Source organism: Lagenorhynchus albirostris, chromosome 21 (genome assembly GCF_949774975.1).
Source record: "Lagenorhynchus albirostris chromosome 21, mLagAlb1.1, whole genome shotgun sequence".
Lineage (NCBI taxonomy): Eukaryota > Metazoa > Chordata > Mammalia > Artiodactyla > Delphinidae > Lagenorhynchus > Lagenorhynchus albirostris.
This window is the reverse complement of record NC_083115.1, coordinates 20,192,279-20,264,367: the sequence shown is the minus strand read 5'-3', so window position 1 is coordinate 20,264,367 and position 72,089 is coordinate 20,192,279.

Here is a 72,089-nt window from a genome sequence, read left to right as displayed (position 1 = left end):
TGTACTCTTCAACAAATGCAATCAATTTTGAAACTCCTTGAGTATTAGATAATAAAAAAATATGCTTTTTCAACAATCATAAAATACTAGGCTTTGGCTATGCTTTTTGAAAATAATGATACTAATAATAGAAAAAGGGAAAAACTGCAGCTCATATGACTATCAATACTATATATAAATATTTTATTCCATTGTTTTCCCTATATGTTAACATTTTCTTTCTCTATTCACATTTAAAACTGCAAGTACTCAGGAAATATGTTTCTATTATTTTTACAAAGTTTGATTTTCCCCTGTCTTCAGAACTTAAAAGATTTTCTATAGTTTCTAATGATCTTCATTCTTCTAATTAAAATTTGCCCTAATATGACTACAACATATCGGTTGTATTTATTTATACAAGTGGTTTAAAGATTCACATCTAAATGGTCAAATTAATGAATATTTAGACATAGTTTGCATGACATATTTAGCCATAACACTAGTAAGAGATACGACAAAATATGGAGGAATTATAGCTCCATATGATACAATTTCCGTCATCTTCCTTGTTTGAAACAATCTAAACTTGAAAGTACATGGCTTTACCAAAAAGAGTGCATTAGATCAGTAATTTGGCTTTAGCTTGAGAAGAATAGCTAAACAAATGAATTCTCTTTAATTCAATGAAATTAATTTGTGTATGCAGACATAGAGAATGCATGTTTCTAGCAAGTTACTAATCTTTGCGCACAAAGAGCTACTAATATTTCTCTGATGATTGATCAGTGGATTATAGATGTTTTGGGGCCATTTCCTTCCAATTCTCTTGCCCCTTTTCTTCTTGGTTCCTTTCAGTTCAGTTCCCATCCATCCTCCAGACTCTAATGAAGTGGAATTGTAACCCTAGACCAAAATAGCTTTCTGAGAACTGGATTCTGTTGACTGAAATAAAGGCACACAACGTGAGAGCTGTGAGTTTCAGTTTTATTGGGGGGTCTAACTGAGGACTATAGACTGGGAGACAGCCTCTCAGGTAGCCCTGAGGAACTCTTCCAAAGAGGTGGGGGAGGTCAGTATATATGTGATTTTGGAGAAGGGCTATGTGCAATCAAACCTACATCTTGGTAGAAGGCTGCTGTCAGTCAAGAGGAATAGATATCTTAGTTAATGACTTTAGTGCTTTTCTAAATATGGGAAGATGCGAGAAATCGGGTTCATAAAAATTTCCCCTGATTATATCTAACCATCTGATGTCCTGATCTGCCAGAGCACAGTGCCTCATTCCTGATCTCCACCCTGAACTCCTTTCAAGGTCAGCTCAGCAACGGCAGTGGCTAATGACTCAATCCTTGCAGAGCTGGATGGACAGCAACATTCTTTTGTTGGCAAGGCCCAACCAAAGTTCATTTTCTGACACTGTGCCAAAAACCATTTTCTTCAGCTACTGAAATTAACACTCCAAGAGTAACAGAAATTGCTAAATATTTTATCAACATTCCTAGAACTGTGTTTGCAGTCCTTTGAAGCTATGCATGAGCACTAGCTCCTCCAAGGAAATGAAATTGCTTGCCCCCACTATCAATTGCCACTTTCAATCAGCTTTGCCTCCCATTTCCACAACTAATCTTCTCATTAATACCTAGACTGCCTTGCAACTCAAAGGATGGTAGCCTTGGCACCACCTGGGAGTTTGTGAGAAATTCAGAACCACTGAATCAGAATCTGCATTTTCTTTTTTCTTTCTTTCTTTCTTATAAATTTATTTATTTATTTAATTTTGGCTGCGTTGGGTCTTCGTTGCTGCGCGCGGGCTTTCTCTAGTTGCCGTGAGCAGAGGCTACTCTTTGTTGTGGTGCACAGGCTTCTCATTGAGGTGGCTTCTCTTGTTGCAGAGCACGGGCTCTAGGCACGCGGGCCTCAGTAGTTGTGCCATGTGGGCTCAGTAGTTGTGGCACGTGGGCTCTAGAGCACAGGCTCAGTACTTGTGGCGCATGGGCTTAGTTGCTCCACGGCATGTGGGATCTTCCCGGACCAGGGCTTGAACCCGTGTCCCCTGCATTGGCAGGCAGATTCTTAACCACTGCGCCACCAGGCAAGTCTAGAATCTGCATTTTAGTAAGGTCCATAAATTCATGCACAAATGGAAGATTGGGAAGCACGGATCTAGATGCAGCCACCATCCTAAATAGTAAAGAGATGCTGTTTCCAATCCTTAGCTCTTTTTCTAGTGCTCATAAAGGTCTTGTCTAGACTTGTGTGAATAATTTCCTGTTCAAATGACCTCTTTTCACATCTTAATTCCTGTCAAACCCCTCCCTTATCTGGGCAGGGCAAAGAAGTACAGTTACACACCCCCATAACCACAGAGAGACCCCTCAGTACCAAGTGCCTACTGCAAGGGTAGCACCCTCACAAGATTAAAAGATTTTTCAGAATTTCTTTAAAGATCAAAAAAAAAAAAGATTTTATCTGTCTCCCCATTTTGACCCTCATAATTTTTCACTTAAATAGATGAAATTCACTGTTAAACATTTTGATATGAAGTTTTTCTGCAAATATTACAACAGTTTAACCATTTGTGAGAGAGATCATTAGCTTTATACTAGCTTACAGGTCTGGAGTGGACTATAAATGGATTTGATGGTATCATAAATTAGCTTTCCCAACCTAGAATTATTTTTCTGTCCTAAAGTCTGCAGGAATTATAAAGCTTGAGGAAAAGAATCGTTGGTAGTTTCAGAAGCTCTGACAAACAATTAAGTAGAGAATAAATTTAGCACAAAGTTTAGTTCCTGGACAGACTCACCACTGACTCTGATTTTAAAAAAAGAAAAGTGTTGCCAAGACAAAAATGCTACTTCTATTCTATATGAGTGCCTTTCATTTGAACTTAAACATAAAAACTAGTAATATTCAGAATGATGAATCGGGTTACATAATTAGTGTTAGGTGGATTCTAAACTATGGAAAATTTCTCTAACTTTCTTGGCTTTAACTAAAAATAGTTTAAATGGATGAGAATTTTCACATGTATATATTACTACTTAGTGCAGCTCTGACACTGATTGCATTCAATATTCCATCTGGTTAAAACCATTTTTCCTCATTTCTCCTCTAACTATATAACCTTCTCGAAAACTTGGCTCACTTCTCCTCTTAGGAGCCTTTAAAATGCTTTGAATTTATCACAGCTATATGCCCAGGGAGGTTCATTGCAAGAAACCTTGAAGTTCCAGGGGAGGAAAACTTGTCACTCCAAAATATCTCTTTGGCATGCGGATCGTTTTGAGCTGAAAACAGTCAATGCCCAAAAGACTCAACAAGAAACTGTGACCTACCCCTTCGTTGCCTAAAGAATGTAGCTAGAGGATTTGTCCCAGGAAGAGAACTACGATCGCAGGTAACTATAGTACGAACCAGGTGTGTAGACGGGGAGGGACCTAGCAAAGTTTGTTTGTTAAAATTCCTCTCTGGGTCCCACTGTTTCTTCCTGTCCCAGAAAACATTTATTCACCAAACATTCGCTTTTCTGTCTTCATGTCAATTGCCTTCCTCCTCCTTGAAGTCCCAAACCACTACCCCCAACATCCTCTTTTGTCTTTAGCTAAAGGTCATATTTAAGGTGAGGGTTTTCGCCGTTTTTGCAAGTTACTCAGTTGTCCTGGGTCTCTCCCATGTATACAGGTTATTGAACTTTTGTGTGATTTTTTTCTTTTTAAAGAGAGAATTGGTCACTGTACTTAGCACCAGCCGTACAACGGAAGTAGCCCATGACACCACCTTCAAGAAAAAACAAAAACCCAGTTTAAATATTCTAATTTCACAATATTGACGTTTCTCCTTTCCTAAAGCACAGTTAAGGGGTCCCAGAGAACAGCTGGTGATGGATTTTTTTCCTGCTAATCTAGTTCATGTCAATTTAATTTTTAGACCAGCCAGAAGAACCTAGAAGGGTGGAGGAAAAGAACTTCCTCCCAGACAAAGTAATCTATAAGTCTATAAATAAGGAAGTGATTAAATTTTCAAAATTGTACACTCATATAATGGAATATTTTGCAATGAAAAAAATGGGAGATAAAATATGATTGCTAATTTGAAAAGTTATCAAGGTATATTGCTTTTAAAACAAAAAGGAAAGTTGCAGAGAGAAATGTGTAATAATTTCACTTATGTTAAAACTGTATGTACCCATAGACAGAGTAACATAAAGATAGATTGATATCTATAGCGATAGATAAATTAAAAGATGGATAGACAGGTAGGAAGGTAGGTAAGTAGGATGGTCGGTAGATAGATACGGAAACAGAGATGGAGGTATCTTTGGGAAGTTTTGAAAAGGAAACGACAGACACTGATAACAAATGTTTCTAAGAAGTTCAAATGAAATGTGGGAAATGAGACTTTTACTTTCTTCTAAACACCTTTACACAGTGTTTGAATTTTTTCATGAATGTGTATTATACTTTTAAAAAATTGTATTTCTATAGTGTATAGCATTTACTTTGCATCCCAAATGTTCTGGCTATCTCATTTCTTAGATATTTGTATTTACTCAGTCATTAATTCTCTAATGCAGACATATTAACTATATATACTCATTGCCCTTTGTCTGAAACAGCTTTCTACTTTGATTCTGCCTTTCTTCTCTTTTTTGAACTTTAAAGTTTACCTCTCCCAGGAAAGAAAATGATTAAAAAGATTTAGGCAATCATTCCCATCTCTTGAGCATGGCTTAAAGCATATTCTCTCTTAAGCCAGAGACCAATTAACTGCATTTTTAACTTAGATACTTAAATTAAATGCTTCCAACATCAGACACAGAACTTGAAATAAGGATGGTTTCTCTAACAACCATAAATGCATGTTAAAGATTCAACAATTAGAAGAACTGTCCTGGAAGAATCATGTTATAGGAAAGAATAGAACTAATTAGGAATGTAAATATAATTCATAATACATGCTCTCTAGAGAATTGGTCCTCCACTTTACCAATTAACAACAGAGCATACAAGACAATGAATGAATACTTCATCTTCCTGGATGCTTCAGGACTACCATTCAACTTTTAAAATCTTACTCTTTCAATTAAATCAGTCTTTACTAATGTGCCAAGGATTGGAAGGTTCCTTACAACATACACTCCCCACTAGAAATTCCCTCTTTATGAGTCATCTTATTACCGGCATGTCACACCAATCCCAACCACTCAGCCATGATTATAGCTTTAATAGAGTCGCCTGCTTCAATGTTATCTGTCTCCTATTGTGATTGCTTCACTTAAATTCCATTTGTTTAGCATTTACCACTGTTTCACACAGAAGTGAATAAATGCCCCCAACCATGTAAAGGTAATGAGAGCAGTTAAATGAGCAGCTGAACTTCATTTATTCAACAAGCGCTTGTTGCATATTTACTGTGTACATTGTGTTATATGTTAATGGGAGGCTATAAAATAATTCCATTTACTCATCATTACAATGAGGCCATTGAACTGGATGATCTCTATGGTGAATTGCGGGTCTAATACTCTATGATTCTAAATGTAAATTTCTAAATGAGAGAACAAAGTCTCTTTCCTTGATTTAATCTTATGGATGGGGAAATAAAAAATTTGTATATAAACTATTAAAAATATGAACAAATAATTCAGAGATGGGCTAATAAAATCTAAAGTAATTTGAGAGGGATCAGTGAAGAATGCTTTTTAGACAAGGTGAATCTTTAGCTGTATCGTGAAGGGTGTGATGAGTGGAAATTAAATTTGAATGAATTCCAAGTTGAGACTGAGCGTACTGGAAGTTCACTCCCGTCCCTTCCACACTCAGAAAAGAAACCACTTACAGGTAGAAGGAGAATGTAGAATGAAAAGGTAGAATAATTTTGTCTTATAATCAATGATAGAAGAAGCAACAGCTTACACAATCTAAGGGTGGAGTTTTGATTCCATGAATGCTGAGAAATGGAATAATGCATCTGGTGCACGGGGGAAAACTGGGATTTCAAAGAAAGAACTGAGGAGAAAAAGGTGATGGTGAGGAAGAAAAGAAAGGAGGTCTGTACGAAAGCTAGAGAATGCCAAGGGCAACATCTAAGCACCTAAACTTTAAAGCGCTGTGCTTTGTAGGGTGATGCTTAGAAAGAGAAACACTCATTTTTCCACCCCACCCCCGACTCAACTTCGTATAACTGAGATTTATAAAAGATGACTAGTTAAGAGTTGCCTGAAATTCTTTGTCCCTAATGTATTTACTTGGTAAGGAGCCAGACATGGGTGTAGGGAATGGTAGGCAGGAAAATAACTGGTTCAGCATGGCTAATAAAGAGCGGTGTAGAAAGCACTCAATCTGACTTCCCCTCTAAGAGCACTTAGGGCTGCCCTACATGGGCCTAAATCCAAGAACAGAAACAGATCCAGTGATGCAGTAAGCCTCATTTTAAAAAATCTATAACATCTTTCAAAAAAACCCACTAAATTTGTTGACCCATTTTCAAGACTTTTTCTCCAACAATTGTTCATAAAGCTTTAGAAGCTGACACAAACTAATTGAAACATGCTCAATTCAATAAAATCTTTCTATATTACCACTTACTGAAACTTGAGTGAGGCAGACTCTCTCCCTTACACGATTAAACAGACATTGTTGTTTTTTCTGCCTACTGGATGAAGGCTGTCAAAAGGTACAAACTTCCACTTATAAGATAAATAAGTACTAGGGATGTAATGTACAACATGTAAATATAATTAGCTCTACAGTATGTTATATATGAAAATTTTTAAGAGAATAAATCCTAAGAGTTTTTATCACACAAAAATTTATTTTTTTCTATGTCTTTAATTTTTACCTATATGAGGTGTTGGATATTCACTAAACTTGTGATATTCATTTCATGATGTGTATAAGTGAAATCATTATGCTGTACACCTTAAACTTACACAGTGCTGTATGTCAATTATATCTCAATAAAACTGGAAGAAAAAAAATGAGACACATTTTATCAGCTTATCCAGAAGCAACTCAGAATTGAACATGCAAAAATTGGAGTTTTCAACCAAATGCAGTTTTCTTTTGTGGAGAAATGATTTTTTTTTTTTTTTTTTTTTTTTTTTTTTTTTTTTGCGGTACGCGGGCCTCTCACAGTTGTGGCCTCTCCCGTTGTGGAGCACAGGCTCCGGACGCGCAGGCTCAGCGGCCATGGCTCACAGGCCCAGCCGCTCCGCAGCATGTGGGATCTTCCCTGACCAGGACACGAACCCGTGTCCCCTGCATCGGCAGGCGGACTCTCAACCACTGCGCCACCAGGGTAGCCCTGGAGAAGTGATTTTTAAGGTGTTTTTCTGGTCAGGTTACCGAATATAGTTAGTAAACTAGGAATGTGACATAGCTGATATGATCTATTAGTTTAGTAGTTTTCGAAAGATCACGTTATAGAGCAACTAAAGTTCACGGAAAATTATGACCAGGGCTATAGTGTGGCTACAGGTAGAGGACATGGTCTGGGCCTCACAAAAACTTAAGATATTAGACAAATTGTGAATTTTGAGATTTCTTAGAATCACACCACAATAGAATTGGAAAGAAACATACAGATTTTCTAATTCAAACCCTTGTATTACTAAGACAGATGTGGACACAGTTGGATTGTTCTGTGAGTGAAAATGCCTCCCCTTTAATATTGATCTTAAAATTACATTTGATACATCTGTCTCACCAAATGAGTAGGAGTTATTATGGCAAAAATACAGAACAGAAAACCAGAATATTTCTTCTAAACAGCCACAGTGGGTATAATTTTTCCATGTCTGCTAACCTAGCAAGCATGTGACATTGTTCTGAACTAAGGTAAGGCTGGTTATTTATTTTTGGTCTAGGCAATTCCCAGGGAAACTCATATAGCAAGCATGATTTGAAAATGTTTCCTTCACCTGTGTAATTCAGTCAACCTGAACTCTTTTAAGACTCTCACGACCTTAAGAACAGGTTGATATAATTCCCTCCTAGTCAAGCTTTTAAGTTGAAGAACTCCTTGATACAGTCCATTTATACCTGTTCATTGTCCCTTAATTGTAACAGACCTAGGTGAAGTTGGTTTGGCATATTATAAAGCTACTACAAGACAGAATACTGTGATGTTTTCTGCTGAATATAACCCGAGAATATATTTCCTAAGATTCTAATATGGAGCAGTGACTCTGTGTGTATGCATATGTGTGTGTGTGTGTGTGTGTGTGTGTGTGTATATATATATATATAAAATATATGTCATTTATATGTATGCTATACAGACATATTTTCCTTTATACTATCACTAGGTGACAAAATATCAGCATTTTAAAATCTTTCCTATGATTAAATAACAATTTTGAATTGTCAAAGTAAAATACTATTGTATCTTATGATAAATGCTGTCTAAATATCTGATCTTTAAACTGCCTACAGTTTCACAAATGCTTTTAAACATGTTCAGGTTCCTACCCACACACATTATGATCTGATAAAATATGCTTATTAAAATCATAATTTATTCTTATAGTCATTCATCCAACACAATGTAGAGCCTTACTCTATGCTGAGCACTGGTCTAGGCTCTGAGCATGCAGCTGTGGAACAAAGAGACATTTTGCTCAGATAGACCTAAACATCACAAGCAACACAAATGAGTAAAAAAACACACTATCAGAAGGTGATGAGTATTATGGAGAAAAGTATAGTGAGTGGGAAAGGGGAACAGAAGATGCTGGGGCATATAATATTATTTAGGGTGGGCAACCAAGATCCCAATGAAAGGATAACATTTGGACCAAAACTGAATGTAGTGAGAGAGTAGACATGTGGGAGAAGTGGGTTCCAGGAAGGGGATCAGCAGATGCAGAAACCCAGCAGCAGAAGTGTGCCAGACGTGTGCACAGGAGCAAGGAGGATGGTGGCTGGACAGAGGAGCAGAAGGTGAGGTCAGGAAGGTGCAGACACGGAGCCAATCCCTTAAGGCCGCAGGTGTTTTTAGAGACTTTGATTTACATCCTAGCTGAGTCAGGAAGCCACTGGAAGGTCAGAGCAGAGCAGTGATATGGTCAGACTTCTGTTTTAGCAAAATTACTCTGACTACTGTGCTCTGGATAGACTGTTGGGACATAGGCTGGAAGCAGGAGAGACCAGTTAGGACACTAATGAACATCATCATGTGCACCATTTTTATGAAGAAAGGAAGGATGGGAGGGAGAGGGGGAAAAAGAAAGAACAGGAATTCAAGAAGCTTCGGATCCTTAAAAAATAAGTAAGATGTGAAAATACTGCCATGAAAACTGAGTGAATTTTGATCATTTAAATTTAGAAATTAGTACTAACACTAGACACAGAAGTTAAAGGTTAATATCTTCACAGAAAGACTAAGCAAAGCAACTGAGGTTGAGAAACCTAGAGGCTCCCCTGGCAGTGCAGTGGTGAGGACTCTGCACACTCACTGCGTGGCCCGGGTTCATCCCTGGTCGGGGACCTAAAATCCCGCAAGCCCCGTGGTGTGGCCAAATTAAAAAAAAAAAAAAGGTTGAGAACCTAATTGCTGAGAAATCCATTAAAAGGATCCCCAAACACAGATTTTTAAAAAACTGAATAAACAAATGGGACAATAGTAAACAATGGTATAATGGTTAAAAGCTTCGGCTTCGGGCTTCCCTGGTGCCGCAGTGGTTGAGTCCGCCTGCCGATGCAGGGGACACGGGTTTGTGCCCCGGTCCGGGAGGATACCACATGCCGCGGAGCGGCTGGGCCCGTGAGCCATGGCCGCTGAGCCTGCGCGTCCGGAGCCTGTGCTCTGCAACGGCAGAGGCCACAACAGTGAGAGGCCCGCGTACCGCAAAAAAAAAAAAGCTTCGGCTTCATGGTCATAGGAATGTGAATTTTAATCTGTAGCACTTGCCTATTATCTGCGAGACTCTTGATAAGTACCTTTACATTTTTGAGCTTCAGTTTCTTCATCTGCTAATGCTGATAATACTAGTATTAAATTCATACAGTTGTTAAAAAGATTAAATAAAATAGTTGATTAAAAACACTGAGCAGGGACTTCCCTGGTGGCACAGTGGTTAAGAATCCGCCTGCCAATGCAGGAGACATGGGTTCTAGCCCTGGTCTGGGAAGATCTCACATGCCGTGGAGCAACTAAGCCCGTGCGCCACAACTACTGAGCCTGCGCTCTAGAGCCTGCGAGCCACAAATGCTGAGCCCATGAGCCACAACTACTGAAGCCCACGTGCCTAGAGCCCGTGCTCCGCAACAAGAGAAGCCACCGCAATGAGAAGCCCGCGCACCCCGATGAAGAGTAGCCCCCGCTCACCGCAACTAGAGAAAGCCCGCGCACAGCAACGAAAACTCAATGCAGCCCCAAGGAAGGAAGGAAATAAATAAATAAACAAACACTGAGCAGAGTATCTGCTAAGTTTCAAGTGTCTGATAATAATTAGTAGTTCTCAGCTACAATTTGGTTTGTAATGAAATCTACCAATTATTAAAAGGTGAAAGAAACTTTATTTGGGGGAATTACACAGGGTCAAGATACCTCATATATATTATATGTTCTTGAAGTAAGCAACTACCTTAGAGATTCAAATCTTTGTCAGCAAAGATGCCCAAGGGTTGACAACTCTAGGGAGGAATACCTTATGAAATCAACCTTTACTTAACTAACTCAACAGTTAATTAACGTTCTTTATTTATTCTGTTAAACACCCCTGCCATAACGCACTGAAATCGTGTGGCTGGTCGTTATACTCCACTATCATGGTGAAATTCTTTTTTTTACGTATTTTATTTTATTTATTTCATTTTTTTGGCTGCACTGTGGGGCATGCAGGATCTTAGTTCCCCACCCAGGGATCAAACCCATGCCCCCTGCAGTGGAAGCTTGGAGTCCTAACCACTGGACCGCCAGGGGAGTCCCTCATGGTGCAATTCTGCTCCAATTAGTTAAGTTCTATGCTTAGCAAGTGCTACTCATATTTTTCCTAAATTTATTTATGCCAGGCTTACTTATTATTACAATTAGATATTTTAATTAGCTGCTTAATAAATAAGTGGTAAAATTTGAGTGCAAAAGGGAAGAGTTGCTATTTCTATAAAAACTAATAAAAATTCACTTAAAGGCTTTTGAACTTTCAAACCGCTAAAATATGCTGTTGATTGTACATGAGCGAGACAACTGAAGTAGACTGGCATGGAGGAGAAAGTTCATTAGAATTCCGCATCCATATTGCTGTGTAATTGTCATTAAGCTCTAATTCATTCTAAAGAAACCATAATTCTAAAATTACAAAGATGCATTATGAGTGTGATTTATGAAAAAAAAAGAAATTGGTTCCCCAATCTGTGAAAATTAAATAGATAATAAATTAAAAACCAAATAAATAGATAAATGGATAAAATATCAAAGTATATAAGATCATATTTTATGACTCCCATTTGCTAACTTTTTCAAATAACCAGTCTGCAAGAAGACTTAGTTGAACCAGATAAGAGGGCCTCTCCAAATGCATTTAAATGGCGGTGGAGAAGCAAAATGGGCAAGCTGCTCAACACCAGAAGCATTTACTCCTAGACAGTGAGCTGTATGAGACATTCCATAGCAACCACTCAGGTAACCTTCACATTCTTTGCCTGGGCTGTGACTCACGATAAAAAAGCAGGTAAAAATGGGATGGGAGAGGCATTTCTCTAAGAGAGGTAAGGTCTCTTTGGTTCTAAGAGAGAGTCTGGGGAACCTATCTCTCCCTCTTTCCAAGAAAGTTGGTCACATAACAAAAGATATGGAAACTACAAAGACATTTAGGCAGATTTTTAAATTGCAATATCAATCAACTATATAAGAGCTGATAATTTTGTAAGCTCTGGTTTTGCTTGCAAGTTCTCATTTACCAAGAATCCTGGGATGAGTAGAAAAAATATGCTTTACTCATGTTTAATAGTGTCAGATAAACTGCTTAAGGAGAAGAGACCTGTTAAATACAGTCCTTATATTTACCAGGCTCCTATATAGCCACCAATAAAGACTCGTGCTCAGTAGCGCTTAAATGACTCACCTCATCTAGTTTTATTTAATTTGGGCCCTCTATACACACTCCCAAAACTGAACTGAAGCAGGGGAGAAATGTTGTAAATGGACCCACCAACCTATTATACAACAAATAGATTGTGGAGGAAACTCTGAAAGATTATGTGTAAATTTTTTGAGGCTGTGTTATTATAATATTGATTGAACAGATTATCATATTTCACAGCACAAGCTTGGATGTGAAATATATTGGAGTTTTGATTGCATGGATGGAAATGAGTAAAAATAAAATATTAAACAGGTCCATTCTGCAAATAACATGGACATTTTAATGGATTAGATGGTATTTTTGGTCATGTGAACAAAAACACTCCTGTTCTTTAATCTGCTTTCTATAATGCTATTATACTTTTGTTAGGATTACCTTAATCCTTGTCAGCTCAAGTCTATTGAGTTTTATTTTGGGTCAGCAGAGCACTGTTTCATTTTTTTCTAATCTTAAAACATCATTTATTCATTCAATTAGTATATTAATGGGCTGGTAAAGGGCTAAACCAGGTCCACCAATCAAAGACACATATTAGTCCGTTCAGTGATATAGATTAAGAATTATGGGGCTTCCCTGGTGGCACAGTGGTTGAGAGTCCGCCTGCCGATGCAGGGGACACGGGTTCGTGCCCCGGTCCGGGAGGATCCCACATGCCGCAGAGCGGCTGGGCCCGTGAGCCATGGCCACTGAGACTGCGCATCCGGAGCCTGTGCTCCGCAACGGGAGAGGCCACAACAGTGAGAGGCCCGCATACCGCAAAAAAAAAAAAAAAAAAAAAAAAAGAATTATGGCAATTCCTTCCTGGCTGACCTTCCTTCAGTTCCTTTTCCCCTGCCATACCATCTGCTGTCAGATTCTTCTCCTAAAAAGATAGCTCTAATCTGGTCATCCTCTGCTTAAAACTTGCAATGGCCACCTGCTCTCCCCAGGCTACTCTCAAGTACTTACCCTGACCCCACGGACCCAGTCCCTATTATAAAGAGGTCGTGCCTCATTTTCTATTTCTCCATGCACACCCCCCTACACTCCAGCAAAGCTGTTTGGTTCATGCAGTTCATGTTCTCTAAACTTGTTCAAAATATCTCTCATCTCCTCTATGTCTGCACATTCCAATTTTAGACCCTGCTCCGACCCCGCATCTTTCAAGGTTTGAATTTCAGTAGCATTTCACTTATATGTTCAAAAGAGAAATAATTGCTTTCTACCTTATATTGAACGTCTTGTGCATATGCTTTGCCCTTCCTACTAGAATGTGACATTCTTCAGAGCTGGATTAACACTAATTTATCTCTTTAACTTTTATAATAATCGTCATAGTTTATATGCTTAGTAAGGACTCAGTAAATATTCATGAATAAGGTAGCAAGGATTCATTTAAAACGTGAAAGAAGTTTAGATCAGACAAAAAGCTAACGCTAATTGTATATAACTGAGTCAAAGATTTAAATGTGAAAGGGGGCTAAAAGATGATTTTGATCTGTTCTTTCGAATTTACAAATGACAAAAATATGACAGAATATTAAGAGATTCGTTTACAATCCTATATCACACAACCCAGGTGAGATGAAATTTTGGATAGCTTCAAAATGTAACCACTCTTATGTCATTTTAAGTCATTCTGACACTTATATCCCAGACCAAGTCATCAGCTCAAACAACCTTACTGCTGAGTCATAAACTCACCGTTGTACCATAATCAGCCCTCCTTTCCCCCTTCTCATTCACCTAACCTAACCAAGGGCCTGCTTGTTTTGCTTCTTTTATTTGGACCTATATGCAGACCTATGATATGATGATGTAGAAAAGAATAAGTGTTTGTAATCAGGTAGATCTGGTTCTTATTCACTGCCCTGTCACTTCCTGGAGCCATCATTTGAAGCATATAGCTTCTCTGACCTTTGGCTTGCTTGTTTGTAAATTTGGGATTTCAGAAAGATATTAATAGCTAATATGATTGAGGCCTTGCTAAGTATCTACTGTTCGAAATGCTTCACACATCATCTTAAGTCTCAGAACAACTCTATGAGGAAGATACTATTATTATCCCTGCACATATAGATGAGTTAGATACTATAATTATCCTCACTATCGGTGAATTAACAGAGGCACAAAGAGGTTAGCTGACGCCCAGAGTCACTCAATTACTGAGGAGTGGAGCCAGAATTGCAACTCTGCTCTGTGGTTTCAGAGCTCATACACAAAATGATTACAGTGAGAATTATTTGCAAAGGTCAAAATGTTCGTTACCAAGGGTGTTTCTCAGGACTCTAGTTGAATGCTGTTAACATAAGGACACCATGTGTTACTTTTACTCTGTTACAAAAACTCCCTTGGTTGTAGGATTTAAGGAACAAATGTCACGTTCTAGACCATGATCACTCCCCACCTGATGAGTGTAAGAGTCTTTAGCCAACTTTTCTTTTAATGTTGCAATTTCTTAAATTCTGGCAACTGTCTCAAATTTCATAAAAATCGATGGTACTTGTCCATTTTGCCAAGGGAAAGACTCTCGCTAATGACCGAATAGCCACGGGCACAATCGTCCTCAAGTTTATTGTCACAGTCCTTCCCCCACATGCCTTTCTCACTGCCTTCGAGCAGAGGGAGGATTGACCATCTGGAACCTGTCCGCAGATTGTTCAATTAATTTTGCAAAATGTATTTTCCTGAACTATTTAGTATGTTTCTACAGGTTGGATATTTTGCCTTCTCCATCGAATTTCCTTAGTCGATCTTTTATGATAAATATTGTACTTGAAAGAAATTACATTCCTTAAAATTAGCAAAAAAAGAAAGAAAAGTCTTTTATGGACCCATAAACCACGTGTAAAGGTACAGGCCATCTTTAGAAATCATCAGGGAGAAAACAAAACTACCGAAGATACCCATTTGCTGACATTTTGTGTTGTGTTTTCCCACAAACACTGGTTGAATATTTTTTAAAACAAAAGCTAGTGGGGGCGCTGACAGGTCCAAACACTCTTACTGGACTAGAGGTGCCACAGTGTTATTACGTGAGCCCTGTAACAACTGGATGTAATGTTGTTGGTTCTGGATTGTTCGTACATTATGGAAGTGTTTTTATAGAATTGAATTTTCCAGAAAGATTATAAAGGCCAAAAGATGCTGTCTCCAAGCATCCTATTTGTCCTTTTGTCTATAAATTTGCCTTTCATCCATAAAAGAGGCTTGTGTTTGGAGTCCAGCAGACCCGGTAACCATAAAACACTGTGAATCTATGACCCAGAGAGGTATATGGATGGGACAGATCAGTGAATCACCTGAACAGCAGGCAAGGCATCTCCGTATGGACTGAAATGTATCATAAATGAAAGTGATCATTCTCTTCTCTTCCCACCCCCTTCTGCCAGGTAACCTCCTAACACTCAGGCTACACACTTCTGGTTGTGCTTGTGTATTCCTAATATCAGCTGACATTTCCCAGCCCCTGGAATCTATATGAGATTGCCTCAAGCCCCATCCCAAACACTGGAGATAACCAAGGCCTCCACAAAAGTTCTGTGAATTTGAGGGTAAGAAAGGGAATTTGAACAAGGAGACAAGAAGGGCATCGTCAAGTTCACTTGATTTCTCTCAAAGCCCCCTTTCTGTCTCATTTCTTGGTTATCAGATTTGGTTACTTTGTTATTTGCTATCCTCAAAACCCCTGATTTCTTTCTCTTCTGCTTTTAATCGACAGAACCTTTCTTTTCCAAAAGTGTTCACAAACACCTCTATGTCTTAGCTGTCACAAGGCTGAGCACATTTCCTGGTGGTTGAATAAGTTCTATTCAATACGAATAAATTAAAGAGGAATAAGCAAATTGCTTTAACATTGTGAATGCTCATTAAAACTCGGAAACGCAGACTTGTTCCCTTAGAAATACAATTCCATCAACAGGTTACTGAAATTTTTCAACGCTGAGTGTCTGCTATGTGTGGAAGTGTTATACTGATGCTGTTCCATAGGGTTTCATGCTCCCACTGTTTTGATCCTTTATTCTGCATTCCATTAAGATTATTTATTTATTTATTTTTTCGCGGTACGCAGGCCTCTCACTGTTGTGGCCTCTCCCGTTGCGGAGCACAGGCTCCGGACGCGCAGGCTCAGTGGCCATGGCTCACGGGCCCAGCCGCTCCGTGGCATGTGGGATCCTCCCGGACCGGGGCACGAACTCGTGTCCCCTGCATCGGCAGGCGGACTCTCAACCACTGCGCCACCAGGGAAGCCCCCATTAAGATTATTATTCAAAAATTTTAACACAAACCTTCTCCCTCTTTCTCTGATGGGCACCAGACCAAAGCTGACTGTCTGGTTCACTGCAATAGAAATGAAATGAAATATTAATCAGAGTGCAAAGCAGGAGTGGAAAGATTCCTACTGCTTTGTAGATCAGAAACAGGAGTCAGGAAGCTACTGGAAGAGATCAGGTTATTTTGTTACTCTCTTTATAGAGAGAGCAATTTACACAACATGTTGAATCTTGTTGTCAGAGTAAAGCGGCACTGAAGTCAACGGCCTCACCTTGAAGAAGACCATGCTCTTGAACACTATAGATGTAGCACGATGGCAAAAACTATAGGCTGTGGGACCAGAAAGCTGGTTCAGCAACACTTACTACTAGTTATAAGATCTTGGTGACATTATCGACCCCTCAAAGCCCCAGTTTCCTCACCTATAAAGTGATTTTCATAAAAATAACTTTCTTCCAGATTGTTGTAAGGGCTAAAGCAAATTTATAGATAATAAATCAAAGAATTCCACACTGGATAGATCATGTGAAAAATGCTCCATAAGTAAAACACACTATTTTTTGTTAGTTCTTGATTTGCACCCATTTGAGTATCTTTTATACTCTCCTAAATATTTTGGTCAGTTTCTTGGAGCAGAGCTGAGTGCACAGTAAGCTGTTAACAGGATGTTTAATGAACTAATAGCCCAGTTCCATCAGCAACATATCCAGTACTGCAATGTCATGGAGAGCAGCATCTGGGCTGTTTTTGTTGTGATAATGTTAGTCGCTAGTAAGTGCTAGAAACAGTACAGTACAGGACACGATGGACACTGACTAATTTGAAATGATCTGACATACTTAATAATAAACTGTTTACAACAGTAGAAAATCTAAAATGCAGCTTCTGCACGCCAATATTATTTTTTCTCATATGGGAATAAAATTAATTCTTAATGAAAAATGAAAGTATCTAACTGAGAGTGACAGATATCTATATTGTTGTACAGGTGTACTGTTGTTTGCCAAGCAGGTATAAGTTAGCATTTATGAATCAGAACAATGTCTTTTTTCTCTTTGTTACTGGTGGAAAATAAATTCTGTGAGATTTCCCCAATGCCATTTATGGCATTCTATGTGTCTGACATGAATTTTTTGAATATTGCAAGTAGTGTTTAGAAATGATACTAATGGAAGAGAATTTAGAAAAAGTTCATAGGAATTAGAGATGTAGGACGATGATCCTTGTTTTTCTTGGTTTTCCCTGTAGTGTTTTTCATAACTAACTGAAATTCTTTTTATTTAAGCTGCATTGTGTAGGTTTCACTAGAAAAATTTTAGATTTATCAAAGAGGAATTGTGAGTGATCTTTAACAATTTTATAAATTTAATTTGGAAGTTTCATTAAGCTAATTAAGGTACATTATAATGTACATTTTTTTGTTCAGAAGAGATTAGTTTTATTTATATGCATCTTTAATAATCATGGGTTGATTAGCATTTTAGTATGACAGGTAGGTAAGACCTTCAACTTGCTGACCTAGCTTTTGCTTTTCCTATGTTAATTTATGAATAATTTACATTTGGCTCATGGGCATTTGACAGTACACAGTGACAGGGATATCTTGATAAGCTGCTAATTAACCATTTTATCAGCAACCTCTCCCCAGTACATCGCAGACATGCCTTAGGAACTTTGCGCTTTTAACTATGCCTAATACAGTGAGTGCTTTATGAGGGGGGTAAAGAAAAGCAAATTAAGGAATCGTTAGTTTCTATAAACTACTTGATGAATATTTTGGAAGTCAATTCAAGTACTTTTCATTGAAAACTAATACCCCCTTCTCTTCTAAAAGGCAGTTTATTCATTATTTTCTGTTCTATGTATGTGGGCTATGTAACTTAACTGCTCACGATCTCAAGTGGTCTGAAAAGTTATCAGTTAGACAATTTTCTTGCAATAGAAAAATGAATAAAAACGTACATACAAAAGAAAATGCAACTCAACTATGAACCTCTATAGAAAGTACTTGTAATAAAATAAATAGAAGTTTTTATTTAAAATAAAATATGGTTTCTATTACCCAATTAGAAAATATTTTAAAAATTGAGGAAACCCAGTCATAGGAACAGGCACTATCATACGCTTCTAATGAAGTGGGCAGTAGCACTACTCTTTAGAGAGTAATTTGGTATTATGTAGTAATCACTCCAAAATTGTGCATATTTTTTGACATAGTAGTTACACAATTAGGAAATGTGGTCTAAGAAAATAATCCTAAATTCAGAAAATGCTTCATGAAAAAAGATGTTTATCAAAGCATTATTTACAATAGAAAAGACTCAAAACAATTTTCATCAGAAAGAAAATGATTACTTATGATATTACCGTACGATGGAATGTTATGGACTCATAAAAAGTATAATAATATAGAAAATTACTTTAAATTACATTATATAAAAATATATAGTATAAAACTCTACTCAATGTTAATATTTTTCTTTTGGAAGACTGGATTATGGATCCAATCTTTCTGGATTGGCTTTTTTCTCTTTTCTCTTTTTATGTATTTATTGACTATATTTTAAATCACTATATAATAGTTTTATAATTCAAGAAAAATAAATTACAGGGCTCATTGCAATAATATATTTAGAGATTATGCTACAGACTATTTTATACCTCAGAAAATCATATTACGTTAAACCAAGATAGCAAAATACACCCTCAACTTTTCCCAGAAGTAAGGGGACCATTCAAGATTCTTCATCTAACCCAGTCAAAGGCAGAGGCACCAGCATTTCTGAAAACTTTTCACACTGGTTAGAACTCTGTATGTCTAAAGAACTGAAAGATGCCAGTAGCCTGTTTGGCTACAGCTTGAAGAGAGAAGAGTAGGTCTAGTAATAGCAGATGGGCTGAATTTATGTACAAGAGCAGATCACACTTGCCCTTGTTCATCCTCAGAACAATGGGAAACATTTTAAAGATTTTTGAAAAGAAAAATGACAAGACCCAATTTACACTCTGACTAGATCATTGACTTTAACTCTTTCAAAGCATGTTTGCATTCTCTTTTTAGTGAATTTAGTTTTTATGCTAAAGTTTTCTTTTTCTTTCTTGATACTGGTAACTTGTATTTTCTTTTTTGCCCATTGGTTTGCCTTGATAGAGTTTATCACTTTTATTAATATTTTTAATGAACCAAACTGTGGCTTTGTTAATTTTCCTCTATTGTATATTTATTTTCTTAGTAAATTCTTCTTTTTTTTTTTGGCCACACCATGCAGCTTGTGGGATCTTAGTTCCCTGACTAGGGATTGAACATGGGCCTTCCACAGTGAAAGTGCAGAGTCCTAACCACTGGACTGCCAGGGAAGTCCCTCTATTTTAGTAATTTCTGCTCTTAGCTTATTTGCATGCTTCATTCTACATTATGTAGGTTAGATTTCTTTCCCAGCTTATTGAAATCAAGTTTAGATCATTGTTTTTTTTTTTAGTATTTATTTTCTAAAATACGCACTCAAATAGTAAATTTCTTTCTAAACTCTGCATTGGCTACATCTCACAGGTTTATGGGTTATGTATTCAATGGTATTCAGTATAAATGTTGTTTAATTTCTAGTTTTACTTCTGCTTTTGACCCATGGATTTTTTAGAAACATGATTTAATATCCAAGAGTATAGAAAAATATTCAGTTGTATATTCACATTTGATTTCTATATTCTTGTGTTAAATTCATTCATAGAGTTCTCAATATCTGGTGTAAATTTTTCTATCCTAATATTTCCATTTATTCATTTTATGGAGTCCAATTATCTTGCAAATTTTCATCTTTTCATCTATTTCCCACCTTTTCCTTTTTCTTGAATATATTAATCATAGTTATCTTGCCCTTGTCTGCTGATTCTAACATTTGAGTCGTCTATAGGTCTTTTTAGGTCTGTTGATTCTTTCCCTTGGTATATATTATCTGATTCTTTATATTAGTAAACCCAGAAATATTTTTAAAACCAAAATATTGTATATTAAATATTTTTTGAGTTTGAGAGCTTTTACACATTCTTCTGCTAGACAAATAGAGAGGGGAGCTGGCCACCTTAAAACTGAGCTGAGTAAAGCTTGGGTTTCAGTTTATTAAAACTCAGTCTATTATCTGCTTCATTCCTGTTCCATGGTAGCTCCCTGCCCCTATGGCTTTCAACACAGGCCAAGGGCATATTCTCACACCATCACATCCAACATTGTAAATGCTCTCCAAAAAATATCCTTGCAGATAATCAGCTCACCTTTTCAAGGTTCTCTCCTCTCCTGAACCACAGTCCCTCTAGTACGTGGTGTTTCCACAGTTCTCTGATGCTACTAAAATTGATGCAACTCAAAACCATATGAGATAATAATTCACACCCATTAGGATGGCTATAAACACAGATACAGACAATAACAAGTGTTGACAAGGATGTAGAGAAGTTTGAATCCTCATTTACTGCGATGAGAATATGAAATGGCACAGCCACTTTGGAATTATTTTGGCAGTTCCTCAAAATGTTAAACAGAGTTACCATATAACCCAACATTTCTATCCTAGGTATATACCCAAAAGAACTAAAAATATATGTCCACACGAAAGTTTGTACATAAATGTTCATAGTGGTATCATCCAAAGTAGCAAAAAGTGGAAACAGCACAGATATTCTTTAACTAATGAATAGATACATAAATACCCGGATGTTATTTGACAACAAAAAGGAATAAAGTACCAATACATACTACAATATGAATGGACCTTGAAAACATTATGTTAAGTGAAAGAAGTCAGTTACAAAGGACCACATATTGTATGACCCCATATACATAAAATGTTCAGAGCAAACAAATCTGTAAAGAAAGAATTTTAGCCTAGTGACCAGGACTCGGGGAGTGGGGAAGGAAGGATTACAGAGTGAATACGAACAGATATGGTGTTTATCTTGAGTGGATAAAAATGCTTCAAACTTAGACTGTGGTGATGCTTGTACAACTCTGTAAATATACTAAAAACCACTGAATTGTAAATTTCAAATGGTTAATTTTATGGTATATCAATTATATAACAATAAAGGTGCTAAAAAATTTACACAAAAATGCGATGGAAATTACACTGAAGTATGAGCACATAATGGTATATTAAAATTACATCAGAATAAAACACTTGAATTATGTATCATCATATATATATTTATTTTAAGTGTATAATCATTTATGTAAATGTACAGTCATGAGCTTGGCAGTTGCTTGCCAATCCAGTTTCTGTATTTCTGCCAGTATCATTTAATTTTTAAAGGAACCTAGTAGGAGATCATGGAGTCCTTCCACATTTTTCTGCCAGAAATGATGGTAAACAGAGTTAAAGATGGTTTCTTTCACAGTTGACAGAAGATCCTGATCTACTTAGAAAAATCACTGCTGTTACAAGAACATGCTGCCTCAAGCCTAGTGATCTGTGGCTATAGAAGTGTAACCATTCATTCTCATGGCACACTTTTCTGAGAAGTACTTGATATGACTCATTCCTATTTCTGAGTCACAATTTTTCCCAATAAGTTCAAATTTTCTATTCCATCCAGTGCTAGCAGTACAGAGATAATGATATAAAGCCCGATAGTGGAAATGTATATAGTATCATTCCTCTTTTGCATTTTAGAGCTAAAAACGAAGGGTAGAAGATTTAGATAACTCCAAATCTTCAAATATCTGATAACATTTAAAGCAAAGGAATATGAAACTACATGAAGATAAATACATTACTAATTTCTTGTTTTAAGTACCTATAGGTGGCAGAAATTATATAAAATTGTGTAACCTTCCAAACAACTCTGCATAGGTACAAATGGAGAAACATGAGCTCTGAGAGGTCAGGGCTGTCGCCTATGGCTACAGTTAATAAGCAGTGCATAGACCCTAAATAAAATTAAATATCCCCAGCTCATACCATGTATGTATCTAATATATATGTATGTATATATATATATAATATACACGCATATATCGTATAACCATATATCGTAGAATATCATGATAAAAGCAATAATTAATGTTTCACATCAGTTTACAATTTTTGAAATTTATTCATCAAGGCTCAAAAATGGTGAGTGGCTTGCTCCCAGTTAACTAATTAGCTAGAGTCAAGACTAGACTCAAATTTAAGACATCTGCTGAAAAGGCATTTAAAAATGTTAAGGGATTCCTGTGGTATAATTCCTTGCCTGTGATGAATACCGAGATTTCTGTTCCAGGTCAAGGGGCTGGCATCTTTTGTTAACTTTTCTTCTTTTCCATCACTGTCCTGTTTCACTCTAGGTGTTCGAACTGTGAGTTGCATTAATAGACATCCACTTTGACTTTCTATCTCTTCCAATTTGCCCCTCTCCTATTCAGAAGCTGATCATTAAAAGCTGTGTGCATATATTCAGGTGAACTGGGAGGCTGAATAATCATGCAATGGGATTAGAACTCCAGTTCTTTGGGGAAGGTGATAATAGCCTAACCTGACCAATCAATTTTTTTCATAATATCCACTGAGCAATCCTATTCAACTCTCTGCTGCTGCACTTAAATGATACAGATTTGGAATAAGCCACAACTGCCTACTTTATCAAAATACTTCCTCTGAATTTACTACTTCCATAATCTAAAAAGAGCCACCTTTCAGAATATGTCTACAGTGATGAACTCTACCGATTTAAAAGGGAGTACAGCAGTGTGTCAATGAGTAAAGAATAATAAAATAAATTCAAAGGGGCTTCCCTGGTGGCGCAGTGGTTGAGAGTCCGCCTGCCGATGCAGGGGACACAGGTTCGTGCCCTGGTCCGGGAGGATCCCACATGCCGCGGAGTGGCCGGGCCCGTGAGCCATGGCCGCTGAGCCTGCGCGTCCGGAGCCCATGCTTGGTTGCAACGGGAGAGGCCACAACAGTGAGAGGCCCGTGTACCGCAAAAAAATAAATAAATAAAAAATAAATTCAAGGAACAGTTAGGATTTATGGATTTTAGATTCAGGGTCTTTAATATTCTTAATATGTTGCCTCACTTCTTTCTTCTTCCTGTTCCCAAACTCCCAAGTAACATAAGGATGTATTGTTACCCATACTACAGACTATGTTATATTATTATACATCTTTTCTTGAAAAAGGCAGCTTTTTTGTGTCCTGTTACTTTGGCCTGCTTTAATTTTACTCTCTTCCCTTTCTTTTTAATGTTTTTCACATTTAACTCTTTCAAGAAGTGTGGTGTTGGTAAGTATTGCCAATTTTAATACCTTGTTCTCCTGGACACAACTGGCTAGGGATGGACATGTGACCCAAGCTGGGCCAACTTAAGATTCTCTTTTGAGACTTTTCTAAATGGAGCTGGCAGAAAAGATTATTTGCTCTCTGGGACTTCCTTGGTGGCACAGTGGTTGTGACTCCGCGCTCCCAATGCAGGGGTCCCAGGTTCGAACCCTGGTCAGGGAACTAGATCCCACATGCATGCCGCAACTAAGAGTTTGCATGCCACAACTAAGGAGCTGGCGAGCTGCAACTAAGGAGCCTGCCTGCCACAACTAAGGAGCCCGCCTGCTGCAACTAAGACCCCGCGCAACCAAAAGAAAAAGATTATTTGCTCTCTGGTTCTATTGAATTTTGTCTACGCTTCCAGACACTGCTCTTCCCTCAGCCCTTCTGAGTGATGCTGTTTTTCTCCTTCAAATGTAACACGTATAGGCCTTCTGGTGGGGACACTCTTGCTCCTCCTTGCTCCTTCTAGATGATTTTCCCTCTTTCCTCCATAGAACCTCCAGGCTTGGAATCGAATGGCATCAGACCACCTACTACCACTCTGAGTTGTAGGCAGCTAGGACTGGCAGCTCACTTCTTTCATTCCTGGAAGATCTTACTTCCTGGCTTCCTGACCTTCTTTCTCATACTATAGATTCATTATTCTTAGTGATTTCAATATCCACATAGATAATCCTCCTAAAACAGGCCACTTGGCACTTTGACCTCCTTTCAAATGCTCTTGTCTGCCTCCCTCTCATTGTCATATCCTAGACCTTGTCAAACTCCTCGTAATCTTCATTGCCTGCATCACATGCTCCCTCCACTACCTCTTATTGTTCTAGAATACTTTCTCTAAAACACAATTCTTCTACCCCACAAGAACCTGCATTTCCTTAAAGGACTCACCTTTTCACTGTCTCTAACTCCTTGTTCTGATTCCCCTTTTTATCCAGATGAAATTATGTGGTCGATCTTTTATAATCACTCCCATACCCACATCTTCAACTCCCTTCCCCTTTTTTCATCTCAGTTCCCTAACAAAACCAACACTGATCATATCTACCTTTCTATTTACCCCACCCAGCACAGCTACATGTGAACAATCTACATCTGTCCCCCCAGCAAGGTCACACAGGATGACACTAAAGCACACATACATGCTGACTGCAATCATTTCAAATGTATGACCATTAACGTCCAGTTGTTATTTAAAACAGCTAGGCAATCAAATGACTTCCCCCTTATCCATTCTAACCTGCAATACTTCCCTATTACGCTCACTTTCACCTAACAACTTTGCTTCTTATTTCTCTGGGGGAAAAAAAAAAGGAGGAATGGGTATTATTCAGGGTTCTCCAGGGAGAGGGAGGGAGGGAGGGAGAGAGAGAGAGAGAGAGAGACTGATTTTAAAGAATTGGCTCATGCAATTGTGGGAGCTTGTAGAAGTTTCTAAATCTATAGGCTGGAAATTAAGATCAGAGTTGATGTTGCAGCCTTGAGTCCAAACTTTACAGGCTGGAAACTGGGGCAAGGTTTCTACATTGTAGTATTGAGGCAGTATTGTCTCTTCTTTGGGACACTTTAGTCTTAGGGCCTTCAACTGAGGATGACTTCTCCTATATCATGCAGAGGGATCTGCTTTACTCAAAGTCTGATTTTTTTTTTTTTTTTTTTTTTTTTTGCAGTACACGGGCCTCTCACTGTTGTGGCCTCTCCCATTGCGAAGCACAGGCTCCGGACGCACAGGCTCAGCGGCCATGGCTCACGGGCCCAGCCGCTCCGCGGCACGTGGGATCTTCTCGGACCCGGGGCACAAACCCGTGTTCCCTGCATCGGCAGGTGGACTCTCAACCACTGTGCCACCAGGGAAGCCCAAAGTCTGCTGATTTAAATGTTCACTACATCTAAAAAAAAAAAAAAAAAAAAACCCTTCCAGCAACATCTAGAATGGTGTTTCAACAAACAACAGGCAATCATAGCCTAGCCAAGGTGATGTAAAATTAACCACCACACAACGAGAAGGAGAATTTCTCAAGCTCCCATGGCCACATCTAGCCTCCCACAAGCATCAGTGCCCGGATACTCTGTTTCCTTCTGTCACTGTAAATCAGGACTTTTTAACCTCAGCACTACTGACATGATGGGCCAGATAATACTTACTGTGGGGAAGCTGTGTTCTGTGTTGTAAGATGTTTAGCAGCATCTCCAACCTCTACCCACTAGATTTCAGTAACACTCCTCAATAGTGACAATCAAAAAATATCTCCAGATATTGCCATATATTCCCTGGGGTGGGGATGGCGGCAACATTTCCCTGGGCTGAGAACCACTGCTATAAATAAACTGTGTGTTCCTACAATCAAGCCCTCAAGTTTGGCACTACATCTAGCCCTTCTCCTTTATTCAAGGTCATTGCTTCCATAATTCGTCCCTCTGCACTTCACTGTATCACACTGATTTCAGCAGTTTTCCCTCTTGACTGGATCATTCCTAACACTATACAAACATGCTTTTATTCTTCCCCCCAAATATCTTAGTCCCACTTTACCCTTCGTTGAATCCCCCAATTTTCTTTCTCATCTCTATAGTAAAATTACTTGAAAATGTTTCTATTCATTGTAACAAATCTCTTTTCCTATTTTTTATTAAATTCAGTCCAATCAGCATTTTGTCTCATTGTTCTCATCAATGTCACCAACAACCCCAGCGTTTCTAACTCCAGTCTTACTTGTCTTATATGCAATATCTAACATAGTCAATCACTTTTTCTCCCTCACTGTGCATTCTTCATTTGGCTTCCAGGACATGACACCCTCCGGGCTTTCATCCGACCTCGTTTGCAGCAACTTTTCAGTCTCAGTTTCGAGTTCTTCCTCCTCATCTTGACTATATAAATTTTGAGTTCCAAGATACTCAGACCTTGAACCTCTTCTCCATCACACTCACTTATTTGCTAATCTCATCCTATCTCTAAGCATTAAATACTGGTCTTCCCTGGCAGTCCAGTGGTTAAGATTCCACGCTTCCACTGCAGGGGGCGTGGATTTGATCCCTGGTCGGGGAGCTAAGATCCTGCAAGCTGCAGGGTGCGGCCAAAAAAAATACATAAATATTATTTGTACACTAATGATGTCTCAGTTCCTTTATTTTTTTTTTACATCTTTATTGGAGTATAATTGCTTTACAATGGTGTGTTAGTTTCTGCTTTATAACAAAGTGAATCAGTTATACATATACGTATGTTCCCATATCTCTTCCCTCTTGCGTCTCCCTCCCTCCCACCCCTCTAGGTGGTCACAAAGCACCGAGCTGATCTCCCTGTGCTATGCAGTTGCTTCCCACGAGCTATCTATTTTACATTTGGTAGTGTATATACGTTCATGCCACTCTCTCACTTCGTCCCAACTTACCCTTCCCCGTCCCCGTATCCTCAGGTCCATTCTCTAGTAGTTCTGTGTCTTTATTCCCATCTTGCCCTTAAGTTCTTCATGACCTTTTTTTTTTCTTAGATTCCATATATATGTGTTAGCATACGGTATTTGTTTTTCTCTTTCTGACTTAGTTCACTCTGTATGACAGTCTCTAGGTCCATCCACCTCATTACAAATAACTCAATTTTGTCTCTTTTTATGGCTGAGTAATATTCCATTGTATACATGTGCCACATTTTCTTTATCCATTCATTTGTTGATGGACACTTAGGTTGCTTCCATGTCCTGGCTATTGTAAATAGAGCTGCAATGAACATTTTGGTACATGACTCTTTTTGAATTATGGTTTTCTCAGGATATATGCCCAGTAGTGGGATTGCTGGGTCGTATGGTAGTTCTATTTTTAGTTTTTTAAGGAACCTCCATACTGTTCTCCATAGTGGCTGTATCAATTTAAATTCCCACCAACAGTGCAAGATGGTTCCCTTTTCTCCACACCATCTCCAGCATTTATTGTTTCTAGATTTTTTGATGATGGCCATTCTGACTGGTGTGAGATGATATCTCACTGTAGTTTTGATTTGCATTTCTCTAATCATTAATGATGTTGAGCATTCTTTCATGTGTTTCTTGGCAATCTATGTGTATTCTTTGGAGAAATGTCTACTTAGGTCTTCTGCCCATTTTTGGATTGGGTTGTTTGTTTTTTCAATAGTGAGTTGCATGGGCTGCTTGTAAATTTTGGAGATTAATCCTTTGTCAGTTGCTTCATTTGCAAATATTTTCTCCAATTCTGAGAGTGGTCTTTTCGTCTTCTTTATGGTTTCCTTTGCTGTGCAAAAGCTTTTAAGTTTCATTAGTCCCATTTGTTTATTTTTGTTTTTATTTCCATTTCTCTAGGAGGTGGGTCAAAAAGGATCTTGCTGTGATTTATGTCATAGAGTGTTTGCCTATGTTTTCCTCTAAGATTTTGATAGTGTCTGCCCTTACATTTAGGTCTTTAATCCATTTTGAGTTTATTTTTGTGTATGGTCTTAGGGAGTGTTCTAATTTCATACTTTTACATGTAGCTGTCCAGTTTTCCCAATACCACTTACTGAAGAGGCTGTCTTTCCTCCACTGTATATTCTTGCCTCCTTTATCAAAGATAAGGTGTCCATATATGCATGGGTTTATCTCTGGGCTTTCTCTCCTGTTCCATTGATCTATGTTTCTGTTTTTGTGCCAGTACCATACTGTCTTGATTACTGTAGCTTTGTAGCATAGTCTGAAGTCAGGGAGCCTGATTCCTCCATCTCCATTTTTCTTTCTCAAGATTGCTTTGGCTATTTGGGGTCTTCTGTGTTTCCATACAAATTGTGAAATATTTTGTTCTAGTTCTGTGAAAAATGCCAGTGGTAGTTTGATAGGGATTGCATTGAATCTGTAGATTGCTTTGGGTAGTAGAGTCATTTTCACAATGTTGATTCTTCCAATCCAAGAACATGGTATATCTCTCCATCTATTTGTATCATCTTTCATTTCTTTCATCAGTGTCTTATAATTTTCTGCATACAGGTCTTTTGTCTCCTTAGGTAGGTTTATTCCTAGATATTTTATTCTTTTTGTTGCAATGGTAAATGGGAATGTTTTCTTAATTTCACTTTCAGATTTTTCATCATTAGTGTATAGGAATACTAGATATTTCTGTGCATTAATTTTGTATCCTGAAACTTTATCAAATTCATTGATTAGCTCTAGTAGTTTTCTGGTAGCATCTTTAGGATTCTCTATGTGTAGTATCATGTCATCTGCAAACAGTGACAGCTTTACTTCTTCTTTTCTGATTTGGGTTCCTTTTATTTCCTTTTCTCCTCTGATTGCTATGGCTAAAACTTCCAAAACTATGTTGAATAATAGTGGTGAGAGTGGGCAACCTTGTCTTGTTCCTGATCTTAGTGGAAATGGTTTCTGTTTTTCACCACTGAGATGCCTCAGTTTCTGTCTGCAGCCCAGTCTGCTCCCATGAACTCCAGACTCATATCCTTGCACTTGGCCATCTAGCAACAGCCCCTTGATTTTGAGCTTGATAGGGTGACTTGCTTTGGTCAAGGGAGTGTGGTGGGAAGTGGCAATGTGCAAGTTCTGGGCCTAGGCTTTAGGAAAATTGAGTCTTCTGCCCCCTGAGAACATGCTTCAATCCTCCTGCTTGTCCAAGGAGACAGTGGAGCAACTGTGTCCTAACACATAGCCTAGAGCCACACACAGGCAAGCTTAGTTCCTACTAGCTAACACCAGCCAATTCAGTCAGGTGAGGAAGAATATATGACTTCTTTAAATCAATTCAGTTTTGGTAATGCTTTGTTACATGCCTTGGTTGTGACAATAGCAAATTAAACTCAACTCCTAATTTTCCTCTTACATCTTTTTTTTCACTGTCATCCTCACCAATGGTGATAACAATTCCATCCTTCTCACTTCTCAGGCCCCAAAATTTGAGTTATTCTTGACATCTTTCTTCTTCTCACACTCCATATTCAAACCATCAGACAGTTCTATTTGCTCTACCTTCAAAGTATGTCTGCAACACAACCATCTCTCAAGCTTGCTAGCTAACCTGGTGCAAGCTACCACCATCTCTTGCTTAGAGTGTGGCAATAGCCTGCCAATGGTCCCCCTGCTTCTATCTGCCCTAGTGCTTATAGAGTTTGTTTTCAAACTCTTTACTGATAAAGCAGTGACTCTTAAGAACCAGAGGACCAGTCAGAATCAGCATTCCTGAAACCAAATCCTGGCCCAGCTCTACATTAGACAATTTTGCTTAACTGCTCTGCACTTGGTTGAATTACCTGTAAAATGATAGAGTCCCAAAAGTCCTTTTCTCATTTGCATTTCTCTATTTATGGCTGGATATCATCAAGTCTCTTTGAGAATTATGTGGACAACCTCGGTTTTAATTTACTTACTCTACAGAGAGAACTAGTGGTTCAGATAATCTGAAAGAATATCAAGAAAATAACATAGCCTTAAAAATATCCAGAAAAATATGTATTGCCACAAAGACTAAACTCCTTTGCAAATTCCCAAAATGCTCAGCTCTGCCCTGTATTTACAGCAGACATAGAAGAGAGTTTATTAACTTAGAAGGAAAGAAAAAAACATTAACATAACAAGTCATTAAAAATAATACAGTATTATGAAGCAAAGTATAATCTCAATAAATTTTTAAATAATTGTTTTTGTGGCCGGTTCTTGAATGATCTTTGTATTCAGAGATAGCAACTGTCATACTGGTATATAAAGTGTACGTGTGTGCTTACTTTTTATGCATGGAACCAATACTATTTTGCAATATGAACATGAAGCTATCATCTCTTGATTTGTGGCTGTACCATTCATTGACGATCTTAGAGCAGTGGATTTCAACTCTTTTTTCATCTTTGGTCTAACATATTCTCATCAAATTTAAAAGCTTTTATTTTTAAAGAAATGCGTGACCTTACAGCTTGCATTTTTCTACCTTAAAAGTAATTACTGCAGAAAGAGTTGCATATCTATAAAATGGAATACTGCGCAAACATTCATTTATATTAATACGGAAGAAATCTTCAAGATATAGGCAAAAAAGGAACGTGTAGAACAATCTTTGTAGTATGCAATTTTTTGCAGGAAAGTGGAGAAATAATATATTTTCATATATAAAGAAACACTGAAGGATACAAAAGAAACACAAAATGTGGTTATTTCCCACTTATATCCTTTATGTCATTTTGATTTTTAAGCCATGGGAATTAAAAAGAAAACCTATAAAACAAAGTATTTTTATCTTATTGAATAAAAACAAAATAAAACATACACACACAAAAAGAGCTTTCTTTCACCTCCCTCTTCTGGAAGCAGATTAAGATAGAAAGGGAGAATAATAGCTTGTTACTGTGTATTTTCCAATTATTGTCTTCATTTTTATAAGAATGAGAGTAAAAAAGAATGCTGCTATTTTAGCCAGGCTACTGTGTACTGTAAAATGAATGTTTTTAGAAGAGTCCTTTTTGTATTCACTCAGAATTAAAACTTATTTCCGTCCACAGCTGCTTTTGGAAGCTTGTAGCTGTAATCGGAGAGCAGCAGATGCCTGCGTCTGCCAGGAGCCGCAGGAACACAGCAGCAGAAGCTGGTGCCCTCTGCTTGTTTGTGTTCATGCTCTGCTTGGGCTACTGTTGTCTTTGGAAGGAGTGACATTAATGCAGTGAAATCAATCCATTTTGTGTGACACTAAAAATTTTCATTTGCTGTGTAATCATGTATATTGTCCCTATTCCTGATGAATCCTGAAGTAGGCTCAGGAGGGTGTCCATGTTTATTGTAGAGAAGGAAGACATAGCAATGTCAGTCTTACAAAAGGCAAGTAAAAAGAAGCAAGTTTATGGATGTTAATTAACTCTTCATAATGATCTGTAATTTCCTTAGTTTATTTTTCATATACCTCACTTTCAGTTTGGTGCATAATTTAGCCATAATTCATACGGCTAACACATGGATCCAAACCAAAATATGTACAATCCATAATACATACATCCAAAAATATAAAAAGATACTGTTCCTTCTGTTTCCACTTAATGCTTCATGACTGGTTGACTCAATATTCCTACAGATATTAGTAATGGGGTTGTAGACTAAATATTCATGTGTAATCTTCTCTAAAATTTTTAGGAAAAAATATGAGTCTCAAGGAAAGATAAATTGTAAACACTTCCTGAACGGATTTAGTAGACAGAAAAAAAATGCTAAGAAAAAATGGTTAAGAATTAATTATCTCCGTATATGAATGACATTTAATATAAAAGAGTTCTCAAAGAATTGCTAACCCAGCAAGAATTACATGAAAACAGAAGTGCAACTCTTAATGGAAATTTATTCCAGCTATTCACTACCTTAGTGATTACTCTGAAATCTTTCCATCTACTTATTCTGTGTCAATTTAATAAAACTTTTAAAAGAATTTGATAAAAATTAACAAAATGGTCATCTCTCTAATTTTGCAGAAATTCCTCATGTCCACACATCTAGTCCTACAGAGTTGTTTTCTTAAATGTGGAGGAGATGCAGGAAAAGAGGGCATATGAGTAGGTATGCTATTATGTTATTTACAACAGCAAATGGCCTTTTGACATTCAACTAGGTAATCCTATGTATTGGGTGGCAAAATTCTAGATATTTCAATAAATGCTTACTTAAAGATAATCCAAACACTGTTCAAATAACCATTTTCTTTATGTGTTGCAAGTATTTCACACTGACCTTGAGCCACTGCAGCATTCTAAAGTGCCTTCTGAACTATCAAAGATGCAGTTATGGTCAATTTAATTTTAATGCTAAGAATATGTTAATATGAATTATTTAAAATTGTAACCCAAGACTAATAATCTCTACATATAGTGGCTTATGTTAACCAGAATATTAAGTTCATAGACATCCTCACTGATCATATTTTTGCAATTTGCTGTACTTACAAATTTGAAAAAAAAAAGATAAACAATAACAATAATGCTCTAGAGATGTTCTTTTGAAACCCAGGTTTCCACTCTTTCAGAACACTTTTTTTAAGTTTTTCATGTGGAAATAAGTGATCCTCACCTGAGCTCCCATTACAGCCTTTTTCACTGTATGTTATATTGCAATTATATCTGTCTACATGTTCATTTCTCCTTGAAAACATTTAATGTCTAGAGGGCAGGGTTTGTCTTACTCGTGAATAGTGCATGAACATACATTGAATTTTGTTGTTTTCTGGGAGGTGGCTGGCTATCAAGGTTTTTGTCTTGTTTTTATTTTTTACTGATATATAATTGGCATGTAACGTTATATTAGTTTCAGGTGTACAACATAACTACTTGATATCTGTATGTATTATAAAATGATCACCCACAAGAAGTCTAGTTAACATCCATCTCCAGACATAGTTACAATTTTTTCCCTTGTGGTGAGAACATTTAAGATCTTCTCTCTTAGCAACCTCCAAATATGCAATACAGGATTGTTAACTTATCGTCACCACGCTGAACAACACTGAATTTAACAGAAGCATATGGCTGTTACCTATTTCAGTGTCACAGGTGCCCAGGCCTCTAACAAACATGTATTAAACTCCTGTGGTATGACTGTCAGTACATTAGGACAAGAGCTGGAAAGTGAAAAGAACAAGAATCTAGAGATACTTGTAGCTGATCTCTGATCAGTGTCATCTGGTGAAAGATATGAACACATAGGCAGTAATTACAGTACAAGGAGATCAGTGCCATCAAGGTCATTGTGAATACAGAGAAAAAAGAAACCTACGTGGAGAAGAGGAGGTGACACTTGAGTACAGTCCTAGAAAGTGAGCCAGAGTTCGTTCACACAAAGGAGCGAGCAACATACACAAAGACATGGATCTAGGAGAGGCCCTCAGCGGTGCAGATGGTGAAAACCTCAGTGGGTCTGGATGGCAGAGCTCGTGGGGGCACAGATGGGAGGTGACCCTGGAATGGAGGCCTGAGTCTAGACGTGGAGGACTCTGCACCTTGGTCCTGTGGACTAAAAGACACATGTGGGAAAGCAGGAGAGAGAAATGAACAGTGTGGAGGGTTGACTGGAAGCAAATGAGAGATGCAGGAAGAAAAACAACATTGAAGCTACTTATAAAATCAGCTACCTTCTATAGCCCTGGGCAGCTGGCTAGACTACCTACATGTGTAATTTAATTTAATCCTCACAACCACCCTGTGGGTTAAGTGTCATTGCCATCATTCCCTTTTATAGACGAGAAAGGCTTCATGGTGTTAAGTCACTTGCCCATCTATGAGGCGGGCAAATGGTACAATCATTCACACCCAGATGCACATAACTCCAAAGTGTATGCACAGAATCACTAAATCTATGCCTTATATCTAACTTTAAAAATGAAATTTTGCCATTTGAGACAATAGGAAGGGACCTGGAGAGTATTATGCTTAGTGAAATAAGACAGACAAATACTGTATGTTTTCACATATATGTAGAATCTAAAAAATAAAACAAATGAACAGGTAAAACAGATTCACAGATACACCAAACAGAGGGGAGAAGGGTGGGGGAAGGGGCAAAAGAGGTGAAAACGTTTAAGGGGTACAAACTATTGGGTATAAAATAAATAAGTTATAAGGATGTAATGTACAGCACAGGAAATACAGTCAATATTTTATAATAACCATGTATGAAGTATATTCTATAAAAACATCAAATTACTATGTTGTACACTTAAAATCAATGTAATATTGTAAGTCAACTCTACCTCAATTTTTAAAAAATGGATGTTACTGGGAATGTGATCACAGGGAATGAAAAACAAAAACAAAGCAAAACAATGTTATATGTACGCTGGCCATTCTCATTAGGCATCTGGCTGTTCCCTCCCAGAGGCACATCCAGGAACTCCTGCCACAGGGCATGGGGACTCTGATCCACAGAGTTCGATGATGATTACAATAAGTATATGACATTGAGGTGATTACCTGTAACATTTGTTGTTATGCTAATGCAATTTTTAACTGAAGGTGCATGGTAGAAGGCTTTTTATAAACTGCATAGGTTGAATCTCCACAGAGCCCTAAAACTACTGAAGGAAAAAAACAAAGCACTACAATGGCAACACAGCGGCATATGCAAATGGACTTTAGGTCATCCAGAACATGTAACTTTTGGGCAAATTGCCTAATATCCTTGCTATTTTATGTGCTCTATTGTTTGAATATCCATATTATGAGCTTGCTCTCCTTTGGCCTGTGAAATTGATCTTATGATTTTTCTTTTCAATCCATTTCAGTAGGTGTTCTAATTTACATTTAAAATATATGGGCAGTGAAGTAATAGCCCCAAGAGACTCTCTATTACACTGACATGGTGAGCATGAACGTGAGCGCACTGTGTTGGCCAATCTCTTAGCAAGAGTAAGAGAGGGGGCCCAGAACAGATGGGGGTCTCTCAACCATGACCTATTTAGCTATGTTTTCCTTCATCTGACTTGCCATTTCAGTCTTTAAAAAAGCAAGGCATCAAGTAAATGTTAAGTGCAGGCTTTATTTATTTATTTAATTTCTGGCAGCTGAAAAATATAGATGGATTAAGTGTGTAGCCTTAGAGCTAGAAAGCTACTTACATCTATCATCATATCATATGAGTTTGATGGTGGTTGGGAGTCTCAATCCACATTTAATTAAACTCCTTTGCTTTTTCAAATGAAATCTCAGGAGCACACACACACAAACAAGTGTTTCCATTAGTGCAAGGCTTCTGTGGCTGCTGGAATTTGATTGATTTCATTGCATCCTGAGTGTTCTATCTCCACAGGAAAAGTCTAATTTGTTCCCTTTTTGTCTGTGCCCTCCAACTTATTTTACTTGACAAGAATTTGGAATTTGAGTTGTTCGAATACTTTTGAAGGCTCACTGCTTGAACTCAGTGTGAATTTCTGTTATAACGTTGCAAAATTTTAGCAATAATAAATGATGTGAGTAAATAAAATTTTTACCAAATTAGAAGACCCAGAATGTTTGATTTTATAAAGAATGTCTGCACGATACATAGAAATTAATGTCAACATTAGTGTCTTTCATGAAGCCCTGACATTCCCAATAGTTAAAAGAAGTGAAGAATACAGGAAAGATTTCATGAGTTATGTTCCCCTCTCTCCGCAATGTAAACACAAATATGCTATGACCTGTATTAGATGAGACTGAAGAAAAGGAAGTGTGATTGGCTATGAGTAAGTAGAATATTATATATTTTACAATCAGGGCATCACAGATTTTCTACTAATTTCCATTTTTATATCTCTGTTCTTCTGAGGATCTCAAAGAACTTTATATTCAGTCATAAGCCAAAGCAGCCTACTAAAATTAGATATTATATTGTTGTTACAATATGCCCTGCCTTGAAACAAGCAAGTATATATTAATGAACTTTTATCATAAAGAATAACTGTAGGTTATTTTGCCTAAAAATTTTATCTTATATTTTTATGAAAATTAATACTTTTTTTTTTGTGGTACACGGGCCTCTCACTGTTGTGGCCTCTCCTGTTGCCGAGCACAGGCTCCGGACGTGCAGGCTCAGCGGCCATGGCTCACAGGCCCAGCCGCTCCGCGGCATGTGGGATCTTCCTGGACTGGGGCACGAACCCGCGTCCCCTGCATCGGCAGGTGGACTCTCAACCACTGCGCCACCAGGGAAGCCCAATACTTTTTATAAGTATGTCTAAATATCTGCATTCTACTATTCATTTTCATATTACTTGTCTATTATAAGATAATATTGCCTATTTCCTATGACAAAGGATTGCAATTATAAATGCATACTTAAGAATTAAAAGTTGAAACAAACACTAAAATTTAGGAATCAAGAAAAATTAATGTAATAATGTCTGAATTATGAACACATAAGTCATAATGAAGAAATTATGTTAACCAAATTTTATAGTCCACACAAGAAAGAGTCTGTTATTAGACAAATATTTTATGTCCGGCCACACAAGCTGTTTTGAATGTTGTTTTGTTGTTATTGATGTGACAAATACACAGTTGCAAGATGAGACCCGATACAGTCATACAAATCCATACAAATCGTTTCTTTGAGTTCAGCGCAGCCTAGAGCCCCATCTAGAATCACATCATAGATTTAATTACTTCAGCTATTCAGGTTTAAAGGAAAATGTTTTTGTCAAGTTAGGTTAGTAATTTAGAAAAATTTTGATTGGATGCCCGACTTACTAAATAAAATCTTCATATCATCTAAATTCAGTATATATTTACAAAACTTTCTCAATTTCATTAATTATGCAAGTATTTTGTTTAGTCCTAACAATCATTAAAAATTACCATACATGAAACAAACAAGTTGCCAAATTTGGACTGACACATGTCCTGTGAGGGCAGAGTGGCCAGGCCAATACCTGAGGGATTACAGGGAGGCATTGCTTTGGGTATAAGGTCTAATCACACTAAGTTCCTAATCACAGAATGTAGATGAAGACACTGCTTAGTCATGGTTTGTATTTTGACACTGCATAAGACCTGGCTTAGTTCAAGGCTATTGGGTCCCAGCAGGGAACATTTAGCCTATTCAAACAGGATATTGGAGGAGAGTTTAATAAAGAGTCTATTTACAGAGATGTGGGCAGGGCTATAGAAACCAAAGAGGGATGTGGAAGCATCTTGGCAACAGCAGAAAGCCATCACGACTCCTGGGCTCGAAGGAGCAAAGTTAGGGAATTGCAGCTATAGGGGAGGGATGCTGAAAAGGAGCTGTGGCTTTTTGTATAGGAGCATAGCCATTGACATTACTCTGTAGGAAAGGAACTGGGGAATAAATATCCCAATCTCAATCTCAAGATCCTTGTGTCTTCTGATAATCTGCCCAACTTTTCCACTGGCTGAGCCCAGTCAGAAGGCAGAGAGCAAGAGAGATCATTAATGCAAGCCTCTAAAGATCAGCCTCCTAACATAGAAAACAAGTTGCAGAAGGGCAGAGACTGAGTCTGGATGGACAAACAGATAATAGCCAGCACACTAGGCCTGCTGAAGTGTAATAACCAGTGTTGTTGGTGGGAATGTAACTTGGTATAACCACTATGGAGAACAGTATGGAGGTTCGTTAAAAAACTAAAAATAGAACTATCATATGCTCCTGGCAATCCCACTCCTGGGTATATATCCGGAGGAAACCATAATTCAAAGAGATACATGCACCCCAATGTTCATTACAGCACTATTTACAATAGCCAAGACATGGAAGGAACCTAAATGTCCATCCACAGATGAGTGCCTACAGAAGATGTGGCACATATACACAAGGAATATTACCCAGCCATAAAAAAGAATGAAATAATGCCAGTTGCAGCACAATGGATGGACCTAGAGTCTGTCATACAGAGTGAAGTAAGCCAGACAGAGAAAGATAAATATCATATGATATTACTTACATGTGGAATCTAAAAAAAAAAATTACAAATGAACTTATTTACAAAACAAAAACTCACAGACACAGAAAACAAACTTGACTTCCCTTGGTGGCACAGTGGTTAAGAATCTGCCTGCCAATGCAGGGGACACAGGTTCGAGCCCTGGTCCAGGAAGATCCCACATGCCGTGGAGCAACTAAGCCCGTGTGCCACAACTACTGAGCCTGTGCTCTAGAGCCTGCGAGCCACAACTAATGAGCCCGTGTGCCACAACTACTGAAGCCCTCATGCCTAGAGCCCATGCTCCGCAACAAGAGAAGCCACTGCAATGAGAAGCCCGCGCACCCCAACGAAGAGTAGCCCCCACTCTCCGCAACTAGAGAAAGGCCGCGTGCACCCAGCAATGAAGACCCAATGCAGCCAAAAATAAATAAATAAATTAATTAATTAAATAAAAACAAACAAACAAACTTATGGCTACCAAAGGAGAAAGGGTGGGGGGGGAAGGGATAAATTAGGAGGTTGGGATTAACATATATATAATACTATATATAAAACAGATAAGCAACATGGACCTACTGTATAGCACAGGGAACTATACTTAGTATTTTGTAATAACCTATAAGGGAAGAGAATCTGAAGAATAATATAACTGAATAGATGTGCTGTACACCTGAAATTAACATGATAATGTAATTCAACTATATTTCAATTAAATTAATAAATAAATAAACAAAAGGAAATAACAAGAGCTTAAATGAATGTCCTGAATGGAAGAGACACTGGATGCAGTGTGGAACCTATATGCCATAGTAACGTTATCTATAATAAATCTATTTTTAAAAACTTCAAAGTAAGCAACACAACTTCTCATTTAAAGTTCATCTGCTAAGATGCAGTAAAACTATGAATTTGCTGAAAACTGCAACTCTCCCATCCATCATTCATCATGATTCTCTCTCTACTACCGAACAAATAATGGAAATTATCAGCACTATCTGCACAGCACAGATATTTTTTTATATTGAATATGATTTTTTTCTGAAATGATAAATGTTACATTGTAAATTATTTTTATTTCTTTCTTGTACAGACTGCATTCCTGACTTTGCATCTTGGCAAGTTGAAGATTTCAGCACTGTTTTAAATTTGACTCAAATGCACATACATTTTTTTTCCAATGCAAATGAACTGCAGTTATTTGGTGGTAAATGTTTTCTAGAATTCTGAAAAAGACTTAAGTCTTTTTCAAAAAAACTTGTCATGCATCAAATCCTTGATGTATGAATTCTTGCAGCCGCTGCCTTGCTTAATGAATCTTCTGAGAAGATGTCAAAAGACAAATTAAAATCGGTTGTTCCCAATATGAATATCTAGGGAATATCCAGAGCTTTTTAATAAATTCATTTAAGGATGAATATGGGCCAAAATATTTTTATTCTCAGAACTGATAGATTGTCACATTCATTAACGTGGATGAAAACAACAATATATTGCAAAAACCATCGGTGGAGAATAAACGTTAATTTGAAATGTCACATATATTATTATGAGCGATTGTTCCACTCCTGCATATTAAAATTAAACATAAATATATGCAATCAGTTCTAGGTCACCAAAGAACATTCACAGCTTCAGTTCAGAAATGCATAACTACTTCCCCTCTCTCTCCCCATTCCCTTCACCATCTTTTAGTTCAAATCTCTTTTTCTTTGCTTCTGAAACTGCCCAGGGTCACCTCCTAGGCAGCCAGCCAGTCCTAAAGAACCAAAGTAGCTGTTTTACAAGGCTTTGTTCATTATTATTTTAGCAAACTCTTTCCATGTTCTGTGTTTCCCTCTGACGCCCATCTCAGAATAATGAAATTGACTCACAGTTGTGCGTTTGTGTTTTGGAAATTACTGTTCATACATACCTGCCTTATATTCAGAATGATCTGAAAAGAACCTTCTCTCCCTTAGAATTAGACGTAGTAGAATGTAGTTAGCTACTCCAGTGCCGGGAACAAAACTCGGTCCCCGCAGGTTCAGGGCTGGCAAGGCATCAACTCTAACTGCAAATGAAAGAGATTTTAGGTTTAGAAAAGAAGTTGTAAGGAATTGGGGTTCTAATTTCTTGCCAAATTCAATTTTGCTGAGTTATAATTATTTTAATTAGAAATAGGTTACATTTTTCTTGAAATGTATACCGATTCGTAGTTCAAAGGGGAAGTTAATTTGTTTTGTGCCATCTCTTCTCAACATGCCCGCTCTCTCTCTCTCTCATTAAATTTGGTGGAAACTAAACAACTTTGCCTATTTCTGAACTTTGTCTGTGTCTAAGCCCCAACCTACAACTCAATAACTCCCAACCTTCTTGAAAAAGTGATAACAAGGCAGCTTTGACATTTAGTGCAGATTCATCCCCACTGCTGGGGAAACCACTAAGCCTGAGACCTACTGATGGTACATCAATAATCTTTGTGTCATAGGTGAAGACCAGTTAAATTAGCAGTTAATGTAGGCAATTCTTCCTGGCCTTCCTAAGTACATTTATGAAAGGAAGTGAATTAGTCTTTCTCGACTCTTAGCACTTCGATTTTAATATATACTTTCTTCCTTGAAGACATTATTTATGTTCATGGATTTCATATCAACCTCTTGGTGGCTGACTTCTAGCTCTCTCATTAAGCAGCTACAAGGCCTAAATTATCTGACCCCAAATTAACTTTCCAGCCTCATTTTCCTCCTCTCCCTTCACTCCTGCCTCCTTCGATCTTGGCAGAATGGAATTCCTCTATTCTCCACACTGTGGCTCTTTTACACTGCTACACTTGTTATTCTAATGATCTTTAATTTCTCTATTAAAAAATGTGCTCAGCTCAATTGTCTTCTCCCTTTTGGAGCCTTTACTTGAAATCCTCTATCCTAAAGGCAGAGTAAATTTTAATTTTTTTTTTTAGCTCCCAAAGCACTTCACCCTCAAATTTAACATATTTCATTAAGAATATACAAGAATTCACACAGACTAGATGCTCAATAAATATTTCTTTGTTTTTTCCAGGTTTATTAACATATAGCTGACATAGAACATTGTGTTAGTTTAAGGTATACAACGTGTTTATTTGATACACTTATAATATTGCAAAATGATTGCCACTGTGGTGTTACCTAACACTTCCATCATGTCACATAATTACCATTTTTTTTTGTAGTAAGAACATTTAACATCTACTCTCTTAGCAACTTTTAAGTATATAATACAGTATTATTAACTGTAGTCACCATGTTGGACATTAGATCCCCAGAACTTACTCATCTTATAGCTGGAAGTTTGTACCCTTTGACCAGCATCTCCCCATTTTCCTCACCCCTCCCAGCCCCTGGTGGCCACCAATCTACTTTCTGTTTTTAGGAGTTCAGTTTTTTTATATGCCACATATAAGTAATATTATACAGAATTAGTCTTTCTCTGACTTCTTTTGCTTAGTGTAATGCCCTCAAGGCCCATCCATGTTGTCTCAAATGGCAGGATTTCCTTCTTTCTCATGGCTGGATAATATTCATATATATATATCAATATATATATATACCATCATATATACATATATATATATTTATATATATGTATGACATCTTCCTTATCTATACATCCACTGACAGACACAGGTTTTTTTCTATATCTTGCTGCAACGCTGCAATGAAAGTACAGATATCTTCCAGATCCTGTTTACATTTATTATACACCTCAATAGCAAAAAACCAAACAACCTGATTTTTTCAATGGGCAGAGTACTCGAATACACGTTTTTTCAAAGAAGACATACAAATAGCCAACGGGCACATGAAAAGGTGCTCGACATGACTTACATTCAGAGAAATACAAATTTAAGCCACAGTGAGATAGCAACTCACGCCTGTTAGAATGGCCATCATCAAAATGACAAGAAATAACAAGTGTCTGCAAGGATGTGGAGAAAAGGAAACCCTTGTACGGCATTAGTGTCAATGTAAACTGGTGCAGGCACTATGCAAAACCGTGAGAAGGTTCCTCAAAAAATTGAAAATAGAACTACCATATGATCCAGCCATCCCACTTCTGGTTATTTATCCAAAGCTAATGTTTCCTTAATTCAACGAATTGCTTATCTTTTATTCTCAGCACATGCTTCACCATGTTGCCAATCTTTTGAAGCGCCCTCTCCTCTGACACGTGGAAGCTGTGCATTCCTCTAGCACAGCCTTTGTCACATCACATCACAACTACTCACTTACTTGGTTTTCCCTCTGATCTCCACTAGATTGCAAACTCCTTGGGGTCACAGCCTCTTCTACTGTCAGAGTCTAACACTGCCTCAGGCACACAGTGGTTCCCCAGCGAGTATCAAATGGATGAGGGAATGAACTCAAAGGGCGGCATGCACAGTCCCCAGGGTTTGTGACTGCAGTGACCTTTCTCCCCACTGACGTCTGACCACGCTTCTCATTTGTGTCACTCAATTCACTCATGGATATAGCCTGTTCTCTATTTTCCTGTTATTTTGTTGTTGTTGTTCGTAAATATTGTCTCTCCACTAAGCTAACTCATTGTGGTCTTACAGTTCATATCTCCCTAACAGGGAAGAATGAATTGCTATAGTGATAAAAGTTCCTGGGGACTCAGGATTCAGGATTTTTTTTAGCAGGAATTACCTCCAGTGGAAAATAATTCCACTGGAGGTCATGTAGCAGCCAAAAGACACAGTGTGTGTTCAGCCAAATGGAATTGTATCATGGGGAACATCTGAAAATTCAGTGAAGGTGATGAAGTACCTTCTGAAGGAATCTCAGTGGAGATTCTTACAGCACATTAAAAACAAGCTCATCATCAGTTAATCTGATTGGTATTAGACTGGGTTCATAGTCTCTAAGTTTTCTCCTGAAACTACAAATCTGGGGGAGTTTTATTTTGACTCCTATGCAAAACGCTGACCATTGGACAAAGAATCTAAATCTGCTATCCATATAGCCATGAGAAAGTGTCTGCAGTTTACTGTGGCAAATATACAAGAAGTTCAAACCAGAAAAATGTTTTGTCTTAATTATCTAGTGAGTGGATAATTAATTCCACGCTCTCTTAATGAGAGAGTGGAACATATTTTTTACCTTGAAGTATATTTACAATTGACTTCAAAATATCACTTCTCTCAGTTGAGCAGATACAACTAGATTTATAATTATCTTTTTAAAAGTTGTTCTAATTAGTGGCTATTTAATGATGTAAGTAATCAGTTATCTTGTTTTATTATCATATGTATTTATTTAATCATTTCATCGAGGGACACCCCTTTTATTTTCACACTTGCCTTTGTTTTCTGAGGGAACAAATGAACAAAATAATCCCTAGAGAATAAAAGATCAGAAAACATGAATTACCTGAAGGATTTTGGGGTTTGGAACCTGAACTTAAATCATGGTTTTGTAGGAGGAAAGCAAATCTAGAAGTTATTCTGCTTAAGTGGAGCTGGTGTTGAAGTGCTGAAAAGCTGTGGAATGTAATACTTTCATTTGTTTGTTTGAAGCTGCTACCCTGGAATAATTACCAGTGCAACGGGAGGCCAAGTTCAAGAACCAAACCAAAGAATACAATCAATCAGTTATATAATGGATTCTTTGTGAAATTATTAGGTTAATGGTTTCCAATTATACAACTTTAGCTGATTCTCTGTTTGGATGACATGTAGATTGTCCGAGTTTTGTGTTTTTACTACAACTCTAGTATTTCATTAAAGAGAAGAAAACAAGGTTGTTAATCAACTATCTTAAATTTTAAAACAATACATTGATTCACAGAGCTGCACGTCACATGGTTTGTTACATGGTGTGACTGACGAACAGAACGTAGTCATTGGTATCCCAGGGACATCTACTGCTTACCATGTGAGCATAAGCAAGATAACTGACCTCTCTAAACTGTCTTTTTTATCTGTATAAATGAGGATACCAATGCAACCTTCATACAGTTGCAGTGATTATTAAATAAGATAATATATTTAAAGGGCTTTAGAATAGTGCTTAGCATATTTAAGCCATTTAAAAATAACAGTTATGCTGTTAGGTATTAAAAAGCAGCACTGCAGCAAAGTCACTGCCAAAGGGCTAGTCAAATAATATGACTGAATTGGTCACTAGATCCATTGCATTTTTACATATCTTGTGATCTTATCTTTGGTGGGGAGAGGGTATTTAGGCAAAAGTAACAGGAAACTTAATAACTAATGGATTAGACAAGGAAGAGATTTATAGTTCCCATTCAGAAGTCTGGAGTTGACTCAAGACAGAGTCTGACCCTCACGAATGTTACCAAGGACTCAGATTTTTCCTATCATGCTGTTTCTAATCCTTGGTATGGCTTTCCTTCGCACGATCACGTGATGGCCACTATACTTCCAGTACCACATCTGCATTCCAAACATAAAAAAGGCAAACAGATAATGATCCAAAAACCTTCTCCACATAAGGATTTTGTTTTTTATTTGGAAATGTAATCATTTCTGAGCAGAGTTTCAATTATATCTTATTAGCAAGACACATACCAAATGGTCATTCAACACAAAGAGGACAGGGAGGTTTTAGATTTTAACTAGGCACATAGCCACCCCTCTGTATGTGTTTGTGTGTAGATGTATTAAAGTAGTAAAGGAAGTAAGAGAAATGCATATTTGATAGTCAACCAGCAGTGTCAGGCACAGTCATACTGAAACTATTTATTTTGCAGCTTACAAGGAGGCATGTCATTCATAATCTCAAAAGACAAGCATAGTTAAGATATTTTCATTCAATTTTGCATATGCTGTATGCTATATACTATAGTCCAGTTTAGCAATGAGCATTAGAATGGGGCTGGAGTCCTGAGTTCTAGCCTTGCATCTGTCACTAGTTTAGTGCTTAGCTTTATGCAAATTGGCATATCATTTCCTCCTTCATTAATTTTGGAGGTCAAATGAGATGATGTCTAACATTACTCTTGGGTCTTAAATTCTGTGGTTTCATTATTATAATATTTATCTCTTTCCTTTTTTTAAAAAAATTATAATCCCCAAAGTTTAGTAATGTTTTGGAACATTTGAGTTCTGATTAAAACAATCATCGAAACGTTATTTATTGCTGTTAGCTTTATGCTAGGCTACAAATAAGACACAAAACAAGTTAAAGATATGTTGCCTACTCTCCACTTATGAAACTAATCGTACCTGACACGGCCATTATTCACTGTTAGTTCCGAGAAGAGAGAGATCAGAACGATGTGAAGAAGTTGGAGATGGTTTCATGAATGAAATGGAAATGGAACCCAGCTCGATCTCAGCAGCATTTGAAACAAAATACAATGTAGAATGAAAGGACTTGGCTAGGTGGAGAAGATATGAAGGGATATCTCAAAGGAAGTGTTACAGCATTAATAGAGATACAGATTAGAAGGTAAGCTTACCATTTCGGGGGCCAAGGAAAGAGCCTATCCCAGTTAGGTGAGAAAGTATATGTTGGTGGCTGATAAAAATAAGGTTGACCATAGAGTTTGCATGCTTTCCTCTTGTAATTATTATTCTTATGCAAATGTCCAACTAAGATCCGGATGCTGGGTCTGTCACTTTTAAGTTTCTCTACCATTTGCACACACAGCATATATACTTAGATCCAGAGCAACCTGTACTTAGATCCTGTATAAGTTCATGTGACCCAAGAAGTATAATACATCTTTTAATTTCTGTGCCACGCATCAGAATCAGACTCACTCTATGCACATTGTGCTAGTACTATATCTTGACTAGCTGACTCCTAGATCCTGGATCCTAAGCTAGACCAAAAGAAAACAAGAAGTCTCCCTCTATACTTTTGTTGGATCTTTCATTGTGAACCAATCAATCATAAATTACAACCTAATTCTCACTAACCGGTGTCTAACTGGTCAGGTCTTCTATGCATTGTTGTGAGAGACAGAAGAGGCATAGTATTGATTTACTGATTCATTGAGCAATGAGAAATCATTATTTGTAATTGAAGAAAAAATGGATTGTTTTACAGAGATTTGTGTCTCAGCAGCATTTGAAAGAAAAAACAAAGTAGTGCAGCATCAGGAAAATGAGGTAAAGGTATTATCTCAGAGGAAAATCAGGAAGATCTAGATTAAGGCAGTGGACTTTTCAGTGGAGGGGGAAAACTGATAGGATTTGAGCTATATATTGGGTACAAGGAATAAATCAAAATACAGAGTGTGCAAGTGTGTTTATTTTAGACCCATGTTTGTACCATATTTGTGCTTTTCCTGCCTGAGCTGTATGACCCAGATGGCTGCAGAATCTGAGGTCCCAGCTGAGAAGATGAGGGTACCAGATCTACATGGTTAGAAAGGAATCAAGGGTGGTGCCACGGTTGTTCATTTGACAAAATGCAGGCATTGAGAAAGGATTCTGGCTACAACTGAGATGAAGCCTTTAGCTTTCTAGCCTGCTTCAAATTTAGATCATGACAAGAAATTCTTAATGGTGATATCCTTTAAGTAGTTACACTTAAAAATAAGAAAACAACTAAACTTTTTAAAAGTCCTGTGCATTTTAATATTCCTACACCACTTTAAACCTATATTATCTATAGATTTTATGTCTCTAGATGTAATCTACCTGATGTCTTTATAGCCTCCTCAGTTTATAAACTATTCAATTTTTAAAATACTTGACTGTATATATCCCCATTATGTTGGTATGTGTTAAAGTTTGACAACAGTAAACTTTAAAGACTTCTTTTTAGTAAGTAATGGAATGGAAAATAAGGAAAGAAAAGTGCATGAAAGTATTTTCAAATAATGGAGTTATAATTTTAGTTCAATTGTTAAATATACTTGAACGTTTTAAAAGAAATACCACATTATAATTAGAGGCTTTTAAGCACTAATTGGGAAACATCTTTTTATAGTCTAAATCTCCAAAAGTATCTTTTTTTTTCCTTTTAAAGTGACTTTTTGACATGGCTTCTCTTTGTAGCTAGAATAACTTTACCCATAAATCCACCAGGTTCACGTGCCACTAACCAAATCAAACTTAATAGCTCCTGGGGAATCATTAAAGATTACTGCATCGATTTGCTTGCTACATATGTGGCCTTAGCTCATGTTAGAAGTGTCCTTTTTCCTGTTCCAGGTGATTGTTTTTCTTCATAGTATTTGAAAGACTTAGCTTCTTATATTTAAAAGGTAAAGTCCAAATACAGTTTATTCTAACAGTGTTTTTTTAATGTTTTGAGCTCAGATTTCCCTTTGAGAAATTGATAAGGCCTAAGATGATGCATTTGCCCACACGATTTCAGAGGCTTCATCAACCCCCGAAGCCACTCTATGAAATGTAGATGAAGACTCCTCCAAACTGTATGGTTAATTAGTAACTCATCAATGCCGTAATTTTAACTGAAGGAGGACTTCCAACTGGGATAAACATAAATCTGTTCACGAGCTCTTTGGAGCACATGTTGTGAAGAGGTTGATATGGTTGCTCCCTGGAGGTGAAAACCAAGCCTTCTTGAGCCACTGATGCTGACGGGAAATTCTGTAAGCCTCACAAATGTGGAGGGAACCATTACCTTGTAGCCTCTTGTCATTCTTCCCTATCTTCCTGGGAGACCACAGCCCTGGGTATTTCATGCCCATGTTATCCGCCCCTCTGTCTACATTTTCCTATCACACATGACAAATACTTATTGTCTACTACACACCAGATACTTGAGACAAAACAGACAGAACTCCCTGATCTATGTGACTTACATTCCAGGGGAGATGACAGAAAACAGAAAATAAACATGTTAGATGGATGTTAGAATGATTCATGCTAGGAAAAAAAATAAAAGCTAGCCCAAAATTCTAGAAGTGCCACCCAGCAAGAAGTGGGGTGCGGGTATCCTTTCTTTGAAATTGGGCAGGCTTTCGGTCCACTTCAGCCAAGAAACAATTGTGGAAGTGATTCTGTGTTGGTTTGCAGTCCCAGACCTGCAGAGTCTAGATAATTCCTTTTCTATTTGAAGTCTAGATAATCTGATGGACAGTCCATGTAAAACACCCCAAGAGTACATGGAGAGGGATGCAGGTGTGTGAGTTTCCAGCCATCCCTACAAAGGTGCCAGACATGAGAGTGAAGGCTTCTCCAGATCCCACCAGCTACCAGCTGGATAAATCAAGTGACCTGTCAATGCCACGTGGAGCAAAAGATCCACCCAGGCTTTCTCTGCCCTAATTTATGACCCAGAGATTATGAATATAATATAATGACCATTGATTTAAGCCACAGAATTTGGGATGGTTTGTTAGTCAGCAGTAGAAACCGGAACCATGGTGGCTGCCTCCACAAAAAAATAACAATACATTATGCTGTGTTATTTCAGGCAAAACCTCAGTGGTCTTGTTAGTTCTTTACTGCACACTAATTAACTCCTTCTCTTATTTCTGACAGCGCTGTTCTGGAACTTTTCTACTCCATTCAAATTCAAAACACATCCTTCTCTCTCCTTTCCATCATCACAAGGCTTTGCCTTGCCCTAAATTAAAATGTAAAAGATATCCTAATTTAATATGGAATTATCAACTTAAAATCCTCTCTACCCTGCTTTAACTCAGAGTCCTGTATTTTCAACCATTTTCTCCTCCTTCTCTTCTTTTTTAGAGGGAAGAATCTACACTAATTTCCAAAGGTAGCTCTTCCACTTTGCTTGCAGTCGCAATCCATTTGCTCTCTTCTACTTAACCCTGGTAATATTTTTATTCTTCCCCTCCATGCTCCTGATTTTCTTATGCCACCAATGGCCTCTTCTCAGTTATTCAATTTCACACTGGCGACATTCTTTTTGAAATATTTTCTTTCCTGGTTTTCTAAGACACTGAAGTTTAAACCATCCTGCACATTGCTACCATAATTTCCTTCCTAAAACAAGCATTATACTATGTAATTTTTTTCCTCATGAACCATCAGTGGCTCCCAGTTGTCTTCTAAACAAACACAACAATCTTTTCATGATAGACTTAATCACCATAAACAACCTCACTCCGTTTTGGCCCTCTTATTTTGTAAGCCTTTATTCAGTTGAATGTTTCAGACATCTCTGATTTCTTTAATGTTGAATCTTTTTCTTAAAAATCTTTTCCTCCCTTCCTGAATCCTGCCCATTCTTTAAGGCACTGTGGAAATCCACCTTTACAAGCCAAGCTTCACTAACCTTCAATACATTATGAACTCCACCTTCTTCCCAACTGCATCTAACACCATCATTCTTTTTCTGTTTTGTTAAATATCTTGCATCATCATTACTTTTTCACAGTATTTTTAAGGTCTGTGGGATAGTAGGCCCTGGGATCCATGCTAAGAAAACAGAGACAATAGAAGCTGTTCATTCTCCAGAAGCACACATTCTAGTGTGAAGACAATAACTTGTAATAAGTTTCTTTCAAACCCTGATGGAAATAATGGTTCTAAAGGGATTTGAGGAATGAACGTTCAAGTCTATGTAAGAAGCTCAGAAGACTTCTAGAAGAAGGCTGAAATTGAGTCTTTAAACAATGTGAACTTATTTGAGATAAATGAGGGAAAGGCATTCCAGATGAAGGGGGCAACAGAGATGAAAACACTGTGGAACACTGAAGAAAGTATGGGCAGACTGGTGATGCTGAGGCCCACGATGCCAAGCAGAACAAAGGGAAAGATGCTGTTGGAGAGGCAGCCTGGACTAGACAGCCCACGGGCGATCTCCTCTGCCAGGACAAAGAGCTGGACTTGTCACAAGGAAACAGAGGATGCGGGGACAACTTTCACAGATATAGAAGCGAAATGGCATGACGAGAGATCGCTTGGCAATTCTGGTTTCAAGTCTGCCTTCCCCATGAAAAATTCAGGATTTTGAAGGAGATGGTATTGTGTTTATTCTACCCTTGTATCACTCCTAGAAGTTTATGCAATGTCCCACACATAGTCGATACTTAATAATGTGTTTATTTTATGAATAAAGTGTTTTGAAGTTACTGTGTTTACTCTGTTCACTAGATATGTTATTATCATTTTCAAATCTTGTAGTAAAGGAGGGAAAATAGGGTTCAGGGAAAGGAGACTGTGATTGCAGCCTCTCCCACTGACCCTGCATTGGAAAATCCTGGTCCTCTGGGATGACTCTGCCTAGTGATCAAGGCTTTGGAGTCGTGATGCACGACTGTGGTCTGCTACACAGCTTTCAAGATGGCAATGCCTATTTGGGAAATAGGATTTCTGGGCACCTTTCTCTACACTTTCTGCTTAGATGAAGAGAAACAGATTGGGTCTACTCTTTTCCTGAGTGGGCTGCCAGATTGAGATCTGAGGATGAGTCTTACACAGGAGTTGGTCTTATTTTTGTTCATACTCTATAAGCTATATGTTAATAAGCTCAACATCTTTTGTCACAAAATCTTGAGAAGACTAGCCCAGACCAACACTCTTGTTGGACAGTAACCTGTATCTATTCCCTGTCATAACTAAGATCAGGGCCTGAGATGACCATCGGGAGGAAACCCAAGCCGCCGCCTTCTTTTTTTAAAAAAAATTAATTAATTAATTAAGTTATTTTTGACTGAGTTGGGTCTTTGTTGCTGCGTGCGGGCTTTCTCTAGTTGCGGCGAGCGGGGGCTACTCTTCGTTGTGGTGCGCGGGCTTTTCACGGCGGTGGCTTCTCTTCTTGCAGAGCACGGGCTCTAGGCGTGCAGGCTCCAGTAGTTGTGGCTCGCGGGCTCTAGAGCACAGGCTCAGTCGTTGTGGTGCCCGGGCCTAGCTGCTCCGCGGCATGTGGGATCCTCCCGGACCAGGGCTCGAACCCATGTCCCCTGCATTGGCAGCGGGATTCTTAACCACTGAGCCACCAGAGAAGCCCCCAAGCCTTCTTAAATCAAATACTTTTAAGTCTGCCAAAAGAGATGAGGAAGGTACAGCAGCGTTTATGAGAACCTTTTCATCCTTCACAGAACTGTTGATAGGCAAGGGACTTCCAAGGGCAATGCTGAAGAAATTGTGTTAAGAATTGCACCTTGGTGTGGTCTTTGCTGAGGGTCAACTTTTTCCTACTTCCTTCTCATCCATTTTATTTCTCTGTGAAAGTGGTGCTGACGGGAAACACATGATGCTTGGACAGGTAAGGAAAGAGAGGGTTTTCCAAGCAAGAAAGTTATGAACTGAATATAAGTGCAAACCACATACATTTTAACAAAGTGTATGAGAGAGGGATCAATAATTATGACATGCACTAAAGGTGCAAAATCTGCAGGATGTCCCTCTAATGGTTTCCAAAAGCTTAGATATCCAAAGACATCACTGACCTTAGGTAATTTGCCACGGGTGAAGCTGAAAGAATAGCTCTACAAAGGGCCCATGTCACAGTGCTATCCTGTTTTCTGTCCCTTCTCAGTAATATTTGTCTGGTTTATGGGCAATCCCTTTACTTCCTCCTGGTAACCCCTGGGTGAAAACTGCTTCTGTGAGAGTTTCAGAATTCAGAGAGGGTCTGAAGAGCAAGCTTTGCAGTTTATTTTACCTTAAGAAAATTGCCAGCAAGAGAGAAGTACAAACTTCTCCTCACACAGCTCTCCCATTTAAATGACAAAATCTTTATTGAGGGGTGATGAATGTGATAGAAAACACATAACTTGCTTCCAGTGTAAAGAATGCTGACAGCCTCAAAAATACGACTTTACCTGACTTTCTTGGCACATTTGATTTGCAAGCAAAGCAAGGAGTACAACATATCCAGCTGTCATTTTGGTGGGCACTTTTCTAAGCATAACCATCTCGATTACGCAGTTATACTCATTACAGAACTCTGATCGGCTGGATCACAAACGCCTCACCTGGAGATAAAATTCCCCAGCTTGCGTGGCAACTGTACCAGAAAGTTTCATAAAAAGAAGTGACACATCTTTCTTTGTTTATTACTCTAGAGTAAATGTTTCGAGGTGGGAGAAGTTTTTTAGGCAGACGTGGTTCTGGCCTCTGGCACTTTGAGTCGGCGGGGGTCGGGGGGATCGTTGATAAATGACTGAAGTCCTTTGAGCCTCCATTTCTGTGTAAATGAGATGCACCATAAAATCTACTTTATGAGAATATTGTGATGCTTAATGAAAAAATATATGTTAAGGAATTAGCCCATTACTTGGTACTTGGTGATGGGTATCTACCACTACTCTATCCTAAACTCTTTCCTACCTACACATCACTAAGCAACACCAGCACACAGTAAAAGTACATACAGAGTTCTTTCATTTAGAGAAGCTAAAAATTCTTTGTATAATTAGTCATCTTTGTAGGAAGGACCAAGTAAACATGACTTTCTCAGTTGTTTCTGTCATTGTCTTTTTTTTTTTTTTTTTGCAGTACGCGGGCCTCTCACTGTTGTGGCCTCTCCTGTTGCGGAGCACAAGCTCCGGACGCGCAGGCTCAGCGGCCATGGCTCACGGGCCCAGCCACTCCACGGCATGTGGGATCTTCCAGGATCGGGGCACGAACCTGTGTCCCCTGCATCGGCAGGCGGACTCTCAACCACTGCGCCACCAGGGAAGCCCTTGTCATTGCCTTTTTAAATATTTTGCCAGCTACATACATGAATAACTTACCACCATTTTACTCCAGATTCATTAATTTATTAAACAAATATTTATTTGAGCACACACCGGTAGAACATGTGCTAGTGTCAGGTACTCTTCAAAGCCACGGAGGCACTGCCATAGAAGCCCATGCTTTCATAGAGCTTATATTCTAGCGCATGTGGGCACAGGGCTGGAGAGAGCCTAAACAAATAGATGTACGTAGTACGCCAAAGAGTGCTAAGAGCCATGGGAAAGCACAAAGCAGGGCAAGGGACTGAGGGAGTGCAGAAGCAGAGATGTTACTATTTATTATAGGGTAGTCAGGGGAGGCCGCTCTAGAAACATGTCATTCAAGCAGAGATGTAGGAAAAGTTTATTATAAACTTTTTTGCTTATACCTCAAAAGTAGTACTTATATAATACCACAGTTTATTATATTACATGCTCCACTGGGTAGCTGGAGTAAAGGTGACCTTCCAGCTTGCAGTAGGGCTTTTGGTGATCAGAAATTAGTGTGAAAAAAATCAGCCATTGTCTCCCTTTAGTCTGTTTCTCAGGCCCAGACTTCACCATATGCCAGCAGCTAACACCATGTGGTAGCTGAGGATGAGAAACCTCTGCACTTTCTGTGAGTCATGGTGGATAGAATTCCAAGTGTCTATATTTGTCTAGGGTGGAACGAACTTTCTTTTCTAAATATATGCCTTACCACTTCCCATTAACCAAATTCCCAAACATAACTTCTGCTGGGAAAGCAGAACACAAACCATTTTGTTCATGTAAAAAGCAGCCAATTTTCCTGTTACTCTCAGACTTAGAGGTGACAAAGCTGAGAAAGTAAAACTAACATATTTGATGACAGAATAAAGATGTGAAAGTCCTTGATATGCTGGAATTACAACAAAATCAACAAGATGAAATTAGGAAAAATGTATGAAGTCTGACATTTAGATCTTTAAAAATCAACAGCACATGGTTGGAATTAGAGTGATCTTGATGAATATCAAGTCATCTAAAATAGGCACAGAAGTAAGTCAGACACATAAGACAAATATTCTGTGATGTCGCTTATATGTGGAATCTAAAAAAAAAGTACAAATGGAATCTAAAAAAAAAAGTACATGTGGAATCTAAAAAAAAAGTACAAATGGACTTATTTACAAAACAGAAGTACAGTCATGGGTGCTGAAAACAAACTTATGGTTACCAGGCGATAAGTGGGGGGAGGGATAAATTGGGAGATTGGGACTGACATATACACACTACTGTACATAAAATAGGTAACTAATGAGAACCTGCTATATAGCACAGGGAACTCTACTCAGTACTCTTTAATGGCCTATATGGGAAAATAATCTAAAAAAAAAAAAACGAGTGGATACATGTATATGTATAACTGATTCACTTTGCTGTACACCTGAAACTAACACAACATTGTAAATCAACTGTACTCTAATAAAAAATTTTTAAAAAAGAACAGAAAAGAATATAAAATAGGCATAAATCTTCAATTGTCTAAAAACCTAATATATGAGTTACTTGATGATCATATTTTGCTTATACCTCAAAAACAGTACTTATAAAATATCACAATTTATTAAGAGAATATTTGTAGTTTGTGTTAGATGTGGGCTTCTTAAAGCAAAGACTGTCTTACTTGCCCTTCTATCCCAACCCCAAGAACAACTCCTGACATACAGTATTTTGATCTATGTATTCATTGGATCTAATACAACATTTGATCATAATAAAGAAGTATAATAAACAGATAAAGTGAGGAACGTCTTCTTATAGGTTGCAGTCCTTAGGCTACATCTGTAGTGCTACACTCATATTTGGGTACCACACTGGAGTGTATCCACTGGAATATGATCACAGAGAGCTGAAAGGCTTTACACCAACATCACATAAGGAATTAGCATAAGGAATTGGAGTGTTTCTAATCTTGGGAAAAAGAAGCTTTGGGAAAAATGAAAGCTGTGTTCAAATACATGAAAAGTTGTCATATAGAAAAACAATTAGATGCAGCTTCAGGAAAAAGAACCAGGATCAACGGATGAAACTACAGAAGGGCAGATTTCAACTCAACATGAAAAATCCAAAATTCAATGGTTGCCTACAAAACAACGAGATTCCCATCACTGGAAGTATTCAATTTGAATCTGGATCAGCATCTTTCCAGCAATGGGAAGTTGAAACCAAGGGGTCCTAAGTTCTACCCAACTTTGATCGGTGATTCTAAGCTTATTCAACTTGCCAGTAGTAAGAAATATCCTTCTGAAACAATTATATCTTAGAGGGAAATGCTGTCAATTCTCAGGCCATTATTTTTAGATTTTCTTCCATGTGTACTGTGCTCTCTTGACCTAATCATACCATTCCACTGAGCAATTTCTTGCTTGGGGTTTCGATGTTGATTTTAGGAAATGTGGTGTAATCTGTGTGGATTTCTAGGTAGTGTAAGAAGCTAATATGTCATTCTGCTCACAATTTCCCAAGATACTTGGTGTCACACTGCTATTCCTAGCATGCCAAGAGGCTCAGTGTTCTATGAGTTCATGCTCTGTCTGTAGATAAGCTTCTTTGTCAGAGATTATAACCTCTATTAAGGAAAACAATGTCCTTTTGGCACTAGTTAGTGCCTTATTGCTCAAGCGTAGACTTATCCATTCATTTGTTCAACATTTAATAACATTTACTGAACTCAAGTGCATGTGTTCTAAGGATATAGTGCCAAATAAGATGTCCTTGCCTCCAGGAACTTCCAGCTTCGTAGAGGAAACAGACATAAAGCCAAGTTATTACAACACAGTGTCACATCCGCTGCAACAGTGTTTGTACGAGACCCTACACTAGCGAAAAGAGACCAGCCAATTCTGGGTACATTGAAACAATTCTGTAGAGGAAACTTTAAAATAAAATTTGAAGGACAAGTCAGATTTTTTTTTTTTTTTCAGGTAGACAAGGTCATTTCAGCAAAGAGAACGAAGAGTTACTGTCATGGAGGAGTATTGTCACAAAATTTGCATTGGGTGCTCAGAAAACACAAAGTAGCTTCATGGGTCCATTGTAAAGTACGGTAGTCTGAGAAGGTACTGAAGAGGTAGGCAGGGCATAAATCACATGGGGGATTGATTGAAGGTAAAAAATAAAAGACAGGAAAACAACTTCAGGGATGATTGCAATTGTTCACATGAGGGAATGACCTAAAGTGTCAGAAGTGAGGTTTGAAAGGAGCAGAGGGAACAGTAAGAAAACATAATTAAAAGAGAAAATTCACAAGACTTATTGAACACTTAGCAGGTGCTGTGCTAGCACTGAACAATTAAAGGTGAATACACATAATCCTTTGCTTTCAAGAAACTAAGAGGTCTTGTTAGATATATAAGCTTCAGTATTAGAGAGTCCTCCATCAAATCTTTACTTTTACACTTGGAATCTCTTTGCATTTCAGTTATTTAATCTGTTGCTTTGAGAACTTTTGTTCACTACCCTCATCTGGAAAATCATATAACCTTGTCATGGTTGCTTGCCCAGAGGAACCTTTCTCCAAGACCCTCCCCCCTCAAAGGAAAAGTAATTCCTAAAGGATGGTATAAAACTTAACTGAGGCAATGGAAGCAGAGGTATGGCACATAGTATGCGCTCAATAAAACATGCACTGAAGATTAATACAGTATCCTTTGTCTTAAAAAAAGCATTTTTAATAAGGCATGAACATGGATATTTTTCTAACTATATAATGATGTATGTAATGTTTCTTTTGATATGTTGGTCCCATCAAAATAATTATTTCTGTGAGTTTAAGGATATGCGCCAGAACACTGATTTTTGGACCTTCCAAGTTATTTTTTTAGATGACTTTATCAAGATTCTCTAGAAGAACAAGAACAAAACTCATAGAAAGAAAAGAAAGAATAAAGGATAAATGCCATGTCTGATATTTTCCACTGTGAGCTTCTTTGCTGTAAATATCTTTGCTGCGAGAATTTCTATGGCTTTTTTGCCACATAACTAATTGGTTGTAAGGCAATTTTGCCATAAAAGATAAAATAACTGGTTGACAGTTGGGTTGACATATACAATACAAAAATTATGACAGATGACAAAGATTTGCCACAAGAGTTGGTTTCTTATTTTGAAACACACTACATTTGAGGAGAAAGAGGCAGAGGGCCTCAAAGGCACAGAGTTGAACCCACATTTCAAAAAAAAAACTTTGAAACATCTATCAATGAACGTGTTGCCAAGAACATTCAACTGTGTAGGGGCTTTCACAATACAATACAAAGCTCAGTTACAAACATGCATTCTAGTATTTGGAAATTGATAGTTCTCTTAACGAAGGAAGAAACTTTAGCAAAAAAGAAAAAGTGCAATGTTAAACAAGGAGACAAATCAACAAGCAAAAAGAAAGTATAAAAACTTGGAAGATAAGTGCTTAGGTACAATCCACAAAGTAAAAGTTATTTGCACAGTCACTGTGAATCTATACACATTTTAAATGTATTTGAATATTCTGTATTTTGTAATAAAGTATTTTTATTTTGATACTCATTTCTCATGTTTTATTATTTACTTTTTAGTGTTTCTCTTTTTTATTTTTGTTATTTTATCTCCTATGGCAAAATTGCCTTATATCCAATTAGTTATGCAGTGAAAATGTTTGTGGCAAAAGTGCTTACAGCAAAGATGTCTATAGCAGAGAAGTTTACAACAAAAATACCTAGAGCCAATAGATGCTATTAAAATTAGTGTATATTTGATTTCTAAAATGTAGGATTACTGTATTTATATTTCAATAAATTATAAAGTATTTCTCACATGATTCTATTCCTATTTTGTATATTCCTTCTATTACTGTTATGAGTGTCTTATTTCTTCCAATGAGTTTATCAAAATGGCTACATTAATTAGTTAAGAATATCCATAGAGTTTTCTCAGACCAATCCCTCAGTCACGGAATTCACAGTTGTTTGGAAAAAATGTTGGTTAAAACTAATTACCCAGAAAATTTTTACTTCATTATTAAAGTAAAGTGATGTTCTATAAATTTTAAAAATATTAAGTCAGTATTACCCCAAATACTGCCCATCTTTGACCACCATGCTCATCCACATTTGCTTCTGGGATGCTTTTGAACCAACACCTCCACATCACCTGATTTAGCATCCATGAATGCAGAGGGAATAGAAAAGGAAGCAAATTGACTAGACACACACTTGTCAAGCTCTTGGCATTTGGTCTTTCTGATTTTGAGTGGCTGTACTGGTAGAAGGATCTAAACTCATGTCCAAAATACTCATTCATATTAATGGTGAGGAAAAGAAATCTGCACCATCATTTTCATCCCATTATTTAGTCCCAATCAAATACAGAAATAGATTCTAACCCAGAATAGTAAGCTTCTCTAGTGCCATCCTTTCTTCAAATGGCAGAGACGTTGAAGTTAACTCCCTAAAGAAGTCAGAAGAAGCTACAGCAGAAAAGAAGAAATATTATTCTTGTTGGTTTCAAATGAAAGAGCTCAGCATGTTTACTTATGCGGATTTATACCCAAATGTTACCTTCACTAATTAGAAGCTTAAGTCTGTATTTAAAGATCTCCCCAACTGCAAGTTTATCCTAGGAGCTGAAGCAGAGAGATTTAAAAAATCTGCTTAGTTTTTAAATGATTTTCACCAGATGCCGTGTACCTCTGTTTGGTGCCTGGGCTTAGGAACTCCACGTGAAGCCAGCTTAGCTGTGCTCACAAAGACCGTTGTCCGTGGGTTAGCGGCATAACCCACCCTCCTATCTTGTGGGGCAGAGGGGGGAGAAAAATGAAGCAGGATGGAAGGCAAAAACAGGGCTGTGACGGGGCTGGCTGTGACGGGGAGGCATGAAGGCTGAGAGTTGGTCCCCAGTTCCCAGTATTGTCCAGGCCAAATCTCTCCAGATGGGGCTGACAGGCTGAAGAACTGGGGCCACCAGCTAACACTGCTACTGCTATCCTGGGAGTCACAGTGAGCTGCAAGACCCAGCATATCTATCTGTATCCAAACGCAAGTGGAAGATCGCCGTCAGATGAAGTCAACTGCAGACTGGAAAAGATCTGAAGTGGGGAGTGGACCATGCCTTAAAGTAACCCTACATTTTATTTGAATCAATGAAGTTTATGGATTCCCTTCATTATGATATAGGGAATAAGACAGGGGTGACTAATTGGTTGATTATATGAGTTTCTTTGGTCTTTGGAAACACATCAGTAATAAATTCGTGGATCATATTATCTGAACTGCTTCCGAAGACCACCTCATAGGATTTTTTTCACCCCTTGACATTATGCCATTAAGTTATAATGAAAAATGGTGTACAATCTTATATATATTTTAATGCATTTATTATAGGAGTACCCTTGAAGGTATTTACCATATTACATAACATCTTCTATAAATACCTCTCAGGTTTTAATGTGCAAAAAAGTCACCTGGGGACCTTGTGAAAGTGCATACTCTGACTTAGTAGGTCTGGGTAGGAGCTAAGATTCTGCATTTATAGCAAATTCCCAGTGATGCCGACTCTGCTGGTCTGTGCACCACACTTTGTGTGGCAAGTTTTATCGATGTCCCGTGGTGGAAACTTACTCTCAGAAAAACTGTGATTGCGGTGCAACTGGTTTGTTTTCACTATGCAGTACCGCAAATTGCATTGGGTTGGGCCATAGGAAGATATCAATGTTTGATCATTGTTAACATATATTGGGCAATTTCTTGTAATATAGATATAGTATAGTAATGGTATGGTGTACTAATCAAATTTTTTCTCTTTGAGTTGATAGCTAGGAAGCTTGTAAGCAAAATTGTGGGCCACTTCAGCAAAGTATAGAGAACCATTTACATGAAATGTATTTCAGGCATTAACACCCCTCCTTTTATAAATAAGGAATATTTAAGTTACAAGTAACAGAAACCTAAGTTGACTCCTAGGAAAAAAAAATACAGACTTACATATTTTGGAATTCCAGATGTAGACCTTTTTCCTTCTGACATGGAGGGGGACATGGACTGAAATAGTGACATCAGGCCTGAGTTTAACACACTCTCTCTCAGTTTTGTTTGCTTCTATGCTTATTGCATTCTTAGTCTCTTTTTCCACCTAGATGGTTCCTTGTAGCTCCAGGATTACAGGTTATCTTCTTAGCAACCCCAACCCAAAAAGAATTTCTCCATCCAGGAACTGAATTTCGTTGGACTTGCTTTGGCCAGAGAAATGGAAAACTCTGGTTAGCTAATGCTAGTTCTCGCTCATGCCCTCTCTGGATCTCAGTCAACCCTGTCAAGCCCACATTCACCAAGGGATTATTCTTCAAGAGAAACTTGGGTGCTATTACCAGAAAAAACGAAGACTATTCAGAGTTCTTCCTTATGATGCCTATCCTCTCAGGAAGATATCCATCCCTGCGCCAGTGTTGTCAGCATTGGCTTGTGACTTACTCTGGCAAATGACATGTGAGCAGAAGTGATATGTGTCATTTCTGAGTGGAGGTTTCAAGAATGTGGGCGTGTTCTGCTATGCTCTCTCATCCCACTGCCGTGTCCCAGATAAGAGCAGCTCCATCAGTCTGGGTCCTGGAGTGAAGATGACTGAGAGCAGACTCAGAGCTAATTCATTTGAATAAGCAATGTGGGCAACAGATAAGCCTTTGTTGTAAGCCACTGAATTCTAGGTTTGTAACAGAAGCAACTCTTAGCTTAAACTGACTGATAAAATCGGCAAAAACAACAGATGTTCACAATATTGAACTTTTCATTCTGACATGCACATTGATTCTTCTTTTCAAAATTTCAAAAAAGCCCATACCAAATTTAATGCACATTTTAATTATACATCTAAAATCCACTCACTTCCTCCCCAAGGAAGGGGGTCATAAAATCTTGTTCTCTGAAGAAGGATCTGCCTCCAGATCCAAGGTCAGGATCTCTGGGTGACAGGAATTCCTCTAGGTAAAGTCCAGGTTAGCTTTTACTGGTAGACCAACTTATGGTTAAATGATATATTTAAATATATGTAAATTATACATTTAACCAACACCAATATACATAATATACAGTGGTGGAAATAAAAAAGCATAATTACAAAACAAAACAAAACAAATCCCTCCTCCTCTTTTGAAAAGGAGCCAAAGGGAAAGAACAGAACGGTAACAGGTCCAGAGCAAATACGCATTGGAGCCCTACCAGCAAAAAGAGCTTCTGGGTTAGCCAACCTGTCTTTTCCAATTCTTCTCTCTGAAAGGATCTTCTTTATTTATTTACCTTCATCATCACATCTGAGATGGCATTAGATGGGTTTTCCATCTGGAGCTGCCCCACTTTATTGGGCTCATCTGGGCATATACCAGAACATTAGAACATAAGCCCCAAGTGAGGAATCCAAAGTTACCTATACCTTGTCTTCAGGCTTCATTTCAGTCTAGGCTCTTTATAGTAAAGATCTTTACCAAGAGGTGCTTGGGTGGGTCTGACACATCTATCTTTCCTGAGGTCCCATCTTATCCTCTGCTCTATTTTATATCTTATTACTTTGGGGACATTGACTTAGCTCAGCCCATCAGCCCAGCTTTACACCCTCCAAGACTTCAATCTCTCAGTGACCACAAATTTCCAGCCACAGTCCAGAAGGGGACTCTTTGAGAAACAAAACAAAATATTTTCACCTTTTCCTTTTGTTTTTCTTTATGCTTTTACATGATTCAGTTTTTAACTAAAGTAAAACTTGTCTCTTTATAGAACCTTTGAGAATTAGTCAACACATGCCAAAATCCTGTTATTTTTCTACCATAATATTAATCTCTATCTAGGCAGTATGTGGACTGATTTCCAAGGCAATTAGTTAACCAATCACTTTGCTACTGTATCATAGGATTTCCAACTGCCCAGCCAGGAAGAGGGCTTTCATTATGCTTCATGTTATTTTAGCTCAGCTGGTGATACAACTGAGATTCTGTGATTTGTAATATCTTACTACTAGGAATCTTTTAAAAAGCAGGTTAGGGGCTTCCCTGATGGCGCAGTGGTTGAGAGTCCGCCTGCCGATGCAGGGGACACGGGTTCGTGTCCCGGTCCAGGAGGATCCCACATGCCGCAGAGCGGCTGGGCCCGTGAGCCATGGCCGCTGACCCTGCGCGTCCGGAGCCTGTGCTCCGCAACGGGAGAGGCCACAGCAGTGAGAGGCCCGTGTACCGCAAAAAAAAAAAAAAAAAAAAAAAGCACGTTAGGTTTCTTTGGTTGAAACCAGAAAAACTCTCTCTGGCTGGTTTAAGAAAAAAATAATTTTTTTGAAAAGGTCTAGATTAGCTCACAGAAATGAAGAAAAAGTCAAACAACCAGACTTTGGATAGGATGAGATCCAGGAAGCTCCAGAGAAATAAGCAACAGGAAAGAATAGCTTTTTTTTTTTGCTTCAGTAGTTGTGGCACACGGGCTCAGTGGTGTGGCTTTTTTTTTTTTTTTTGCTTCAGTAGTTGTGGCACACGGGCTCTAGAGCAAAGGCTCAGTAGCTGTGGCGCACGGGCTTAGTTGCTCCGCGGCATGTGGGATCTTCCTGGACCAGGGCTCCTGGACTGTGTCTCCTACCTTAGCAGGCAGATTCTTAACCACTGTGCCCTAGGGAAGCCCCCTGCATGGCTTTTTAAACTACCAAAACTTTTGGGGAACAAGATTTGGAATAAAATATAAATAATATCTAACGTGCATTTAATGAAGAGAACTCAGTTCTTTTTTGAGATTTGAGAAGCTCACAGTCTCTCATTGGAATCTAAAAGGACATGCGTGGATGTATCATCTCAAGTCTGGTTTATCTCAAGTCAAACTCAATGCTTTCCTTCTCCTCCCAATATTCTTACTGTTTTCTCTCCCCTAAACCTGCCCTCGAGCTAGTTCTCCTCCTTCATCTTCTAACTTGGTTTAATGGCAGCAGCAATCCTCACAAACACCTTTGGTAGAAACTTTGAAATACTTTAAATTCCTCTCCATCATTATCTACCTTTTCTCCAGCTCCGAAAATCATCCAGTGTTGATTCTACCTCCAAACTATCTTTGAAGACTTTCCCTTCCTTTTAGGATCCCACTGCCATTGTCCTAGTCCAGGGATCCTGCATTTTTACCTTTGAATGATTTCTTATTTTGGAATCTTCCCAGATCACTTAAACAGGACCTAGCACATGATACTTACTAGTTAAATAGGTGAGTAAATAATGTATGTGTGAGTTTATAAACTCCATAAGAGCAGTAATTATACCTGTCTTGCTCACTGCTATGCCTACACTTCTTTACACAATGCCTGACACACAGCATGTCTGCAAAAAATATTTGAGAATATTTGAGACTGAATAAATATGTAAACAAATTACTTTTACAGGTTTTCACAGCACCTACAAAATAACATGATATTTACATACAGCCTCTCATCAGTCTAGATTAGAATTTGGGTGGTCAAAAGGAAGTTATTGAAGACTCTTATCAAAATGGAAGTATCTTTTCAATTAGCAAAGTGACATGTGTGTACAAACATTTAGGAGAAAAAGATAGACTGAGAACTTGCCTCAAAGAAGAAGCACAGATTGGAAATCTCATTCGCTGCCATTCTTTTCTGCGTTTTATGGAGCCTTTACCTGGAACACAAGGGGTATGTCTGCAAAAGGTGTTCTGTGGTAAGATGGATACAGAGGTGAGACCATAACTTAATCACAGAAGGAGAATGGTGGTGACAGATACTTCCTGTCCTTGGCTTTACTTCTCCATGGGGCTTTTATTCCACATACTCCCAGCAATTAGCAGTCCAACAAATCCATCTTTAAGTTTTAGGGAAGATGTAGGAACATTCAGTGCTAAGTATATGCAACAGTTATCCTTTAGGCTGAATCTCCTCTGAGTTAATTATATTGAAATAAGTATCTTTCCTTTCCCTGGGACTTGGGAGGCAGAGTCCAATGCACCTGAGAAGTCACAAAACAGCCGTTAGATGTTAATAACTAAGAACTGTTCCAACCTCTGCTGAGTTCATATGAGAGGACCGAAAGCATAAAGCTCCACAGGGCATTACTAACTTCCTGAGGCACTTAGCTGCTGAAGACGAATTCTTCAAATAATAGTTTCCTTTTCCAAAATTTAGCTGGATCAGATATTTTTAGTTTAAAGGTCCTAATGAGACTTTGCAGGAACATGCACAGCAAGGGGGATTCCTGCACAATAAATTACTGGAGGTGTGCCACCTTACGGCTGGAAATTTGAATAAATAACTTTTTTGATTTATAGCAGATGTTTCTTCACTTAGTCGTAGGCCACCAAAGCATACGTTAAATAGTAGACTCCATGAGACTCAGGCCATTTCTGTCTTGCTCACTGCTATCTAAATGGCACCTAGTGGAGCCTGGCAGATAGTAGCTGCTCAACAAAATTTTTTGAGTGGACAAATGAAAGTTCTATTTAAATATACTGCACATTTCTCTGGTCAATTCTATCAAAACGCAGGCAATAAATAGAGTTTCAGTCTTCAGACAGAAGAAATAGAAAGAACCTATTTTGAAGTGAAAATGCTTTTGCTTGGTAAATTCCTTGATGGGGTAGAAAGAATAGACTAGAAGCTTGTGGGATGGAGTTTAAGCCTTTTGCATAAAAATTGCTCCTTGAAGATACATTGCTTTTCATATACAAGGTATTTTCACATATATTTCTCAATTATTATTTCTATTGCATTTGTCTATTCTCAGCCCCTAGCCCAGTGCCTGTAAGTTTGAGCTTAATGTACATTGAATGAATGTTTATTTTGGTAAAATTGAACAAAAATATTCATAAGGTATATGCTCAGAATTTACAACTGTACAGATGTGCTTCTTCTGAGGCAGCTTGTTCTTGTCTTTAGCCCTCTTCATGACCAAGGGTTCTATTGAAAACAGACCGGATGAACATAATGGCAAAATCAATGGATGTGATGCTTGGCAGTCTCTCCATTGCCAAAATGAGAGTGATAATAGTGCCTAATCATAGAGTTATTTTACAGGCTAAATGATTTCATATATGTAAAATATAGAACATCCCCTGGCACTTAGGCTCTTAACAAATGTGATGTATTATTATATTTGATGTTGTTGCTATTATGAATCATAGCCTCAGATCCTTGTACCTCTGAAGATCGTATTGGCTAAAAGGAAGTCAATCTAAACTAACAAATTACTGTAGAAAATTAAACAGAATGCTTGGTCTTTTTTTTTTTTTTTTCCTGTAACACAGTATTTTCACAGAGAATTTGTAGAGACAACGTTCCCACCTAAAGCAAGAAATAGACTCTTACATTGAACATCGAAATTTCTGATTGAGCAGAAAGGTGCAGAAACATTAGAGCCAGGGGCACAAGGCAGATTTTTAGAGCCTGTGGTGTACTGTGTCCCTGATAAATTCAGCGAGGTGGACGTGTGCTCAGCCTCTGTCCAGAGCCAGTGAAGTTCTACCTTGCTGCCGTGACTTCCCTTCTTTCCTCCTCTCCACTCATTTCTCTTTTAGTCTTAATTCTGTTCCACAGTCAAACTCTGTCTCTTCTTTGGTGAGGTGTGACTGTGAGGATGGGGTAAGTTCCCTCTGTAGGCAAATATCCATAGCATTTATTTTGTGACCCTTGATGGGTTCTCTGGATAATTAACTGGCAACGCACAGAAGTAGAAGGGAATTCTCCATAGTGTAGTGGTTCTCAAAATAGCATTGGGAGATCTGTTAGGGACCTGGGGATTCTCTGTAAGAGTCTTTTTTATTTTGTGTTTTATTATTTTGATAAAATGTCTTGAAAATTAATATGAGCATTTTCTGAATCATCTGGATGACCATCTTATGATTGTGTATTGCTATGAAATTTCAGTACCCACCATAGACATTGTTGTGTATTATCACTGTAGTTCTAAATGATCATCTAAAATATCAACATTAATTTATGTTATATTCCTCCAACTGGGATCAGCAGAACCCTTGAGGTTATCTTGGGACTCTGCAAATTCTTAAGTTTGAGAAACAAAAAGACAGAAGACTGAAGGGAACCAGAGTCCACATAAAATAAACATTAAAACAAATACGTACTTTTCAATGGAAGGTAGAAATTAGGTACAAAGAACTCTGGGTGAAATTTATGATGAGTATTAATCTTCATCAACAAATACATAATGAGGTCTAATTATGTATTAGAATTTGTTAAGTTTTGTCCATACAGAGACAAATAAAACTTGGCCAATGCCCTCAAAGGTTTGACAACAGAAAGTAAGACAGTCACCAAATAGGACATTGACTATAAGCAATGGAATAAAGGCATTTTAAAAGTGCAATGGAAAGGAACACAAACTTCTGCTTTAAAAAAAGTTGGAAGAAGCTTCAGAGTGAAGATACCATTTGAGTTGGGCCTTGAAGGCTATATGGACACATATGAGACATAGAAGGATGGGGGTGGAAATAAGGAAGAAGAGGATGTTCTAGCAAAGAAAATAGCAAAGAAACACAGAGAAGAAGACTTGCGTCTTTAGGAACTAACAGGCTTTAGCATGGCCTGAGTTTCAGTTCAGTGAAGAACAGGACAAGGACTACAGTTGAAAATGTACTTTGAAACCGGATTTTGAAAGATCTCCTATTCCCTGTTCAGCAGCTCCATCTTTATCTTATTGGCAATAGTAAGCAGACAGAAGTTTTAAAGCAGGCTGGGACATGATACATATTTTTCCAGGAAATATTGATACTAGTCCATAGCGTGGAAGATGAATTAAAGGGAGGAGAAACTAGTTAGTTAGAAGGTTATGACAGGGCTTCCCTGGTGGCGCAGTGGTTGAGAATCCGCCTGCCAATGCAGGGCACATGGGTTCAACCCCTGGTCCGCGAAGATCCAACATGCCGCGGAGCAACTAAGCCCGTGCGCCACAACTACTGAGCCTGCTCTCTAGAGACTGCGAGCCACAACTACTGAGCCCGTGTGCCACAACTACTGAAGCCTGTGTGCCTAGAGCCCGTGCCCAGCAACAAGAGAAGCCACCACAATGAAGCAGACCCTGCTCGCCGCAACTAGAGAAAGCCCGTGTGCAGCAACGAAGACCCAACACAGCCAAAAATAAACAAATAAAATAAATTTATTAAAAAAAAGATTATGACAATAATCTAAGCAGTGGCAAAATCAATGAAAATCTTTGATTCAGATCTCATGACAGAATTGGAAGAGATAGAAACAAAACACTAATTGTATGGGGAAGAAAAATGAAGCAAGATTCTGTAGGTTCTAGAGCAGAGCCTGAATAGATTTGAAGGGAACTGACAACGAGAGATAGGAGATTCAACAAAGAAAAAAATTTTTGAGCTGCTGGTAGGCTGTGATGGGGAGGAAATGATGAAGGTTACTTTGGAAATGTAGAGTCTGACTTGCTTTGATTAATTGTGAAAGAACCTGCCTTTCTCTCCAGCTATGGTCCTTTCCTCGTATCTCATTCACTTTTCAACTCATTCCATTTCAGTTCAAGCCCCCAAATCCCCAATTAATCTGCTTTCTCAAAGACCAGCAAAATATTCCAATCACTAAAACCAGTGTTCTCTTTTCAGGCCTCAACCCACTTGCTCTTTTACAAAAATTGAAGATAAGTATTGATCTATAGCTAAGGCAGCCATAATATTTATTGTCTAAACAGGGACACTTCTGATTGTGCAAGAGGCACTATTAGTAATTATGTTGGGATAGCCCCGGAGAAACCAGAATGTTTGGTCTCCAGACAGTCAGAAATGTGCCAGGTCTGGAAATTGTCCCAGAACTGGCAAGTATATCATGAGAAACAGTAAGGCCACCCAAAGTTTATCTTGAATAATAGTGGAATAAGGAGCCTGATATTTCAAGGACAGCAAAATCTTTCCAGTCTCCATCAGCACTGGGCATGCTGTGGGGTTGGCTGGGGGCTTTCCTGGGAAGGTCAGAGGAGCAAATGGAGGTGGGGGCAGGGAGGGCAGCATGACGGTTTCCAGGCATCCAGGCTTAAGCTAGTTAGTGGATGAAACTTAAAATACCAAAGACAACCTAACTTCCAATTTTGCCCAAAGTTACCCTAAGAAAGAAAAATTGGTCATATGAAGATCAATAATGGCTCCTGCATTCATAAACTGCTGAAGTGACACATAAATGTTGGAGTTCTAAAGGGGCAGGAAGAGATTCTAGACTCAGATGACTCCCCTTTTTTAAAAAGAACTATGGGGACTTCCCTGGTGGTCCAGTGGTTAAGACTTTGCCTTCCAATGAAGTGGGCACAGGTTCGATCCCTGGTTGGGGAGTTAAGATCCCACATGCCTCACAGCCAAAAAACCAAAAAACATAAAGCAGAAGCAATATTGTAACAAATTCAATAAAGACTTTAAAAAAATGGTCCACATCAAAAAAAAACCTTAAAAAAATAAATTAAATAAGAACTATGTAACAAATGAGGAGAAAACAAACAACAGGTAATGTTAAACATCTCTTGATTTTTGAGATCAAATGGCAGGTTTAGCACTAAGCTAGAATTACTCATGAATATTTCTATTTCTTAATTTCACAATGTCTCCCTGTGAAAAAGATACATATCTGCCTTATAACTTTATTTTTTAAATCAAAATGTTGTAATTTTTAGCTTTTAAAAGCTGTGTGTATAGAACCTAAGGATTAACAACAACCATTCCTGGATTTGTACTACAAATTTTTATTTTTTCTAAAGTTTGACCATCAGGAAGATGTTTGTTATGCCTTTCCAACTTGCAGTTTGAAAAGATCAGACTTCTGCAGAGAATATTGATGTTTTAAAGTATTTCTAAAGTTATAGACCATCTGAAGAGAGTTTCTTACTGGGCCTAAGAGCCACTTCATTATCATTAAAAAAAAAAAAAAGCAGTGCAAGCTTTAGACTTTGAAAAAGTGCATTTTGCCAAAATACTGATAATACTGACATATTTTGGTTTTGTGCCTTTGATTTGTGATAGAAAATGGTTTTTTTTAAAGAATAGTGGTTTATATGTAATTGTTTTCTACAACTAAAGAGCCCAAAATTATATTTTCTATTTTAGCAACTGATAGAATGTTAAAGCCAAAGTCCTTCTTTGAAATAATCTGCTTAGTCACACCATACACCCCTACCTGCAATTTACAATCCTATATGGCTATCATTTAACCTTTAAAAAGTGCCATTAATATTTTCTGAGCTACAAAGAAGTTGGCTACTCTTTCTGCTCAATGGAGGAAATAAGAAAAATAGACATATTAAGTGAGGACCAAAGTGAGAGGATAGATGAAAGGACCTGAATATAACATTTACAACTGGTTCTATCTGATTGAATTTTACAACGGCCAGAGAGGGAAAAATGCAAAGCCCCATTAAGAAACAAGTTTAAATATGTGTTATGAATCTCCTAGGCTGGCTGTTTCATAATCTTAATTATTGAAGTATAGCATATAAAAAGCCTAAGCCTTTAATTAGAGTAAGTGGTATGGTAGCTTGGGCACCAGGAAAAAAAAAAATCTGCTGATTGTGATTAAAAACAACAAAAGAAATAGATAAAGGACTGTGGTTTAGGGACATGCTTTAACTGTTAGATTTATTTATTTGTTTGTTTGTTTATTTATTTATTTATTAAATGTTCCAGCTTTGTTCCAGAATGAAAGGAAGCAGATAACCAATGCAAAAAGCAAGTAAGGACCAGCAAAAGCTGGTCCTTTTGCTGAAATGGGGAAGAGAATATACCAGTGCTAACTGACAGTGTCAATTGGGCAAAAATCATCTTTTGGATAAGCCTAAGAAATCCATTAAATATTATTAAATTGCTGTGAAATCTCACCTATTTGAAGCAGGCAAGATTTGTGATTTGGTTATTTGAAGTAGCCAAGAAGTTTTATGACAGACCAGGTCTCTGGAATTGCTGATGCCTGAAGAGTGAGAAAAAATGAACTGTTTTTCTTTAATGATTAATGAAAGCCAGGGTTGGATTAAACAGTAATAGAAATCACTTCACATCCACTGCCAAAGATATAATGAACTTAAATCTAGATATTTGTTTAACCATATTCTATGTTCTATCTGTTTTTTGGCAAATAATTTAATATAGTTAGCATTTTATATTTACTACTTTAGTTAATAATGGTATTTCAAAGAAAAAGGTTAATTGAATGCAATGCAAGATAAAAGTTCTCAGATCTACCTATTTCTCCCTGGGGAAATCTAGTTGGTAGATCCATACAGTCAGAACCCAAGGTGCAGATTTGTTGAATAAATTGTAGCCATAGAGTCAGGAAGGAATAAATGAGCCTCCACAAATCTGTTTCTGCAAATCCAAATCTAAAATTGATGGGAACAATCAAAGAGATACAGAAAACTTGCTTTAAGAAGTAAAACTCAATTTCCTCTATATCACTAAATTTTTCGATGGTTTTCTGAGAATTCTGAATTGGTTTTCTGTAGAAATAAAATTTTGAAGATTGGCTGTTATCAACAAATATCTTTTGTGCATCTACCATGTGCAAGTAAAACCAATTTTCTTTTAGCTACATCCCCATATTAGGATTCCACTGGCACTTTTCCTCTTTGTCTCCTTTTACCACCATGGATCTCCAGCCTTGAGATCTCAGTCCTCTTCAGAATTCCCCACACCTATATGTACAAATGTTTCAAATAAGTTCTTAAGTCATTTTTTCGTTTCTTCCAATGACTGAAGCTGTTTCTGTGCAAGAAGAGACAAAGCATCTCATGATTTCAGTTGGCATCTGAAACTAGTGATGGGTCTGACATCAGTGCCAAGGGTGGGGTCAACTTACACTCTCAAGGTACCAACTCAGGTGATGGTGCTTTCCAGGTGACTGGCGTGCCTCAGTCACTCAAGAACCAGGGTTCTGAATGTGCCGCATGAAACTGTGCTACATCCTCTGGAGCCCTCAATTCATGGAAAACACTTGGTATTCCATGACAGAAACGTCTTATACCCTCTACATCTCCAAGATATGTTTGTGTGCACCATCATTTTGTTCACTTTGTTTTATTTTTTGTTTTTCCTCTGTATGTTTCATGTACACTAAGTCAGAGGACAATCGGAGAGCTAGAGCCTCAGAACTACCCTGTCTCTTTCCGAACTATGATGTCACTTTGACATCAGAACCATGATGTCACATAGTCTTGTTTGCCATAACCTCACTTCCCTTAGGATGCATTAATTCACAGACCTGCATTCATACTTGTGTGCAGGGGGGCCCTGAGACCAGTGTGATGTTGGATCATGATTCCTCACAAGATAGAGCAGTGTTTTATGTGCAGGGGAAGAAACACATATACCAGGTGTGAACCATGCCCTCCGAGAATGTTCAGTCTACTGAACATAAGACATAGCAAATAATTTTAGCACAGATTGAAAGTAGTGCTGCCACACAAGTAGCCATGCGAAGAACTGACACAAATACAGACCAGCAAACGCTATTTTCATGCACACTGGGTGTGGACATGGTGATCAATTTCAGGTGTACACAAGGAAGAAAGGCTTAGTCTGATCTAAGGTGCAGGGTTCCAAGCAGGTGGTTTTGGGGGGAGAACTTCTACCCTATTCCTACTCTCCTCACTTTCTTTCTCTTCCCCACTGGGGTCAGAGAACAGGAGTTTTACTGGGCTCCATTTCACTAATAGGAGTGGGGACTTCCCCTCAAGAAAAGCTCACAGCTCTCCCACACTCTTTTTCTTTCAATCTCTGAGCTTTCGTGCCATGGGCTGACTCTAATTTCCTGTCTTTGGATGTGTAAGAGAGCTTGGGTCTTTGTCCACTGCATGAGTGGGGGACCAATTCTTTTTCCAATGACATTGTCCTTTCTTGCATTCACCTGAGCTGGAGCCCTCCAGTGGAGTCAACTCAGCCAAGCTGCCCAAGCCCCTTGTGCCCACTTGCCACCTTGGACGAAGCGGGAGTCTGGTTGACATACTCCACATTCACCCAGGCTGGAAGAGCTGCTTTCTATCCATGGGATATAGGGAATAGGAAGCTTTGCTTATGTAAACACATGAACAATAAAAATAAGAACTCTATAAGTGAATTTGGGGCCCTGCATTTCAAGACAAAGGGCTTCTGAAGTTTTGACCCTTTTAAGTTCAGTTGCTTGTTAATCTCACTGTGAGAGGAATGCATAAAATCAGAAATTCATAAATAAGATGTTTGGAGGACATCGTTACTCAAAATATATATTTTTTAAGAAAAATGTAGCTTTTAAAAAGAAGTAATTCCATACAGGAATTATAACTAAACTGAAAAGACCTTAGACTTTTAGCAGCCTATAAGAAATAGCTTTTATATTAGTTGAGTATCAATAAACTCAAAGCAGATGAATTAAGTTCCTTAAAATTATAAAAGCTGATTCTCTCTTCTTATAACTCAGTGAATTTTACAAAGAACAAGTGTCTCACGTAAGGAGTGCTTTGTAAAATGTGTCTCAGTTTTGTAAACTGCTCCTTGGCCTCCAGAATTGGA